At 51.1% G+C, this 70,743-nt stretch overlaps 2 protein-coding genes across 3 annotated transcripts; both read left to right on the forward strand.

Moving 5' to 3' along the window:
* The first annotated feature begins 586 nt into the window (after positions 1-586).
* Positions 587-21,238, forward strand: LRRC15 (leucine rich repeat containing 15). Of its 2 annotated transcripts, none has more exons than XM_082393283.1 (2): positions 587-7,853; positions 15,610-21,238. In XM_082393283.1, exon 2 carries the CDS (start codon positions 15,615-15,617, stop codon positions 17,340-17,342), a length of 1,728 nt encoding a protein of 575 aa, XP_082249409.1. In that variant the 5' UTR covers positions 587-7,853; positions 15,610-15,614; the 3' UTR covers positions 17,343-21,238. The 2 variants fall into 2 exon arrangements, with proteins under 2 accessions (XP_082249409.1, XP_082249410.1); XM_082393284.1 differs by lacking the exon at positions 587-7,853 and adding an exon at positions 7,926-11,805.
* Positions 21,239-21,685: 447 nt separating this feature from the next.
* On the forward strand, positions 21,686-32,979 carry CPN2 (carboxypeptidase N subunit 2). Its single transcript, XM_082393286.1, has 2 exons — positions 21,686-22,399; positions 31,045-32,979. The coding sequence occupies exon 2, from the start codon at positions 31,054-31,056 to the stop codon at positions 32,695-32,697; it is 1,644 nt and encodes a 547-aa protein (XP_082249412.1). The 5' UTR covers positions 21,686-22,399; positions 31,045-31,053; the 3' UTR covers positions 32,698-32,979.
* The last annotated feature ends 37,764 nt before the right edge of the window (positions 32,980-70,743 follow it).

Raw genomic sequence — 70,743 nt, forward strand, 5'->3', positions numbered from 1 at the left:
GAATTTGGTGTCAGGAACCTGTTTCAAGAAAATATCATTCGCTCTATTTCTTCACAATTCCTCCCTCTCTGCTGGACATTTCCACTCAACCTCTGACATGTTGAATCTTGTCACCCCAAAAGCCCGGTGTCCCCTCCAGGATGAGCCTTCTCTCCCATCCCTCGCTCCCGGACCCTGCCTCCTCCGCCTGCTCATTCTACTGCCCCCACAGCACCGCCACGCCCACGGGCTGCACCACCGCCACGCCCACGGGCTCCCCACCACCGCCACGCCCACGGGCTCCCCCACCACCGCCACGCCCACGGGCTCCCGCACCACCACCACGCCCACGGGCTCCCGCACCACCACCACCGCCAAGCCCACGGGCTCCCCCACCACTGCCACGCCCACGGGCTCCGCACCACCGCCACGCCCACGGGCTCCCGCACCACCGCCACGCCCACGGGCTCCCGCACCACCGCCACGCCCACGGGCTCCCCCACCACCGCCACGTCCACGGGCTCCCCACCACCGCCACGCCCACGGGCTCCCCCACCACCGCCTCGCCCACAGGCTCCCGCACCACCACCACCGCCACGCCAATGGGTTCCCCACCACCACCACGCTCACGGGCTCAGCACCACCACCACGCCCACGGGCTCCCCCGTCGGCCGCCACATTGTCGTAAACTCTGCCCCACCCCTCAAACGCTGCATCATGCTGCTCCTAACACCTCCCTCACTGCTCTTTTTGGTCCCTACAGTTGGCTGCTCTGCCTTTGTCAGCCTCAGTAATATTGGGAAGCCCCAGGCTGCCTTTCTGAACCTTCTTCTTACCTCACTCTGTACCCAGACCCCTTGAGAATCTGACGAAAGTCATGAGATTTTTTTTTTTTCTCTAGAAAATCGCCCATGCACAGCACATGCACTGACACGCTGTCTCACGGAGTCGCCCGCTACCTCTCCCTCTCATCCTTTAGGTGTAGAGCCTGCTTTAATCCGTGAGGTTCTTGGACTCCAGATTAACACCATTTCTGGACAACGTCCTCATCTATGGCTCCTTAGACCTCCATCAGCACCCAGACCCTTTCCTGAGCTCAGACCCTGATTTCAGACTCCGCCGGACAGTCTACATTGTGGTCCCATGGGGCTCAAATGCAGCCTGTCCAGGTGAGTCTGCCACCTTGCTCCCAACGCCCTCCCCTGTGTCTTCTCCCCCTCTTAATGGTACGCACCATGCTGAAAACCTGGTTGCTTTCCTTCATGAGTTTTTTCTCTTTCATCACCTGTGGCATGGACTGCTAAGAGCCCCCCAGTGACTGTGCACACCTACTTTCATAGTTATAAGTGTTTTACTTTTGTACATGGCGTTCAGCTCAAGACTACATTTCCCTTGCAATAGGGGCAGCCATACGACTAAGTTCTGACCGATAGAAAGTGAACAGAAATGATATGTATAGCTCCTAGGTCATGCCTTGAAAAAGAAGGACTGAGCCCTTCCTCCTTTCCTTTGGCTGGAATATGAATGTGAAGGCAGGGGATGAAGCAGCCATTTCAGCCATGAGATGGCAACCATGGATTGAGATGGCAGAGCAATTAGATAGATGGGATCTCAGTCCCTGATATACCACTATTCCAGCTCTAGATGGAAAATAAACCTTCATCTTATTTAAGCTCTTGCTTTTTGGGGCTCACTTTGTTGTGACCTAACCCATATAGTGACAGCCCCATTGTGTTACCCCACCTACCACCGTAATCAATCCATCACCATGTTTTACCAGTTTTACTCCTTACATAACTTTTGATTCAGTCTCCTCTTTCAGTCCTCACTGTCTGGTCTTAGCTCAGGCTTTCATCATCTCCCATCTGAGCTATTGCTATACTTTTTTTATTAGGTCTCTGTACCCACACCCCCTCCTCCCAAGCAATCCATCTTCCGTACTGCTGCCAGAACCATCCATCCTCTACACCAGTGTTTCTCAACCTCAACACTCTTGACGTCTCAGCCCAGATTACTCTTTGTTGTGGAGGGCTGTCCTGGGCACTGGAAGCTATGTAGCAACATCTCTGGCCTGTACTCACTTAACGCTACTTGCATTCTCCAAGTTGTGACAACCAAAAATGTCTTCAGTCATTACCAAATGTCCCCTGAGAGGGTGGCAAAATCACCCTTGGTTGAAAACCACTGCCCTACACCAACCTGACCACATCTCTCCTTGGCTGAATCCTTCCATGGCCCTCCATTGCCTACAGAATGAGTCCAGTTGGTGGGACCCTTCAGACAGTACATCCTGCATTCCCCCTGGATGGTGTTCCTGCAGAGCCCTCACACACACCCTGCCCTCTGGTTATCTGGAACTCTTTGACACATGCTCGATGTGCCATGGTCCTTGGTGCATTTTAGCTTTTGCAAATGCTATTTGTTCTTCCCAGTGTGCTCAAATGCCTGCTCATCCTACCAGGCTTAGACCAAGGGTCACCTCCTTGGGGAAGCCTTCCTCCCATGGCTCAGGCAGGCTGGGCGGCTCCCTTGTGTGGCCCCATCTCATATATGCCTTACACTTGAATATGACTGTTCATGTGTTTGAGTCCCCTTCAGACAAATGCACTTCTGTATACGGGCCCTTGGCTGGGCCTGACCTTTAATGAACGCTTGGTTTGCTGAGCTGGGGCTCCAAGCTGAGCAACCAGGATGGTGGAGGGAAGGAAATATATGATGTGTCCAAAGGTGCAGGAGAGGAAGGGGCTTGGAATGAGGTGAGCCTGATCATGGATCCCAAATGTCTGAGGGGCTGGCCTATGGGCGAGGGCAGGGACGATGGGGCCTGAAGTGGGGAAGAGAACCATCTGTAGAGGGTCCAGGGAGCCAGGATTCAAAAGAAACATTTAAAAAAATAGAATTTTGGTTTTTGTCTTAAAATAGTTGTCCTAATGATCAATTAGATGAAATTCAGGAATGTATGTTTATTTATTTATTTAAAAAAATTTTAAATTGAAGTATAGTTGGATTTACAATATTGTGTAAGTTTCAGGTGTAGAGCACAGTGATTCAGTTTATATATATTCTTTTTCAGATTCTTTTCCCTTACAGGTTATTACAGAATATTAAGAATAGTTCACTGTGCTGTACAGTAGGTCCTTGTTGGTTGTCTATTTTATACAGAGTAATGTGTATATGTTAATCCCAGCCTCTTAATTTATTCCTCCCCCAACCCCCCTTTCCCCTTTGGTAACCATAAGTTTGTTTTCTGTGTTTGTGAGTCTCTTTCTGTTTTGGAAATAAGTTCATTTTTGTCTTTTTTTTTTTTTAATGAAACATAAAGCAACAGATAGTTCTAAAAAATCCTCATTCATCACTACTCCCTACCCCCACTACTGGAGCAGTTTTCTGTGTATCCTTCTAGATCTTTTTCTGTGCATTTATATAATAGATATAGACAAAGATATACTTGTGTGTACATGTAAACACACACACACACACACACAGATGTATAGTTGTTTGAAATTTTCTCTCACCTGCGCTCTTCTCTCTTGTTCCTCCTTATCTGTGCTGGGAAAGGTTTTTTATAAAACGGAGTAAATGGACAGAGACTTAGGTGGCGGCCACATCCCAGTCCTGTTAGGAGAGGCTGTCTACGTGAGCACAAGGGATGCCTGTTTGTCTTTGAGATTCACTGCTCTGAGGAACAACCTAAAATTCCTCCTTCAGAGAACAGCTGGGGCTGTGGGAATGAGCTGGGAACCACAGCCATTCATCTGGAGCTCAGGGGCGTGGCCTTCTCTGCCTCCAAGACAGCTGGGCCACCGGGAGGGGAGCAGCAGGTGCGGGCAGAACAGGGCCACCTGGGGAAGGTGAGAAGTTGCGGGACAGGCAGAGACAAGAGCCCTGGGTGCCCATCTCAGGCTGACTCCATGGGCACTGAAAGGGCCATGCGATGGGAAAATTGAAGTTTTGTACCATCTGGCTTTTTGTGTGATCGTGATCAACAAACGGAAAGAGTGCTTTCCTAAAACCAATAATTGCAACCATATTATATATATTAGCCTGCTTAAAACATCATATACATTTTTCTTTCTCAGCAAATAGAGGTGAACCCCCTTTTTATATTAGCTACTTGGTATGGGTTTTCATGATGCAGGGAATCATTGTCTTATGGACGGACATCTGCATTATTTACAAAGATCTGTTATTACCAACAATGCTTGAACATATAGCTTCGTGCCCACATGGTCCTGTCAGTGAACGTGGCACTGACGCTGGTTTACATGTTTTGAGTTTTGATATCTACTTCCACCAATTTATATTCCCGTTAACAGTGCATGAGACCACCAGCATCCTTGCCAAGCCTGGGTGTCTCCATCTTTTTTATTCTGCCAATCTACCAGAGGACCTCATTGTGCAGTACTGACAGCCCCATCCTGGAAGTAGACCAAGTGGGTCATAACTTCACCTCTTGACGGTGAGGTGGAGGGGCTTCCTCCCCAGCGGGGAGGCTGGATGGTATGGTTTGCAGTTCCCTGGATTCTGTGCTTATTCACCAAACTAGAGAAACATGCGTGGGTGGGAGTGCTGAGTTCTCTGAACCCCGAGGCAACCTGGTCCTTCTGGTTCTCCCAGAGGGGCTAGAAAGTGAACCCTGAGGTTTACAGGACCTGCGGGTAGTGAATCAGGCTTTTACTTTCACCAATAATAGATTTCACTTCTGGGGACTGAGTGGGGTCATTTTGCTTTCTCTGTAGCAGAGAGTATGCTTCTCCATGAAAGAGAGGGGCTCAGTGAGCGGAAGCTCTGAGGTCCTATAGCTGGATCCCAACAGACGCTCTTATTTTTTAATTTTTTTAATTGAAGAATAGTTGATTTACAATATTGTGCTACTTTCAATTGTATATAGCAAAGTGATTCGGTTATACACATATATATGTATATATCTATATTCTCTTTTTTTCAATTCTTTTCCATTATCGGTGAGTACAAGATATTGAATTTAGTTCCCTGTGCGATACAATAAATCTTTACACTCTTAATATGGGGAACGGTCCTTCCTGCACGGACCGGTTACTGTATTGAAACCCGTGTCTTTTCATGAGGACCAAAGAAAATGATAGAAGTGCTTTGAAAACTGCAAGCACCCAAGGGTCCTCCATGAAACCTGGAAACCCTGTGGTACTGCACGTCCTGCAGCGTGACTCTGACTGTGCCTCTCTCCTCCTCCAAGACCTTCGGTGGCTCCCTTCTGCCTGCAGAGGGACATCCCACTCCTCAGGGACGCATCCCAGCCCTCCCAGCTGGGTCTGTCACACACCCTGGGCTCTAGCCACACACAGTGTTTGGTTGTGAGCTCTCTCGCCTTCTTGCTCTGACTCCGTGATTGTCCTTAACTGCCACCTCATTTCCAGATCCTGTGCATCTTTTTTTTTTTCTTTAATTTAACAAATTTCTTTCTTTCTTTATTTTGGCTGCGCCACTTGGCTTGCAGGATCTTAGTTCCCCAATCAGGGATTGAACCTGGGCCACGGCAGTGAAAGTGCCGAGTCCTAACCGCTGGACCGCCAGGGAATTCCCCCTGCTCATCTTTTCAAGCCACCTTTTACATGAAACTCAAGCCCTATCCCTTCAAATGCACCCACAGGTATCAACCTTACCCCAAGGAAGCTTCTGTCAGTGACTTCACTCCCCTCGTCCCCACCTAATCCTTCCTCTCCACCAATCCCAACACAACCGCACTTCTATCTACAGTATTATGTGTGTCTGAGCACACAATGTGGTGGAAATAGCATACAATCCACAGTCTAGGATTTGAATCCTAGGTCTGCCACTTAGTGTGTGATCTTGGGGAAATTAGTTAACTGCCCAGGGCCTCAGTTTTTCTATCTGTAAAGTGGGGGCAATTACTCCCACTCGCAGGATTATTTGGTAATCAGTGGTTCTCAGTTGTGTGTGTGTGTGTGTGTGTGTGTGTGTGTGCGTGTGTTGACTCCCCAGGGGGCATTTGGCCCTGTGTAGAGACATTTTTGGTTGTCACAACTTGGGAGGGATGCTACTGGCATCTAGTGGGTAGAGGCCAGGGATGCTCTAAGTACCCTATGATGTATAGGACAGCTCCCTACGACAAAGAATCCTCTGGTCCCAAATGTCAATAGCGGTGAGGCTGAGAAAGCCGGTGTAGATGAAGTAAAGTAATAAGGTGCTGTGGGCTTTCTGGCTCACAGTAGGTGCTTCATGAACAGCCTTTCTTTCTTCCTGCCCGCTGAGTGTCAGCTCTTTACGGGCAGGAAACATATCTGATTAATCCCTGTGTTGTCTGGAGCTCCCAGCATAAGGCCTAGCACAGGGCAGCTGAATATCAGGATTGGGAAGGAAGGAAAGAAGGTAAAGAGGGAATATTCTTATTCTTTCAGGTTCTATGGAAAGGCAGTTGAAGACCCGAATGTGGGGATATGGAGGCTCCAGGGGAGTAAGAGGGAGGGAGTTTTCCACGTGGACTATTATTTGGAAGGAAGGCTGGTGGCTGAAGAGATGGGCTGGGAGCTTTGTGGAGACCCCCTCCAAGTATCCTGCCCCTTTTGTGCCAGCATGACTTAATGGACAGGGCACTTTTTGTTTCTGCCTCTGAATCATGGGGCCACGGTGAGGAGGAATGTGGCATGATTCAGGCTGAAGGGCTTGACTATGGCAAGCTCCCCAAATGACTATTTCAGTAATAACACTATGCACTTTTATGTTTTCCTTTCATCACAGCTCTCAAAACACAGTGCAAACATTAATTAAGGCTTTCAGCATGCCATGAGGCACTGTGTGTAAACATTAGTCTCCCCACTTGGCTGAGAGGGTAAACTGAGCCAGGGGAGGGCAGGTGGCTTAATCCAGTGTGGCTCATACCTTGTTGAGGCTCCACCTTGGAGAAGTTGGGGTTTAACAGCCTCCCTGCCCCTCCAACTATGACTTCTTTCTCTCCTTCCCAGGCCCTCTTGGTGATACCATGAGTAGAAATGGTTTCTTATTTCCTACTGGGGCAGCAGGACGACAGCTCCAATGCAGAGGTGCAGGGCATAGGGAGCTCCGCATTCTGATATATCCCTTCACTGCCATGTGTCACCACTTCTGGGAGGGGGCAGTGAGGGGACAGAGCATGATGTCAGAAGGCAATCGAAACATCATTTTTATGGACTTCCCTGGCAGTCCAGTGGTTAAGACTCCAGGCTTCCTCTGGAGGGGGCACAGGTTCGATCCCTGGTGGTGGAACTAAGATCCCACATGCCCCGTGGCACGGCCAAAAAATTTAAAAAATAAATAAATAAAATAAAAGAAACATTGTTTTTAGGAGGGACACTGGGGGTAACTTTATCTTTCCTCGGAATTTTTCCAAAACCTTAACAACAGGTGAAGTGGGTTAAGCAAATAAGAGGGTTCCTTGTATTGTTCCTGCAAATGTTCTGTAAATTTGAAATTGCTTCCGAACTGAAAGTTTAAAAGGAAAAGAACGGATGTCTTTTCTAGAACCGCAGCGGCCAATGCAGCGGAGAGAGTCCAAAAGAAACACTGGAGGAAAAGAGACAAGAGGAAAATGTGTTCTTAAAAAAGAAAAAAAAAAAATCCAAAAAACTGGCAGAAGGAAACCCCTTCCGCTGAGCGCACAGGCTTGCCTCCTTGGGTGACGCCGCACCTCTGTCCTCGCACGTCGGGGCGCTGCAGTGGCGCGCGTGCCCCTCCCCACCACCGCGCCGACACTGCCCCTGGCGGTGACTCACGCCGGGCATCCTTTAAATACGGGGAGGGCCCGGCGAGCCGCACTCATGCAGCAGCCGTGAGCCGTCCCACGTCCTCCTCTCTGGCTCCCTCTGGTTGACGGCGGCCGGGCGGGCGCTGTGCTGCTGGTAAGTAGGAGGGCTGGCCTCCTGCCTCCTCCCTCCCTCCCACCGGCCTGGAAGGACCCGGCTAGCCTCCCCCTCCTTTTTTTCTGACCCCGCTCCCCCGGGAAGAGCGTCCAGAAGGGGCAGGGCTGGCGCGGTGCCTGGGGATGCTCTCAGAACGCGGCCGGTGGAGCCTGCGCTGGAGGGGCACGTGGCCGAGCTCACGCTGCCCAGGTGCCTGGGGCCACAGCCCCTCTCTGCGGATCCCTGACCAGCCTCTTACTCTTTTTGTCCTGACCCGTCCTGGATGTCGACCTGGGACGCTGAGAAGATGTTTTAGACCGGCAAAAAGTTGACTTTGAAAGTTGACTGAATATCACACCAGTTACCCACCGAGTTTACCTCTTTCGGGATACTAGCTCCACTGGGAGAAGAGTTTCTCTTTTTAAGATCCAGGTTATCTGAACCCAAGTCCTCTTCCCCAGCACTTACTATGGTGGCCACCAGCAGCCTGTCCTGTATTTGGGTCTGTTGAGGACCAATGGGGGTATCCCAGGTGACAGAGCTATCCTCTTTTCATAGACTGACTTCTAGTTGCTACAAAAGTGGCTTCAGCAGATGTGCTGGCGCCTGGTTTAGATTTCCAATTTGGAATTCAGCTGTGGACTCAGGGTTTTCCAGATTCTAAGTTTGTGTGTGGCTTAGGCGACTTCATTCTGGCATCTTTCCCCTCTTGCCTTGGCCACTAATGACTTTGGGTAGGGAGAGTCAGGGCTGGAGATGGATTTGTGATGAGGCTGGTTTGCATTTAAAATTGTGACTGTTGTACCTTTACCAGATTCTCTGCTCCAATGTAGAGGCAGGAGCGGGGCCAAGGAACCACCTGTGAAAAACCAGAACTTTTCTAGAGCTTCCCACTGTGCCAAGTATGAGAGAGCCAGTCTACCTCCAGGGCCAAATGTGTTGCCTCAGGGCAGGCTGCGACTCTCTCTTGGATGACACATCACTCAGACTGAAGGTGCTAGATGCCTGTCTGTCACGCTCTGGCTTCTCCTTTAGGATTATATCACCATATCAACCAGTGTTGGTGCCACTGGCTCTGTAATTTAGAAATTCTGTAATGGCTGTCACTTCTAATACTTTGAATCGATTGAACATCTGGGGTACATTCAGGGCCAGACAGTCCTATTTGCCTGTGGTCTTGAGTCAGCTGGGCGGGCTCTGCAGGGATGAGACAAGAATGTGAGAGAGGTCGGGGTGCGGGGAAGCCTTCTGAACAGACCCTGCAGAAAGTCAGGGCACGGAAGGCTCTCCCAGGGCTGGGGACACTACCTGGGCTTGCTCAGTAAATGGAGGGGGGGCGGGGCTGCCAGTGGAAGTAGATCCAGATGTGGAGAAATAAGGAGAGCTGGGAGAGAAGCTGTTCCAGCTCGGTCCTGCCAGCAAACACTCCCGGGGCTGTGACTACACGTGGCAGTTTTCCTCCCTAAATCCTGACCGTGAAAGACTGACTGCAGCTTCTGGTTTCACTGCCTCCCTGGGCTTTGGGGACACAGGATTTAGGAACTTCTGTCAGGATGCTTTGATGAGGGGCTGGTCCATTTTATCTAAGTTGGGCCCCCCAGGTGTTACCCTGAGAAGGGGGCTGTAGCCCATGGCTTTTAAAATAAAAGCCCCAAGTGGAAGCGTCTCCCTGCTCAGTTGGCAAGTTTGTCAGTATGTCCTGCCACTTCTGCCAAGCTAATTACAGCCTTGCTCTGGCCTCTGCCAGAAGCCCTACCTCCCCTAACCCCAGGGCTGGAAAGGACTTGTTTCCTCGTACTCATTTCCTTTTCTAAACAAATGGACTGAACTTTGACCTTGATGGGCCGTGAGAGATGGGGTCAGTGACTGAGCCAGGCGGCGGGTAAGCATGTGGCTGCTCTTCCCTTGGGGCTCCAGGATGTGTCTGGGGTGGAGCCCTGAGCCGGGCTGTGTGTTGAGATGATGGGATCACCCCCTTCCGGTTGAACAACTTCTTCTGTTCTTCCATCCACTCCTTCAAGCCACTCAGGTGAAACTGAGCAAACACGAGCATCAGAGCAGCCTTGAGGAAGAACATCCCTCAAACCATGCAGCCTGGGAGTTGGGAGAGGCACTTGACCTTGACTAATCATGCTGGGCAGCTGGAGGGTGGATAGTAGATGAGCCTGAGATCATTTTCGAATGGAGGGAGAGAAGCCACCTCTTCCCCGCATCTAGGCACAGCTGGACACGTGGTTGACGAGGTCCTAAAGCCTCATGGTAAGGTTCAGGGGGGTCACCAAGCTCTGTGGTTAGGTAGAGCCCTGATCTGGGTGTCTGGAATCTTCCACTGACTGTGTGAGCCCAGGCAAGGCCCCTCCTCCCTCTGGGCCCCTTAGTTTTCCCATCTACAAAATGACCAGATGGTTTGACCAGATGGGCTCAAAAGGCCTTGGCATCTCTGATGCCCTGGGCTCTAAGTTCTGCTTCTGGGAGCAGCCTCTACTGCTGGGTTCAACTTAGCACAGACCCCAGATTTCTGACAGGGACGGAGAAAGGGCCACTGAAGGAAATATCGACAGAGGGGGCTGGACCCTGTCTATGGCCCGACCTTCAGCCTCCCCAATCCAGGGTTCAGTCTCTCTGTCTTGGCAGTAAATGACATAGGTCAGGAGCATGGGGTCCCAGCTGGTCTAGGCCTCAAGTGGTGCTTCCGACTGCGGGCTGTGGGACCCTGCATCAGAGTCACTTGGGGAGTTTGTTAAATGTGCAGGGTCCTGGCCCGTTCCCCCTACCCCCCCAGACCTAGGGATCAGGAGCTCTGTGGGTGGAGCCTCCAGAGATTCTGATTTTACTCAACAAGATGAACAATAATTGTAAGTAACATTTATCGGGTGCTCATTTTGGGCCAAGAACAAGCCTAAGTGCTTTACATGCATTAACTCGTATAATCCTCATCACTGCAGTGCTGTGAGTTCGGTTCTATTAAGCGAGTTTCCCAGGCACTTCCAGGCGACATTTATGTACTGATCTGGGGAACACAGTGGTTACCCCCTTCAAGCGAGACGGGGAGGTCAGGATACAGTGAGCCTCTCATTCAGACAGTGGCTTCAGACCCGCTGGACCGCGCAGAGGGGAGCGGCTTGATTGAGGCTGACGCCGGCTGTGTACAGAGGAGACAACACAGCCCCATGCCTGGCATCTCCCTCGGTGGACGGGGCAACGTCTCAACGCTGATGAGGCCATGTTTTGGGAGACCTCTGTGCGGGGAGGGCACAGGTCAGGGAGGGAGATTTCCTGTCTGGGCCTCAGTTTCCCCAGGTGCGCTGGGAGGGGGCCTCCCTAAGGCCCCCCTCTCAGCTCCCTGATCCATGAAATGGCTCTTGGCCATGTGAAGATGCGCCAGTTAACAAGTGGGATTGCCCTGCCTGGAAAACTTTTGAAGCAAGGTTCAAAGCAAGCAAGGGCCTGAAAAGATGGATACAATGTCCTCAAGCCTCCATGTGAAGGTGGCACTGCTGGTGGTTCCACGTGACCTATAGGGGATGGTGGGAATGGCGGGGCTTCAGGCCAAATCTCCTTTCTGTCTCTGGTAAGATATCAGAGCTGCCAAGGGCCCCTGGGAGTCTTTACAGTAGGGGAAACTGAGGTCTGGAGAATTTACCTAAACTCACACTCCAACTTAGAGTTAAGACAGAGTAGCACATCCGTCTCCGAGGTTCTTTCCAAAAGCTTTGCTCCATGGCATTGAAATAAGAAGGCGTCTCCTCCCAGGGAACCTCGTGTTTCGGGAATGTGATGATGGTATTAAACCCAAAAGTCCCAACCCACCAACCAACAAAGCTCAGGGCTTCGGGGCTAATTATGTGTTTGCCCATGAGTCATAGAGGCTGTTTTTGCTAGAGAGACCGGAGCCAGAGCGCCTGGTCCAAGCGCTTCCACTCCTGGGGAGGGACCACGTCAGAGTGCCCAGGTGAGCTGTCTGTCTGTCCTTCCGTGTGTCTGCGGGCTCAGTGAATTCCCTGGGCCAGCGACAGACGCGACGCTGCCCCCTCTCCCAGGACAGGGGCTGGACCAAGTCGCTGCAGTGACTAAGGATGCGTTTGGCTGCCTGGAGGAGGAGGGTGTAATTAGGGCAGCTTTGTGGGTCTTTAACTGGTGTTGTCACGGCTGCCAAGCGGCACAGGGCAGCGTGGATTATTAGTCCGGTGCGTGCTGGGCTCCTGAGGGCCTCAGGCTGCCGCGGACGCCGGCCACACTTGCTGGAAATCCAAGGGCCCGGCTGGTTGTCCACCCTGCTCCTGCGGCCCCGCCCTCCCCTGAGGGCTCTGCAGCTGGGTTTGGGGTAGGTTCCCTGGAGGTCCTTTGGAGCAGTCAGTGCCAGCCGTGGCGGTAACAAGTGCTGGAAAGTAGGAAAGCGGTGCATGTGGTGCTGGAGTGGGCTCTGCAGACACGAGGATTCATAAAAGGGAAAATCTGCAAATTCTTGCAATATTCGTTAAGCTGAGTGTGGTTCGTTTTAAACAACAGTGGCTCTGTTCCCATAAGGGAGTTATCTTTTTCCTCCTCTTCCCAAGCCATGAGGCACCACCCCTGGCCGTGGGCCCTTCCTGGGGCTGGCTTGATGCTGCCTCCCCAGCTGGGGAGTGCAAACTCAGAGAGGTCTGAGACGGGTCTTCAGAGGGTTCCTTGGCCCACACCCTCATTTATAGATGGGGAAACTAGACAGAGACTGCCCTGGGCTTTTCAGGTTATGGGCACTTTAATTTAGTCCCTAATACTTGGGCTACAACACTGTTTTGAAGCATCCTGGGCATAGGCGTATACATAGGAATTAAGTGCTAGGTGCCTCATCACCAGGAGTGATGCTTCACCTTTTGTAAGTCAGTCCAGGGGGTAGATCTCTCTCACACATATATCAAGGGGATGGGCAAACACCCACAACTGTCTGCGTGGACCCCCTGGGAGCACAGGCACAATTGTCCTGGTTGATGGATCTCATATCCTTGCCCTGGGACTCAGCCTTAGAATCCTATAGTCTTGGTGATGGACAGCTGTCATCTAGTCCAATACTCTACCAGGTGTAGAATCTTCTCTCCAGCTTCCTTACCATGTTTCTGCTTAGTTTCTGCTTGAACACTTTCAGGGATGGGGAGCTTACTGCCTTATGAGGCTGTCCATTCTGATTCAGACAAGCTGTCTTTGGTGATGAACTAAAATGCACGACCCCATAGCTTCTGTGTACTAGTTTCGACCTCGAGAGCCACACTAAGGCTGTTTTCTTTATCCCAGGGCAGCCCTTCATGTACACTAAGAAAGTGCTTGCAGGCTTATCACATCTTCTCTTCGTTCCGCTATTCATCCACAGTTCCTTCAATGGATGCTCAGATGGTCTGGTTTCTGCATCCCCTCACCATCCTCTTACTCTTCTCTAGAAGGCCTTCAATAGACCAGTTTGTCTTTGGCCTTCTTGCAGTTCAGGGTGAAACTGAGAACAGCATTATAGATGTGGACTGATGAGGGCAGTGTAGAGCAATACTATCACCTCCTTTGTTCCATACTTAATACTTCTATTAATGCAGTCTAAGATCACATTAGCTTTTGTGAGCAGTCTTCTTTCTCTGCTACCATCAATAAAAAGCCCTAACATCTAAGGGTGGATGTTAAGTCACTTTTTCAGTGCCTCCTTTCTAAGCTGTTCATTTTCTGCTCTCAAGTTCTGGATCCAACATTTATCTATACAAGTTCATTCTTTCAGATGCGTCCATAGCTTAATCTGGCCCCCTTCCTTTGAATCTAGACTCCATTGTCAAGTTGTTATTTTTCTTTCATTTCTCCACAGTTCTACATACTTATTTGAGTCTTTGATGGAAGGTACAGCAGGTCAGGGCTTGGATGGGCTGTAACTAGGGCAACAAGGCCTGGGTGGGTGGGGGTTGAACTTGGGTTCTGTCCTCAGAGTAAGCTTGTTGGGGGCAGGGGAGGGGTACATTGAGTTGAGGCCAGGTTGGGAAGCCTGGATTATTCTGAGTTATGGGCCAGACTCAGGACTCCATGAGTTCAGGGGAACAAAGAAAGGCCAGAGAAATACCTTCTCCACCCAGCCAGTTTATGCCTTATAGGCCATCATTTGAAATTCCTTCTTCTGACTCAGGACTTCTGCTCATTAAAAGGACAGACACTGCAGTAACACTCACAGTTCTCATCCAGGAATCTGGAGATGCTGGCTTTAAGCTCTGAGCCTCAGCTTCCCTGCTTCCTGCATTCCCCCAAAATGATGGGCATGCATGAACAGCAGTTCTTAACCCTTTGGGAGTTAGAGACCCCTTTGAATCTCAGATGGAAGTTACAGATGTTCTACACATACACAGAAATCCATAGTCCCTTGACTAAGAATGCCAAGATTAAAAGCACCTTGAGGCCTTCCTGCCTCCAAGAGTCTACAAGGGCCATGTCGTAGGGGAGCTTGGCACTTGCTCACACGTTTGCACAGAACACCCTCATAGCCTTTCTTCAATTTGCTCCTCACAACGGCCTCAGGAGGGGGCAGATGTGATCACTCTCACTTAACAGATGAGGAAGCTGAGCCTGGAGGCCTCAAGCTTCATTCGAGTGAAACAGCTGATTTGTGGTCCTTAAATATTCACGTAGGGCCCAGTCCCCATGCCCCCCATCTCCACTTTCTATTTGTATGGACCTGATCTCAAACACCAAACCTTGCATGACTTTGACTCCATTCCCAGATCAGCACCATGTCTGCGGGAGCGTCTGGGCCTACCAACTTTCAGCTCAAAGTACATCCTAAGTTTTCTGGGACTTACTCAAGGCCACCCAATGTTTCTTTTGGAAACTGGGACTGGTACCCAGAAGGCAGACCCCAGACGTTCGGCCGACCCACAGCAGACCCTTCCAGAGAGACAGGAAGTGGTGTGGATAGTTTCCTTTTATTGGGAAGGTGGTTTGGATTAAACCTAGATGAAGCCCCTGTGAAAGGGTTAACACAGGGGCAGGTTGGTGGTGGTGGCGCTGGGGCAGTGCTGGTCGGTGTGCGGCGGGGCCCAGGGAGAGGGAAGGCTGAGCTTCCCTGCTGTCTTTTCCACCAGGTCGCAGTGTGGCCCTGCTCTGCTGGCTTTTGCTGCTCCTCCCCGCAGGCGTTCATGTCTGTGGCCTCCGCATCTTCCCCCAGGTTCAGGCCCTGTTTATTTGCTCTCGTTTCCTATCTTTTCCTCCTGAGGAAGCCACGTTCAACTAGCAAGTCCAGGTGCTCTGAGAGACACAGAGATGGATAAGATACTGCTCCTGACTTAAGGAACTCCCAGGGACAGGACACGAACATCCCTGCCCTTGCAAAGGCTGTTGACTAGTGAAGGAGACAGACGGGGACACAGTGAATGCCATGTGTGGCTGCTGTGGCTTAGGCCATAATGGAAGTTGGGAAAATCACCTGCACGGGAGGGTAACTAAAGCTGACTCATGGAATCCTGGAAAGCTTCCTAGGGGTGACTGGCTGTGAGCTAGACTTAGAAGTGTGGGGAAGATTTGGATGAGGATGAAGAGCCCTCCAAGTGGGGCGAATTGCTTGGGCAAAGGCATGGAAATAGGAAGGCCTGGGGGAAAATGAAGAGGCTGCAGACCAGACCACAGGTAGCATGAGATGGGTATGTGGTGATGGGGTTCAAAGGCAAGCCAGTGTTTGGCACCCAAGGTTGACGTTGGCTTAAAAACAGCTGAAGCGTCAGTGAGGCGGTCCTGACTCGTGCCCTTTCTCTCCTTGCAGAGGCCATGCCGCTGAGACATTATCTCCTTTTGCTGGTAGGCTGCCAAGCCTGGGCCGTGGGCTGGGCCTACCATGGCTGCCCTAGAGAGTGCACCTGCTCCAGGGCCTCCCAGGTGGAGTGCACGGGGGCGCGCATCATGGTGGTACCCACCCCGCTGCCCTGGAACGCCATGAGCCTGCAGATCCTCAACACGCACATCACCGAGCTCAACGAATCCCCGTTCCTCAACGTCTCGGCCCTGATCGCCCTGCGGATTGAGAAGAATGAGCTGTCCCACATCGCGCCCAGTGCCTTCCGTAATCTGGGCTCGCTGCGCTACCTCAGCCTCGCCAACAACAAGCTTCAGGTTCTGCCCGTCAGCCTCTTCCAGGGCCTGGACAACCTAGAGTCGCTCCTCTTGTCCAGCAACCAGCTGGTGCAGATCCAGCCGACTCACTTCACCCACTTCAGCAACCTCAAGGAACTGCAGCTGCATGGCAACCACCTGGAATTTATCCCCGACGGAGTCTTCGACCACCTGGTGGGCCTCATCAAGCTCAATCTGGGCAAGAATAGCCTCAGCCACCTCTCACCCAGGGTCTTCCAGCACCTGAACAACCTCCAGGTCCTCCGGCTGTACGAGAACAGGATTTCAGACCTCCCCATGGGCTGTTTTGACGGGCTTGGCAACCTCCAGGAGCTGGCCCTGCAGCAGAACCAGATTAGTATGCTGTCTCCTGGCCTCTTCCACAACAACCGTAACCTCCAGAAGCTCTATCTGTCCAACAACCACATCTCCCAGCTGCCCGCCGGCATCTTCATGCAGCTGCCCCAGCTCAACCGGCTCACGCTGTTCGGGAATTCCCTGAAGGAGCTCTCTCCGGGCATCTTTGGACCCATGCACAACCTGCGTGAGCTTTGGCTCTATGACAACCACATCACCTCCCTCCCGGACAATGTCTTCAGCAGCCTCCGCCAGTTGCAGGTCCTGGGCCTCAGCCACAACCAGATCAGCTACATCTCTCCGGATGCCTTCAATGGGCTGGTGGAGATGCGGGAGCTGTCCCTCCACACCAATGTGCTGCAGGAGCTGGACGGGAGTGTCTTCCGCATGTTGGCCAATCTGCAGAACATCTCCCTGCAGAACAACCGCCTCAGACAGCTGCCAGGCAATATCTTCGCCAACGCCAATGCCCTCATGACCATCCAGCTGCAGAACAACCAGCTGGAGAACCTGCCCTTGGGTGTCTTCGATCACCTGGGGAAGCTGTGTGAGCTGCGGCTCTATGACAACCCCTGGAGGTGTGACTCAGACATCCTTCCGCTCCACAATTGGCTCCTAGTCAACAAGGCCAGGCTGGGGACAGACACGCTCCCGGTGTGTTTCAGCCCAGCCAGTGTCCGAGGCCAGTCCCTCATCATCATCGACGTCAATGTTGTTGTCTCCAGTGTCCAGGGTACAGTGGTGCCCACCCAACCAAAGACACCCAGCTACTCTGACACCACCTGCATCTCCTCCACCACTGAATTCGCCAGCACTACGCAGGACTACACCAGTCTGACCACCATCGGGACCACCGATAACCGTGAGACACGGGCCACACCCTCTACCCAGAGCGGGCTGGCCATTGCTGCCATTGTGATCGGCATCATTGCCCTGGCCTGCTCCCTGGCTGCCTGCATCTGCTGCTGCTGCTGCAAGAAGAGGAGCCATGCAGTCCTGATGCAAATGAAGGCACCCAATGAGTGTTAAGAGAGGCAGGCTGGAGCCAGGGCTGGGGGACGGTGGGACCCCAGAGGATCCGGGATTTCATTGTTCTGCCTCCACCCCTGGGTCCACAGAGCCATCCCCTGCTCCCCCTCTCTCCGGTCCCCGAGAGAAAGGTGCCCCCACCTTTTCCTGACCTGCCTGGTTCTCCTGTAGAAGAGGTTCTTGCAGAGCCTTCTTACCAACAGGGAGACCTAACCCACTGTGGCAAAAACCCTGCGGTGTTCCCAATTCACATCCCTGGGCTTCTCTCAAGAAAGCCCCTCCTCTAAAACCTCACCAGCGCTCCTCCAAAAACCACCTTCCCTGTGTCTGCACCCCTGCCAACCTCTATAGACGCAATTATTACACACCTGCCACTTTGTGGGAATAGTTCTCCACTGGGACAGCCCCGCTCCCAAGTATTATGTAAGTTGATTCCCCTTCTTTGCTCCTCTTGTTTGTGACATGGCTCTACCCTGTCCCCTCAATGAAAGGTCTCCCTTCACTTCCTACTCCTGAAGGCAAGGTGACTTCTCTCCTCGAAGAAGGCTTCAAACCGTTTAGCTATCTCTTAAGAACTGCCAAGTGCCCTGGCTTTCAGGATGCTATGAAAGAGAGAAGCGAAAAATGAGGCTGCTCAGGTCCTGGAGGCCGGACTATCATCAGCATCTCTTATGATTTTTATCTGGAAAAGGAAGAAAGGCACCGCTGCGACAAGTTTAGCCGCTTAGAGAATGATATTTCTGAACTGCAAACTTTGCTTTGAAAATTTTAGTCCTTTAAGGAATAAAATCATGTAGAATTTCTCACCCCCCCAAAAAACTTGAAAATCAGCTTATTGGTACTGGATGGAGAAAGCAACTTGGTGCCTGGGGGTCCTTGTGTTCACCCCCAGGATTTTTCTCTTTTAACTTTTTATGGAAGTGTAATATGCATACAGAAAAGCGGGAGCATGATAGTGTATAGTTTGATGGATTTTCACAAACTTTACACACCTGTGTAATCAGCACCCAAATCAAGAAACGAGACATCGCCAGGATCCTCCATCCTGAGCTTTTACTGGAGAAGACTGGGGCTTGTGGAGGTGGCATGAACTTACCTGGGAACTGGCTCCCCATGGGTCAGGATGAGCCCCTCACTGTCCTCCACCTGCAGCCAGCCCTTGCAAAGGCCCAGCTGCCAGGGTTGGAGGAGAAGATGTAGGTACACTCTGGCCTGGATGGGAAATTGTATTAAATCCCAGACCTTGAAGCACCAGGCTTGGCCAGGTCAGAGGCATCTCAACTAGAGAGGCCCATGCAACCACACACTCTACCCTGCCAACAAGCTGTCTGTTGCTCATTGGAGGCTCTTCTGCCTGGGCCTTTTATGGGCATGATATGCCTATATCTGTTTTTAATTTTCACTCTCCATTTGGGAAAGTGAAATAGCTCAGAGATGAGATCCTTTAATTGGACAGCCAAGTGTAATGGAACCCAGCAATCCCTCTGGTTGTGGTAAAATTCTCCATCGACATTACGGTCAGCTAGACACTGAACTTCAGCATTCTCATCCACAGCAGGCAACATGGGTACACAGATAGGTCACACTGGGTCAGGGCCCTCTGTGGAGCCTCTCCCTGCCTGTGGTCTGGTTATAAGAGTTGAGTTGTTTGGTCCAGAGTTGCAGTCACATGAATACCTGCCCTCGCCATCCTTCCTGCTACATATATATTCACACTGGTAAAGAAAGTACACTCAGGACAATGCGTGTCTTTCTCTGGACAACTGGTATACCAGTTTAGAAGTAGAAACAGTGAAATGGAGAATTTCAGGTGTCTGTGTCTGCCCAGGAAAGAGCTGCATCCAACACTACAGGGATTTGGAAATCTGCGATCAATCCTGACTGGCCTTTACTAGTTCCCTCTGCCCCACGAGACAAATAAGAAATCCCCTTGGGCCTTAACAGCATGATGCTGAAAGGTCCCAACAAAACGAGTGTGTAAGAACTTGTGCATTTTGTAGCTTTTCACTCTCTGTCACAGGGAATCTGGGAGAGATGGGGCCTGTTAAGGCAAAAGACATAGTATCCCCAAGGTAAATTTGGGTCTCCAAAATGTTTTCAAATTATTTATAGCACCTGGTGGACATGTATCAAGGCTTGCCAGGGTCCAAAAGGACGTGAGTCCAGAACTTGGGTCATGGGCATCATTCCACTGATGGTGGCCTGCCATATTGATCCTGGGGCCCAAAGGGGCAGCTTGGCTTGGTCTCCTCCAGACAGGAAGCATGGTTTGGCACTGCATTCCTCAAGATGCTCCTTGTAAGTAGGCTCCAATGTCTCCTTGTGCAAAGGTACAAGTGGGCCAGAGATGGCAGAGAGGTGAGGAAGGAGTCCTCTTCATCCAGTGTGTACTGCCAAGCTGAACCCAGAACCCCTGGGTATTGATGGCATTGGCCATGACCTTGGAATATCTTCCTCACTGGCCCAGGATATCACACGTGTCTCCAGGCCAAAGGCTGGCCTGAGGGCAGCTGTCCTCAGATGGCTCCCCAGAGGAGCACCCTGGGTGGGGGTGGTGGACCCTTTACCTGGCCTTCTGAGCTTGCCTGTTCCTTTCTCCCACCAGAGTGGACTGGAAGAGCCATTGGGTCTCCTCTTCCTTGGCAGGCGTTTTGGTCTTTCTGAACCACATTGTCTGGTCAGGGAGCTGCCAGAAAATGTGGGTGGAGTTTCCTTTCCAACAGGATGATGCGTTTGCTCACTTCTTGGGGCTGGAGTGAGCTGCTTGGTCCCCCAAAAGTTGAGTTCACTTTCTCCCTTTGCTCACTGGCTTCTAGTTCCCCTTGCCAGTACTCCATTTGGAGTGGAGGGTCAATGTTGGAGGAAAGATAATAAAAGCCCGCTAGAACCACTGTTTTTCAAAAATGCTTACTGTGCATGGATACCCTTCAAAGCACTTAAGAGCCATTTTCTTTTTAACCCTCACAGCACCCCTGCGCATGAGTAGTACATGTGAGAGGGTCTAAAACCACTTGTCTTCCGCAACATTATTCAATAGGCTGTGGGTTTACCTTCTCTCTTTAAGCTTTGTACAAGACCTCATGGCCTGTCCTGGGCTTTCATCGTTAAACCAAAGAAAACGGGGGTCACTGTCCTGTTGCTCCGCAGTCTTAGCCATTGGAACCTCACCTGCTACTGTGTGGATCCAAAGCTTTGTGAATACAGGAAAAAATTAAACTCCTCCACCCGTTAAAGAAAAACTGGCTTCTCTCAAAGGAACTGTTGGGCTGAGTGTATATTGTTCCTCCTCGTTAGAATTTAAAGGCACAACACCCTTCTCAGAACTCTTCCTGGGCAACAATACAATTGTCACAGATGTCTGTGTAGTGCAGTGATGGGAATCATTTCCAAACTCAGGAAGCTTGTGGCGAGCAGACAGCTAGAGACAACTAGATAACTAGAGTTGCTAAAGAGACACTGGAGGTAGCCCGGCCTTTAGCTATGAATCACTCAAAGAATTCAGCCTACAGATCCCACAGTCGGAACTGAATCGGGGCTGCTGGGGAGCCGGTGGTGGTGGTCTTGGGGAGCAGGTCTTCGCTGTGGTTCAGAGAGGCATGGGGCAGACACTCCTTCAGGCCAAACTCCTCCCAGTCTGAGCTCTCTCCTTGACCTAAGGAGAGATTGTTCTCACAAACCTGTTGCCTTCGTGCTGCCTTCAAAAGTAGATCAGTTTTGCCTGGCTTAAAGAATCATTGCAAATAGTCCCAGGTGCTTGGTGATGCATTTAGAGCTTTCTAGGCCCCCGAGGTTTTATAGAGTGTGAGCCCTGGTGGGCAAGGTTGGGGGTCTGTCTTTGCTGGATGCTGCTTGTAACAGATTTGGTGTGCAGAATCAGCAATAAATGGTATACACAAGACACGTGTGATACTGTGGGCGCCTTGGCTGGGGGATCTCACTGTTGATTCTACGCTTGTCACACGAATGCAAGGCTGACCTGGACAGCCCCCCACAGAGACCAATTCCAGGCTGGGAAAGGTCTTTGGAAAGTGAGCGGGGGCCAAAATGATGTCTATAGGTCACTGTGACCAGAAGGGGCCTTAAGAATAGGTTCAACCCATTTTATAGATGAAGAAAGTAAGATTGGGACAGGAAATGTCCCAATCTTATTTCCCCTAGTCACCTAGTGAACTAGTGGCTGAGTTTGCAAGACAACCAGGCTTCCAGACTCCCAGGCTGGAGTTTCTTCTATGTCTCAGAAAGGCACTGAAGTTCACTCAGCATTCATTAAAGTGCCTGCACGCATGCATGTGCGCGCGCGCGCGCGCGCACACACACACACACACACACACACACACACACACATATACACACACTCTTCACTTTGTTCTGAAGCCCCTGGATGAACACCTTCAGGGCTGTTCACTCCCTCCTCAAGCAACTGCTTTCATCCTTGGATAATCCCAGTGGTTAAAGCTTCTCTCTCCATATTGGGCCAAAGTTCACCTCCCTATATCATTTCCTCCTCTTAACTCAGAAAGGGTTTACAAACTTAAATAAGCATTAAATAAAGAAACAAACACAAAAGGACAGCAAACCCACAACCCTCTTAGAATTTCTCCTGGCACTGAGAGCCCACTGGTGCGTGTGGCCGGCTGTCCAGCTGCGGTCAGTCTGGCCTTGCACTGGAGGGGATGTGGGTGTGCAGCCCTGATCCCAGTCCTCAGCCCAGAGCAACTTACTGGAAACTCCCTAGGGCCTAGTGGCTGCCCTTAGGGTCCTAAAGTTGCCAAGACCATAACCTTAGCTGGATTTTGGCCCCAACGTGGATCCGTCCATGGGAACAGTTCAGGGTCATTTTGTAATCTTCAGAGGCCTTGCCTAGATTCTCTTCTGCTGTCCTGTGACCCTGGTGACATTCCGGGAATGCTCAGGCCACGTGAGGGGAGGAACCACTGCCTGGAACTTTGATCAGCACCAGGACTGCTGGGTTCATGCTGACCACTGACCACACCAGAAGCCCTTCTGCTCCTGAGGAAGAGCCAGGGCAGCTGGTCCCCAACCGTGAGCCCCTCGCGGTAGGTTTCCTGGGGTCACTACAGGGCTCTGGGGGTCTGTGGGGATGTGGGAGGAATCTGGCCTGGGATCCCAGCTTGGGGGCAGGAGATGGGCTGGCCACTTGTCCCAGGTTTCAGAGCATGTCCCCAACTCCATGTAGGCTGCACCTTCTGTGTCCCCTCGCCCGGTCAGGAGAAGCCCCTGAGGTACTCAGCCAGGGTGGTGCTGGGCTGGGGCTGGAGGCAGGTCACGGTGCGGGATTCTGAGATGAAGGTGACCTAGTCCCTGGGCACAGACAACTTCTAGTGGATGGTGGGGATAAAGTAGTGTGACCATATGTCTAGGTTTTCCTGGTCCCACCCTTGTTTATGCCTGTCATCCTGGCATAATTATCAAGAGCTCTCCTTTTATTCTCAGAAGTGTCCTGGTTTCGATGATAAAGTAGGAATAAAACATGTATGTGGCTACGTTTTAGCAAACATTTATTATTTGCCAGGCACTGCATTAAGTGCTTTATTATTTACCATCTAATTTAGCATATTTATCATCCAACTGAGTGCTAATTTTAACACTAAGGGATGGGGTTATAACCAGGTATTGGGAAACTGAGGCTTAGAGAGGGAGTGACCTGCCCAATCCCACACAGCTAGTAGATAGCGGTGTCAGAATTTAAACCCAGGGTACAGCAATGACAGCGCCCTAATCCATGAAGCAGGATGAAGAATAAGACCCTGGATACAGGCTCACAAGAGCCACAAATACATTCTGTTCAATTCGGCACCCAGGGCCTGAGCACCTCTCTGGCTCAGCCCTGGGCCAGGTGCTGGGGTGCATGGCCAGGTAAGAGATGCTGCGGTCACAGGACCGCCACCTCCCAGGGGCTTCTAGTCAGGTGGTGCAACTGACTAGAAGGCAGAGCAGAAGGGCCCACATGTTCAACAGAAGACAAGTACCTGCAGGATCCAAAAGAGGCGCAGTCCAGGAAGGCTTCCCGGGGGACGTGTGACTTGTGCTGGCCTGGAGGGTAGGGAGAATGGTAGCAACAGGGAAAGGTCAGCAAGGGCATTCTAGTGGAGGGGGCTGCCTGAGAGTGGGCTAGAGGTGGGGCCCATGGGGAGCATTTGGAGAAAGGACAGTGCCCGGTTCACAACCTCCTCTTATTTCAGAATGTTAGTTCCCTTCAGGAAGCTATGACAGTGGATAAAGTTTCCTTGAGCCTCTGCAATGTAATTGCAAGGAAGGAAAGGAATCAAGGAAGCCCCTATTAGGTACTTGGAACTGTGCTGTGTGTTTTACATGATCTAAAAAATGTTTTAAATTTAAAAATTTTTTTGGCTGCGCTGTGCCGCATGCGGGATCTTAGTTCCCTGACCAGGGATCGAACCTGTGCCCCCTACATTGGAAGAACAGATTCCTAACCACTGGACTGCCAGGGAATTCCCTACATTATTTTTATAATAACTTTCAACCTTATTACAACAGTGACGCCTATTTATTATTTTTAAAAGTTGAAAATACATTATTAAGCCAAAGGAAAAAATTAAAATCACCTGCAATTAATTCTATTCTTCAGAGATAACCACTGCAAATGTTTTGTGTACCGTCTGAAGCTCTCTAGGGGACCATCAAAGTCACTTCAGTGACATAAACTCAGGTGTGGGTTGAAAAGAGCTTATTACGAATAACAAAAGACGTTGCTCTCATCACTCAGGATATTCCAAGGGTTTTTGGAGCTCTGTGCCAGGAACCAGGAAGACCAAATATAAATTTATTATATCAGAGTATCATAAACCCACGGCCAGTTATTTCATTTAATTGCCACGATGACCCTAATGCACGGTAATGCGGGTGTTATTATTATTATTATTATTATTATCATGATTGTTCTCAAGCTACAAATGTGGAAACTGGGACTCTGAGGGATTACTCCACTGCTTGGGATGCCCTGGGCAGCAGGGTGGGGAGGGCAGGCTGGCTGGGGAGGGGGCCAGCCCAGGTCCCACTGCCTCAGCCACTTGGCTTATTTCCCTGATTGAGAGGAAAGGAGACTGGGGTCCTGGAGACTTGGGTGAGGCAGTCAGGGGCTCCAGATAAGCCTTGGAAGCCCCTCTTCCTGCTCCCAGATGTACTAGAGCCCGAGGGGCAAAATCCAGCCACGTTGGTGAGACAGATCCTGATGTGGATACCCCAGGTCCAGGGACAAGTCCCCTGGGGGTGTCGGGCCGGGCTCTGGGCTCCCGTCACCCTCTGGAAGGAGTGAGGGTTGGCTCTGTGGTGGATGACAGATGGGCTGTGGTACAGAAATGTACCAATCCAAAAGTAATCTGAGAAGAGGAAAGAGTCCATTCGCAATCAGTCACCCCTTCCACCCTCCTCCACAAAAAGCCAGGCTTCCTTGGCTTGCTGAAGGCATGGAACATTTTTGTGGGCATTTGCTGGTCTCTGCGCAAATGCAGAGGTGGTTTCTCAGATGACAAGCTGGAATCTTCTGGCTGCCGCCCCACTGTCCCCTCTGCTGCCATCCTTCACAGTACCTAGGTGGGGATGTTCCCGGTCTCCAGAGCCTGTGGTGACCTGCTCTGGAGGGTGGCTCAGGGAAGAGGCCCAAGTCCAGGGCACCCTGGCCACATCAGAATCTGAGCTCCACTAAACCAAGGACAAAACAATGACCCGTTTCCCTTGGCCCGAAGAGCCAGAAAGTGCTGTAGCGAGACATCCGACTGGCCCATAAATGAGATGTTTGAATGAGCTCACCAGTTTTTCCTTAGCTGACTCCTGTGATTACTTTACAACAGAGCTGGGGCTAGCCTGGGCTGATGTAGCTGAGTGCTCTCTGTGTACACGGCTCTGGGTTTGGAGCTTTCAACGCATTTTCTCATTCAACCCTCGGAACCACCCCTTGAGGAAGGTAGTATTGAAACTTGCTGTTTTGAAGATGAGGAAATCGAAGCACGGAGAGGTTAAGTAATTCAGCCAAAGCCACACAGCTAGTAAGGGATGGAGACAAGATTTGAACCCAGACTGTCTGACACCACAGCACAAACTCTTAGCCATTCTAGAGTGATGTGAGAGTAAGTCTTGGGCTGGGAGCGGAACATTTGGAAATTATCAGTGTTCCACACCCTCACTGTGAGTACCATCTACCACTTCCTTTGCCCCAGTAGACTGGGGCAAGAGGGTCTTGCCCTGAACTTTAGAGGCTCTGTTCTGGCTCCCCTCTCACCATGACACCCCCAAGGGGTGAGAAGTTTGCATGATCAAAGGGACATGCCCATCTGGAGGCTGTGTCCCCATTTCAAATCCTGATTCAGGTACCCAGGACCCAGGGCTTGTGTGGCATGCTTCCCGAGGTCCATCTTCTCTAGGCTGACCCCGTCACAGAAGTGCATTCCCTTAGGCTTGTGAGGTGCTGGGACACAGCCGTGGGTGGGATCTCTACTCACAGTACCGGAGAGAGTCCGGTGGGAAGAGAAGGGGACAGGCGGTAGGCAAGGTCCCTGTGTATGTTCACCTTGGGTCCTGAAAACGTGAGGATGGGTCTTCCTGTTCCAGAAGCCTTGTGGTGTCGCTGCAAGCACCTTGCTGACAGCTCAGGCCATTAGGACGGATCCTAGCCCCACACATCTTAGTCGTGTGCCCTTGGACCCATTGCTGTAGCTCTGGGACCCCCAGTTTCCCTGTCCTGGAAATTTCTCGATGTGCTCTGAGGATCAAGATGCAGGTGTGAGAGCTTTGGGAGCTGGCAGGTGGGTCTCGCCCCTTAGCTCAGCCCCCCACATCAGAGAAGCTTCTCCTACCTCTCCCACCGGCCACTGCCTGAGCCTAAGCTGATTTCTCTACACTTGATTTTCTGTGCCGCTGATGCCATAGTTTTGACTCAAGTCCTGAATTCTCCAGTTACATATCTTTGTTGGAAAATTCTAAAGTATATTATTTCTTTTTTTTCTGTATAACTATAATTTTTTTTATTAGTTATCTATTTTACACATATTAGTGTATATATGTAAGTCCCAATCTCCCAATTTATCCCACCACCACCACCTGCCCCTGCTTTCCCCCCTTGGTGTCCATACGTTTGTTCTCTACATCTGTGTCTCTATTTCTGCCTTGCAAACCAGTTCATCTGTACCATTTTTCTAGATTCCACATATATGAGTTAATATACGATATTTGTCTTTCTCCTTCTGACTTACTTCACTTACTTCACTCTGTATGACGTCTCTAGGTCCATCCACATCTCTACAAATGACCCAATTTCATTCCTTTTTATGGCTGAGTAATATTCCATTGTATATATGTACCATATCTTCTTTATCCATTCGTCTGTCGATGGGCATTTAGGTTGCTTCCATGACCTGGCTATTGTAAATAGTGCTGCAATGAACATTGGGGTGCATGTGTCTTTTTGAATTATGTTTTTCTCTGTGTATATGCTGGGTCATATGGTAGTACCATTTTTAGTTTTTTAAGGAACCACCATACTGTTCTACATAGTGGCTGTATCAGTTTACATTCCCACCAACAGTGCGAGAAGTTTCCCTTTTCTCCACACCCTCTCCAGCATTTGTTGTTTGTAGATTTTCTGATGATGCCCATTCTAACTGGTGTGAGGTGATACCTCATGGTAGTTTTGATTAGCATTTCTCTAATAATTAGTGATTTTGAGCAGCTTTTCATGTGCCTCTTGGCTATCTGTATGTCTTCTTTGGATAAATGTCTATTTAGGTCTTCTGCCCATTTTTTGATTAGGTTGTTTGCTTTTTTAATATCGAGCTGCGTGAGCTGTTTATATATTTTGGAGATTAATCCTTTGTCCGTTGATTCATTTGCAAATATTTTCTCCCATTCTGAGGGTTGTCTTTTTGTCTTGTTTATAGTTTCCTTTGCTGTGCAAAAGCTTTGAAGTTTCCTTAGGTCCCATTTGTTTATTTTTGTTTTTATTTCCATTTTTCTAGGAGGTGGGTCAAAGAAGATCTTGCTGTGATTTATGTTAAAGAGTGCTCTTCCTATGTTTTCCTCCAAGAGTTTTATAGTGTCTGGTCATACATTTAGGTCTTTAATCCATTTTGAGTTTATTTTTGTGTATGGTGTTAGGGAGTGGTCTGATTTCATTCTTTTACATGTAGCTGCCCAGTTTTCCCAGCACCACTTATTGAAGAGACTGTCTTTTCTCCATTGTATATCCTTGCCTCCTTTGTCATAGATTAGTTGACCATAGGTGTGTGGGTTTATGTCTGGGCTTTCTATCCTGTTCCATTGATCTATGTTTCTGTTTTTGTGCCAGTACCATATTATCTTGATTACTGTAGCTTTGTAGTATAGTCTGAAGTCAGGGAGTCTGATTCCTCCAGCTCTGTTTTTTTCCCTAAGATTGCTTTGGCTATTCGGAGTCTTTTGTGTCTCCATGCAAATTTTAAGATTTTTTGTTCTAGTTCTGTAAAAAATGCCATTGGTAATATGACAGGGATTGCATTGAATCTATAGATTGCTTCTAACGCATATTATTTCCAAGTGACAGTGGGTTAGAAGTTAGAGGTACGGCAGGGGTGGGTGAGGCACAGTGTCCCCATGAGGCTTTTCCTTTCACCTGCGCCTCTTGCTTTGGTCCCAGCTCTCCCAGCAGGAGTGATCAAGGAAACCAGGAGATCTCGGTTCTAACCCAGGCCCCACTGCAGACACCTGGGGGCCTGGCCTCGCCCTCTCAGTGAGGCTGGCCAGATGGTCCCTAGGGTCCTCATGTCCCTTCTAGTGGGATTTCTTCTGGAAACTGCCTTTGAGAACCAAGGACCAAAGGGGTTAGCAGGAAGGGGACTGGCATGTTGATAATATTATGGCACTTTACAAATAGGAATTGCTCCTCTCTTACTCTCGGTGGGGGAACGAGGAGGGAGGGCTCAAGGCTATGCTCACACCTGGCTATGGTCATTCACTCCGGGCTGGAATCATTCCAGGGAAGGGCAGCTCTGCCTCTCAAGCTGCTCATCTCAGCCATGGACAGTTCAGTTCAACAGACCCTATCATGAATCAACACGAGCGTAGAGAGGACCACACCCCTCTTCTCACAGAAAGGACAGCTGTGAGAACCCGTCATCTGGAGGACGATGCCAGGTGCTAAGATAGAGAAACATATCAGGAGTCAGAGAAGGCTTCTGTCAGGATGCCCAGGGGTTTCGTGTAGGAGCCTAGGGACAGCCCAGGTAGCAGGTATGGGTGGGACCATGGCTACGTCATCCTTCTTCAGCCAGGCCCTCTTCTTCTTATCTGTATTCTGTGCATGCAATATCAAGAGAATAAAGTCTCACGCTAAAGCTGAACTCTGTAATGCTGGTCTATGGGGTGGCAGGACCAGGAGGCTTGTCCCTTTCCCTAGTGTGTCCTGAGTGGCAGCAAGCGCCATCACTGTTATAGACCTTCCCAACCATGGTGTATAATCCACCTCCTGTGGCTTACCTATGTGGCCATCAGAGGAGCCTCAAGGGAGAGGCAGTGCTTTTTCAGGGAGAAATTGTTCCTTCTCTATTGATTAGGCAGAAAAGTTCCTGGAAAAACTGAGAGTTATTGAGTGTCTGAATGGGAAGAGGGTACAGGGGGCTTTTTGTAAGCACTGTGCTTGCATGTGGAGCCTTTTGGCTGAAGCTGAATCTTGCGATGGAAGAAGCAGCCAGCAGAGAGCAGCAGAGAGGCAGGCAGCAAAGGGTGCTTGGGGCCAAGATTCCCCAACAGGGAGCCAGCTGAGTTCTTGCTGAGGACAGGTAAATTGAGAAAAATTACGATTATATTGCATGAGGATTTTCTCTTTCTTTCTGCCTTTCCTTCTTTCTGTCTGCTTTCTTTCTTTGAAGCTAAATATATTCTAGCTAAAGGGCATTTTGTTCTTCCTACTTTTTTGATGTTCAAATAATCTTTTCTGTAATGATGGTGGTTTGAGACCTTTAACAATGGTTAACATAGCTTATTAATTGCTCACACTATGTCAGACACTGTTCTAAAACCTTTACCTATATTTACTCATTTAATCCTCCAATTACCCCAACATGGTTAGCACTAATATTATCCTCATTTTACAGATACGAAAATTGAAGCACATGCCCAAGGTCACATAGCTAGAACGTGATGGAGCTGGTATTCCAACTCATGGAACTTGAACCACTAGAAGCCATGTAAATGATGATGTGGGTGGGAGCAGTAGAGACGTGGGGGGTACAGACCCCCTAATGGGACAATTAAGGCCCCGTTGATCTCGTCATGTGGGAATGTGAACCTAATGCCCCTAAATCATCCTGAAATCTGGAAACATTTAATGTGCTATTTCTCAGTTTCTACATGCTGGCTAGTGGTTCAGACATAAAAAAAGACTGAGTGGGGCTTCCCTGGTGGCGCAGTGGTTGAGAATCTGCCTGCTAATGTAGGGGACACGGGTTCGAGCCCTGCTCTGGGAAGATCCCACATGCTGCGGAGCAACTAGGCCTGTGAGCCACAAGTACTGAGCCTGCGCGTCTGGAGCCTGTGCTCCGCAACAAGAGAGGCCACGATAATGAGAGGCCCGCGCACCGCGATGAAGAGTGGCCCCCGCTGTGTCACCAATTCGTGACCTGTGGTAGATGCTGGCGTTTAAAAAAAATTAAGGGGCTTCCCTGGTGGCGCAGTGGTTGAGAATCTGCCTGCCAATGCAGGGGACATGGGTTCGAGCCCTGGTCTGGGAAAATCCCACATGCCGCGGAGCAACTGGGCCCGTGAGCCACAACTACTGAGCCTGCGCGTCTGGAGCCTGTGCTCCGCAACAAGAGAGGCCGCGATAGTGAGAGGCCCGCGCACCGCGATGAAGAGTGGCCCCCGCTTGCCACAACTAGAGAAAGCCCTCGCACAGAAACGAAGACCTAACACAGCCAAAAATAAATAAATAAATTAATTAATTAATTAATTATTAAAAAAAATTTAATATTTAGTGAACTAAAAATTTGGTCCCCTTCCCTTATTTAAAACAAAAACCTACAGGTCTGTGGAATCCCCTCATCTGGGACCTGCCTGTCCACACAGTGTTGGAAAGTTCCATGGGCTCCAGGCTGGTGATAGGGGTGGCCGGCAGGAGGGGAGCATTTTGGTAGCAGCACTGAAGAGAAGGCGGACTCATTTCAAGATAAGAGCCCGTCTTGTCCCTGTGGCTGCTCTCAGCCTCAGCGGTGCAAAGAGCTGAGGGTAAGATCTCCTCATAATTAGGCTCTGCAATGTGCTGAGATTTGAAAACTCAGGAAGAGTTACAGTTAAAAAACTTCCAACTCAGGAATAATCTGCCCATATTTTACGTACTATCTTAAAAATTCCACAGTACCCATGGTCTCCTTTTATACCCCTGTTCCATGCCTTTTGGTCTCGGTCCCGCCTCTTTCTCCAATCTGGAAAGAACATGTCAAGTCCACGAGACCAGGGTCTTGGTCCTGCCACTAACCTGCAGGGTGGGACTGTGGATTGGCCACGAGACACCCTTGCTGTCAGAAGGTTAGAACTCTGGTCCTATTGACCTTGCAAGGCTGCTGTGAGGTGGTATGAAAACAACAATTAAAAACATAAACCAGCTTCCCATCTCCTGGCTCTCTGACCAGTGTGCTGGTCACCGGGCTGCCTGCCCTTGACGAAGGTGCCACTTCTGTTTTCTCTTCCCGCTCAGATCTAGGAGATGCTGCCCAGAGCCTGGCTACGCTGGGCCTGCCTCCTGCTCCTGGCCACGCCTACCCAGCCCTGCCCCAAGGGGTGTGACTGCTTCACCCGGGAGGTGTTTTGCTCCGATGAGGAGCTGGCCGCCATCCCGCTGGACATCCCGCCACACGCCACAGACATCATCTTCGTGGAGACCTCGTTCACCATGGTGGGAGCCAGGACCTTCAGTGGCAGCCCCAACCTGACCAAGGTGGTCTTCCTCAACACCCAGGTGTGCCACTTCGGGCCGGATGCCTTCGGGGGGCTGCCGGGGCTCCAGGACCTGGAGATCACTGGCGGTGCCTTCTCCAACCTCAGCACTGACATCTTCTCCAACCTGACCTCGCTGGGCAAGTTCACCCTCAACTTCAACATGCTGGAGGCTCTGCCCGAGGGCCTCTTCCAGCACATGGATGCCCTGGAGTCCCTCCAGCTGCAGGGCAATCGGCTCCAGACCCTGCCCGTGAGGCTCTTCCAGCCTCTGAGACGTCTGAAGACCCTCAACCTCGCTCAGAACCTCCTGGCCCAGCTGCCCGAGGAACTGTTCGCCCCCCTCTGCAGCCTGCAGACCCTGAGGCTGAGCAACAACGCACTGGCCGGCCTGCCCCGAGGGCTGTTCAGCCACCTGGGCGGCCTGCAGGAACTCTTCCTGGACGGCAACTCCATCTCCGAGCTGCCCTCGCAAGCCTTCGCGGGGCTCTCCCGCCTGGAGAGGCTATGGCTGCAGCACAACACCATCGGCCACCTGCCCCGGTCCATCTTCTCCTCCCTGGGCAAACTGACCTTCCTGAGCTTGCAGGGCAATGCGCTGCGGACGCTGCCCGCCAGCCTCTTCGCCCATTCCCCGGGCCTGGTCAGCCTGTCCCTGTCCCACAACCAGCTGGAGACCGTCCCCGAGGGAGCCTTCGCCAACCTATCCAGCCTCGGGTCCCTCACGCTCTCGCACAACGCCCTCACCCATCTGCCGGCTGGCGTCTTCAGGGGCCTCGAGGGGCTGGTCAAGCTCTATCTGGGCAGCAACAACCTGACGGCCCTGCACCCAGCCCTCTTCCAGAACCTGTCCACGCTTGAGCTGCTCAGCCTCTCCAGGAACCTCCTGACCACGCTGCCCCAGGGCATCTTTGACACCAATTACAACCTGTTCAACCTGGCTCTGCACGGCAACCCCTGGCAGTGCGACTGCCACCTGGCCTATCTCTTCAGGTGGCTGCACCGGTATAGCGACCGGCTCTTCGACAGCCAGACCTACTGCGCTGGCCCCGCCTACCTGAAGGGTCACGTGGTGCCTGCCTTGAGGGAGGAGCAGCTGGTGTGCCCGGTCACCCAGGACCACCTGGGCTTCCAGGCTCTGGGGCCGGAGGACAGGGAGCCAGGGGGCGGCTGGGATCCGGCCACGAAGGAGAAGGCGACCTGGAGCCGGTGCACCTACAGCACCCCCGAGGGCACCGTGGTGCTGGCTTGTGATGAGGCCCGGTGTCGCTGGCTGAACGTCCAGCTGTCTCCCAGGCAGGGCTTGGCCTCCCCGGGACTGACGTTCAATGCCAGTCAGGAGTGGGACTTGAAGTCGAGCTGTGGCTCTGTGAGGGTCACTGTGTCGATCGAGGCTCTGGCAGGGGAGCCCTAGGTGCAGAGCAGATGGGCTGGGAGCCTGGGCAGACAGCCTCCGGGCCCAACCAGGCAAGAGCCGGTGAGGGGAGCTGAAGCTTTGGTTCTTCAGATGCAAGGGATGGAGTTGCATCTCCCGGGTGGAGGAAGGGGGAGGAGGCTGGACCCCCGAGTCTCCGCCTCCCCCTCCTCCTTCATCCCCCCCAGTCTCTGAGTCTGAGACCTAACAGGGCCTTCCTCAAACTCTGCAAAGCACCCGTTAAAGCTGCATCGTGGTCCGGAGAATAAACTAATGCCGTTCCCCTGGTGTTTCTCTATTATTTAATACCCACCCTAATCTCATCCCCACCCTGAGATACCCTCTTACCAGTGCTCCATTTCCACAAAGTGGAGGCCACCCTCTCTTGACATCCAGTTCAAGAGCCAATGTCTGTTTCTATTTCTCTGCCTGGAACTGTGGTTTTAATTGATAAGGACAAATAGGGGAGAGGATAAAAGCAGAGGTGACCAGAAAGATGAGGGGCGGGGGTCTGACTCCACATTCAGGGGACTCACGCCGTTCGTGCCCCACTCCAGCGCTTCCAGGAGAAGTCAGATGACAGGGGCTCTCTGGAGGGGAAACGCTTTGCCTGTTCAGCCGACGGGATGGCTGCTCCCTGAGGAGAGGGGGGAGGACAGGGAGCTGGGTGGGCTGGGACCGATGCCCTTCAGTTCTAAGTGTCGGCGTCTGTGGGCTGCTCACTCACTGAAATGGTCCTCTCTTGGCTCTGGGGACACCACCCTCTTACCCAAGCCCAGCTGCTCTCCCAGTTTTACCCAGTCACCTCTTGCACGCTGGTCTCCTCGGGGCTGGCTGTCATTCAGGCTCCCTGGGTAATCCCTATGCAGGCCCTTGGGATCAGATGCCACCTCTACGCTGATGACCTCAAATCTCCAAAAACCTAAGCCAAATCTCGGACTCAGGTTTCTGGCTCCATGATGAGATATCTGCTTGCTCTGCCTGCAACCCCGTGTTTTATCATGACAGCCACAAACACGTCTAAACCAGACTCCGACCCCAGCTCCTCCTGGATCCCAGCAAATCGCCAAGCCCAGGAGCTGGGAGTGGTCTTCAATCTCTCCTCCCCTTATTCCTCTTGGCCAACCAGTCACTGAGTGCTTCTGAGTGCCCCTCTGTCCATTTCTCCTTTCTTGTTCCCAGCCCAGGGAAGCTCTTTGTCTCCTTGGATTGAACCATGACCCAGCCCCCTTCCTGGTTTCCCAGCCTGCAGTGTGGACTGGCTTGGCTGAAGTGCTGGGGTATGGGAGGGAGAAATAAATCAGATGTACAGCAGGCCCTCCAGGAGCGCATAGTCTGGTGGAGAGATCAGAAAAGGATGCATGGGATGAAAACACAAGCAAGACGGGGTGGGCACCAAGAAGGCGCTGGGGAGTTCAGGGGAGGTGGAGGTCTGGGTGAGCACAGACCTCGGGAAGCTGCATTTGATCCCTGGGCCTTGAGACTGTGCAAGAAGAGTGTGAGCCAAGGGATGGAGACAGGCAAGTGGGTGAGGACAGGGCCATGGCCTCTGGAACAGGCTACAGGTGGGAGAGGAGATGGGGAGATAAGTAAGGCTGGAAAGCTAGCTGGAGCCTCAACAGGCCCAGGGAGGAGTTCACGTGTTCATTAAGGATGCCCAGCTGTTACTGAAGGACTTTATGCAGAGGAGGGCCATGCTCCTGCCTGTGAAGTTTGAGGAGAGCAAGAGGCAGGGAAAACAGTAAGGATTCTTGCTTGGCTTGAGCTGAGAGCTCAAGGATGCCAAGGAAATAGAATGAAAAGTTTTCAGCATCCGAACAGCACATACACAGATGGATTAAAAGACTGAAATAATTTCAGAAATGCAAATTCAAACAATATAGATATCACTTCATACCTATTAATCCCATGGAAATTAGAAAGCTGGATTATGCCCAGTGTGGGCACAGGGGAGCCTCCAGGTACCGCTGGCTGGAGCAGCCACTCCTCTAAGGACACGAGCAAGCCTGAGGCAAAGAAAGGGTTTGGTGAGGGAGTCAGGGGTCCAGTGGGTGGGGCTGGAAGATGGCGGGAGGGAGAAACCTGGGGTGACTCTCAATTTTCTCTCCTGGGAGGCAGGGAGGACAGTGAAGCCATCGACCAAGGGCAGGGGCATTTCTGGGGAAAGGGAGGAGCAAGATGCCAGCTTTAGACAAGGAAGTACAACTTCACCCTCGTGTCCAGTGACGCCCTTTTAAAAAGACATGCTTCCTGAGTGTCAAAACAGTTAAATTCTAAGGTGATGGAAGGTAGTTTGGCAGCTGTGCCAAAGGAACAGACTCTCTCTCAGATTCATTGGGTTCAGTTCCCAAAAGCATCTGGTTTAAGAATAATCCTGACCAGGTCCTCCAAGGCTGGGGAACGTTGCTTCCCCAGAAAGGAGGAGGCCCTGAGCGACTGAGGGTCCCGTGATGCCAGCCCCCAAGGTTTGTGCTCTCACTGCCCAGGCCCAAGGCTGGGCTGCAGTGGCTGCTAGCTTCCAGCTGGTTGTGATGTCCACTGTCTGGGGAAAGGATCACCACACCGGCACACAGGAGGCGCTTCCCAAATCTCCATCAAATGGATGCCCGTCTGAACTACAGCTCCTGGTCCAAATAGTCCTTGGGTCTACCGCCAGGGATAAAGGAACAAGATAATCCAGCAGACATTTCTCTTAATTATATTCCCTCCCAATATAACTCTTTGTTAGGTTAAGATATAATAATTTTTCTCTGTGCTGAATGGTGCTGGGGAAAGAGCACCGGCTGACAGGGCAAGCTGCTTGCTGGCCCTTTCAAGTTGGTTGGATGAGATCAGTCACTGTGCTCTTCGGGTAGGGTTGCCAGATTTACAGATAAGCACATACATGCTGCAAGGGACATATTTATACTAAAAAAGCGATTCGCAGTTTATTTAACTGGGTATATTATTTGGTGACCCAATCATCTGATGAAAGTGGGGAAACAATGGGGGTGGAGATGGGGGTTTGGGGGTTCTCTTCAGGGCCAGGGAGGCCAGGCCTGAGCCTGCAGTGGTGCAGGCCCTGACTACTGAGGGCTGCTAGGGTCTTGAGGTTGGAGCTGACAGGAAGCAGGGGGCGCTGAGCGTCCCCCCAGACCGAGGTGCGCAGACAAAGAGGCAGCTCTGAGTGTGCTGTGCACGCAGGGCCCTTGGTCCTGCTGCCTGTTTCCTTGTGAGGTGGTCCCAGTCTGGGGCAGCAGTAGAGCTTTTGATGGGTTCTGGAAAGAATTCAGGACACTTGGCTCCCCCTTCCTTAACATTTGGCTTTTGGCAAATCATGGCTCCTCTCTGGGCCAAAGGAGGTTGGTTCTCAATGCTGACTGAATCTTAGAATCACCTGGGGGAAGTTAAAAAAGACAACAGGGGGCTTCCTTGGTGGCACAGTGGTTAAGAATCCGCCTGCCAATGCAAGGGACATGGGTTCGAGCCCTGGTCTGGGAAGATTCCACATGCCTCGGAGCAACTAAGCCCGTGTGCCACAACTACTGGGCCTGCGCTCTAGAGCCTGTGCGCCACAACCACTGAGCCTGAGCTCTAGAGCCCGCAAGCCAAACTGAGCCTGCGCACAACAACTACTGAAGCCCGCACGCAACTAGAGCCCGTGGTCTGCAACAAGAGAAGCCACCACAATGAGAAGCCCACGCACCGCAATGAAGAGTAGCCCCTGCTTGCCGCAACTAGAGAAAGCCCGCGCACGGCAACGAAGACCCAACACAGCCAAAAATAAATAAATAAATAAATAAATAAATAAATAAATAAATTTATTAGGAAAAAAGGAAAGACAACAGGGTCCCACTTCCAGAGACGATGATTCAACTGGCCTAGGGAGACCCAGATATCAGTTTAAACACACACACACACACACACACACACACACACACACACACAACACCCCCAGTGATTCTAATGCTCAGCCAGGCTTGAAAACTCAGGGCTCGATTTTGTCCTGTTCTAGGTCTTCCCACTATCTGTAGCTGCCCCAGAGTTGTGGAGCAAATGCTCACCTTATCAGACCCACCTGGTGTAATGCTTGGGATGAATTCATGAACAAAATAAGCCACAACACTGTGTCCCAAAATATCTCACAGGTTTTTTTTTTTTTTGGCTTGTTGGTTTTATTTTATCATCCTCAGTGTTCTCAGATTTTGGAGAAACAATAAGCTGAGTGCACGCTGGCTTGTTTTCTTGCAGTACGAGGGTGGTTTAGTTCCTCCAAAACACCTCAGAGCAGATGGGAGTCCTTGCCCTGATGCCTGGAATGGTCCACAGTGCTTCAGTGATTTCCCCACCACTTGCTAGCAAGGTAACCTTGGGCGAGTTACAGAAACCCTCTGCGCCTGTTTCCTCATCCATGCTGTTTATCATGGGGGTAATAGTACCCACCTCACAGTGCTACTGGTGAAGATAAAACATTCATTCATGGAAAGAACCGAAAACAATGAGACGTGGTAAGTTCTCAAAAATGTTATCTCTTATTATTATTATTTCTAGAGAAGTGTGTGTGTGTGTGTGTGTGTGCGCGCGCAGGGGGAGGCAAGAACTGGCCAATCTCTTGGCCATTGCACTTGTTTCACCCGTATTCATTGGTGTTTCTGGGAGGATGTTGACATTGCTGTTTATATATCAAGATTATATTATTGGGAGGATTGGAAATGCCATTTACAAAATTATTCAGTGCTAACAGTGGATACTGGAAAAGTGGATGGTGCTGCCACAGATAGACAATTTCGCACAATACTAGTGCAGTAAGGAATTCTTTCTCACACTGTTTTCGGCCTGCCTCCATCTCTTGCATCCGCAGACAGTTCAACATCTCACAAACCTGCAAAGGTTCTGATTCTGGGTCTCAGGGCGCCCCCGCGTGACCAACTGGGAGAATGGCTTTCCGGGAAGTCACAACCAGGGAGCTCCAGAAGGAACAACAGACCACATGGATGCTTCCCGGCTGGCAGCTCCTGCCGAGCTTCTGTTTCCTGCGATTCTGGAACATGCCCGCGCCCAGGGAGCAGTTGGAGCGGAGGCTGAGGTCCCGGGCGCACCTCCCGGGAGGTTTAGACATGCCGATCGTTCAGATTTGTCCCAGTGATGTTCTGCATGGCGGGGGTGGTGCGGGGGGGAGAATCCTGCACGACTGTGTGTTGTCTTGCGTCTCCCATGGCTTCCAAACCTCCAGACACTGCTGTGGGTGAAATCCTGCCGGTGACGATCTCTGTTCATATACACTCAAAGTTGTGGTCTCTGCCTTGTTGTCTGCACACTTTTTCCAGGACTGCCCCTTAGTATATATACATTCTGGGAAGACTGTGCTTTATTTTTTTTGGAATTTTATTCAGAGTTGTTCAGGATTTTGGAAAAAAATCCCCCTTGGCAATTCTTAACCCTTATTTCAAGAAGTCGCGTATAGAGGAAAAGCAACTTCTCTTAAATTCATCCTTTACTCAGTATTTAGTAGGTGAAAGCCTCTAACTACTTCATCAAGTCTCTGGTGAAGTCTTATCCAAGCATTTACACAAAAAAATGAATATTATTTTATTATAAACTGCCTTTTGTTTCTAGTTTATGACAGTCAGAACATTTGATTTTTAAATTCTCTTTGAGATCTGATGATATCTGTGAAATTTATTTCGGGAGACTGAAGGGGGTGTTAAGATTTATGTGCTTTAAAAGCGGTGTTCGGGGGGCTTCCCTGGTGGCGCAGTGGTTGAGAATCTGCCTGCCAATGCAGGGGACAGGGGTTCGAGCCCTGGTCTGGGAAGATCCCACATGCCGCGGAGCAACTAGGCCCGTGAGCCACAACTACTGAGCCTGTGCGTCTGGAGCCTGTGCTCCACAACAAGAGAGGTCGCGATAGTGAGAGGCCCGCGCACCGCAATGAAGAGTGGGCCCCACTTGTCACAACTAGAGAAAGCCCTCGCACAGAAACGAAGACCCAACACAGCCATAAATAAATAAATAAATAAAATATTAAAAAAAAAAAAAAAACCAAAAGGTTGCCAGTAATCTTAAAAAAAAAAAAAGCGATGTTGGGTCTGTTGGTGATGAGCTCCACTATTCCAAAGTAACAGAAGGAGCAAAAGCTAGATGTCAAGGTCTCCAGAGAAACAGAACCAGGGGGATATATATATACAGAGAGAGAGAGAGAGAGAGAGAGAGGGAAGGGAGATTTATTATAGGAATTGGCTCACGCAGTTATGGAGGCTGAGAGATCCCACGATTTGCTGTCTGTAAGCTTCAGAGTCCAAAGGCCGGAGAACCAGGAGCTCTGATGTCCAAAGGCAGGAGAAGACAGATGTCCCAACTCAAGCAAAAGGGTAAATTGGCCCTCCCTCCACCTTTATGTTCCGCTCAGGCCCTCAGTGGATTGGATAGTGCCCACCTGCATTGGTGAGGGCCATCTTTACCCAGTCTATGGATTCAAATGCTAATCTCTTCTGGAAACATCCTCATAGACACACCCAGAAACAGTGTTTTACCAGCTATCTGGGAATCCCTTAGTCCAGTCAAGTTGACATGTAAAATGAACCATCACAGTCTCTGTCAGTGGAGGTTTTGAAGTTATTTCCTGGCACCTTTTCCCCACAGGCAGAGACTGTGGCCCCCTTTCCCACACCGTGTGATGGTACATCTCATTTCCCCGTTGCAGAGAAGCTTTGTAAAAGGGAGTAGAGATTCAAGTTGCCTTTGGAGAGACAGAAAAGATTAGGAAGGCTCATTTGTGGCATCCGCTCTGTCTCAACCTTGCTCTGCGACTGTGAGCAAGTTACTTGCCCTCCCTGGGCCTCTGAATCTTCATCTGGTAACCAGGGGCTGAAAGTTTTGAGCACTGATGTCCTCTTCAGGTGGGTGTGTGGAAAGTCTCACCTCCTGCCCCGGCCCTCCAAGGTAGGCTCACCTGGCCTGGGGGATGCTGGGCACCTGCAGGAGGGCCCAGCCAGAGTCTAAGCTCTCAGAGCTCTGGGCCCTTGGGCCCTTGACATGCAGAGTGCCATCGGGGCCTTCCAGGCTGGCCCCTCAGGAACTGCCTACTGGTTGTGACCAGTGATGGTCAGCTCACTCTCTCCTGACACAGCCCACCTTCCCTGGGCAGCTCCAACCGTCCAAATGGGCCTCCCTGCTGGCCTGGCCAAGTGGACACTCCTGTCCCCACAGCGACCTTCAGAAATGGAAGCAGCTTTCCCATCTCCTCAATCATCCCAGCCCTTCAGTCATCCCAGCTCCAGTGTAACCATCCCCAGTCACAACTTCTCATAAGCAGCTGCTTCTCGCAGGGTGTGGTCTTCATAGAAGCCATGGTTGGGAGCCCTCATGAAAGATGTGCCCTCCTCCTGCTGTGGATGGACCACAGGTGTGGAGTGTAGACCTGACCGCCTTCCCGCAGGGCTGGGCTCTGGGCCAGAGGCCCCCCTGGTAGACAGAGAAGCCGTTTTCCTGATGCCGTCATCTGATAGGTTCCCTCCACGGCTGACAGCAGGGGCCGTTTTATTTCTTCCTCAGAACCATGTGGCTGGCCTGCCTGTGTGCTTTGGTTCCACTCCTGTAGGATGGATTATCCCAACAACAGCCTTGCCAGGCTTTGCTCGTCAAGCTGGATTTCATAGAAATTCCAGAGACTCTGGGATCAGCCTTCATAGAGAGATCCTTCATGGTCAAAGACATTCCTTTTGTTGAGTGGGGAGCACTAATGACCCTGCAAGGCTGAAAAAGGTGGCATTTGCCTACAAGGCCTTTGAAGCAGGTGTGCTGATGGTCTGGAAGGCTGGTGTGCTCAGGCTGCTAGAGCTTCATGGGGCCTCACCTTGTCAGCTGCAGAAGCGGAAACTCAGTCCTGAGAACGACAAAGGAATGAGGAGAAGAGACTGTTTGATGACCTTGCTAATTAGAGAAACTGTTCTGGAATAATACTGACATTTTCTTCCTGCTCAAGGGACCAGGCTCCTGCTGACTTTTGTGTCCATGGTTGAGAGAGATCTTTGCCCTTCCCAGGAAAGCCTTTCAGAGACTGTCCCACTGAAGCCCTTCTGCTAGCAGAGACCAGGATTGGATACCACCCCTCAGGATTCGGGACAATCTAGTGTCCCATGTTGAACTGAACATTCAGCACAATGGGACTGAATTTTTTTTCTGGAAACTCCTTGAGCTGGAAGTCATGAATTTGGAGAGCAACCTTCCTGGGTGGCTCCCATGTTCTGTCTTCTTTGGGCCAGTCCAGCACACAGGAGGAAACTCAGCTTTGTTTTTCATGGTCTGTATAATTTATACAAGCAACAGGGACCCAGCCTGCATCCCCTACTAATATAGAGTTCTCTCTACAAAATATAGATAATTTTGTCCCCTATGGCAGCCGGAGGGGGAGGGGAGGGAGGGTATGAGGAGGATGGTTAAGATCCATCCTCTGGGGCAGCAGAGGGCAGGCGCAGGGCCAGGCCAGAGCAGGAAGGCACCACCAGTGTTGACAGGGAGGGGTCTGCGGAGGGGCTACAGGAAAGCAGCCAGGGGCTGGGGGCCCAGGAGATGGGGGTGCCTGCGTGGGGGTCAGTATTTGTGGTGGGAGGGGGTTCACTAGTGTCTTTGGTAGGGGTTGAAGGTACCACCAGTGGGGGACAGGGGTTGCACAGGAGTCTCATCAATAGAAATAGGGTAAAGGTGAGAGGGTTGGGGTTGGGGTGACCTCAGGTCCTAGGAACCCAGGAGCCGAGTGGCTGCCGCGACACTCCCGGTCCAGTTATGCAATGCCCCTCCCCCAGGAGCAGGGGTCCGGGTCTGAACTCCTGCCAGCTCCGTGGTTCAGCCAAATCGCCCTTAACCAAGAAGTTGATCATTTCTCATAATCAGATTTCACCTCTGCCTTGGGGAATCATGGATTTGGGAAATTCACAGATTTCAGCGTGGGAGCCAATTCAATCACCTCTTTAGAGGTGGCGTGTTTTCTTCTCTTGCCAAATTTGAGAAGTCTCTCCCTGCAGTCATTGCGGTGGTGAGCTTGCCTCAAGGGACTTCTGTATCCCCATTGAAGCTCTAATCCATGAGGTTCTTTCCCAGATGGCCCCAGAGGATTCCCAGGTGGGTGCAGCTGTCAGCATCTCAGAGGGACAGCGGGTCTCGCTGAGGCTGCACCATCCTCAGGCACATCAAGCGCCAGCCCTGCTGACCACCCGACAACCACCTGGCCTCCCACCTGCCTGCGGCCACATCCTTGCCAGCCTCCCCTGTGCGAACTCCAGCCCTCGAACCACACATAGTGACCACCCCTGTGACGGCACTTCATCAACCCTGATGTCCTCTGAGCAACCGTGACCCTCAAACTTTAGCCCTCCTGTCACTGCCACCTTGCCCAGAACACCAGTCTTTGCGGTCTTCATAACCATGGCTTGATCGGGGACGGAGGCACCGTGGGATATGCTTCCCTCTGCCTAGATTTAGTCCCTCTCCAGCAGGGAGCACACTGCCACGCGGTGGGGCTGAGCCCATCCAAGAAGGAAACTCCCATTCACCATTCACTGCATGTCCCGGGAGGTTCTGCAGCCAAGGCCTCCCTCTCTCCCGATCAACCTTTCCCCTAACAACACCCACATGCTTCTGCCAGCCCTGTTCTCAGCGGCACAGAAAACACTCAGCTCACTGACCCCTTGTTTCTCCCCTCTGCCCCTCCCAGGGCTGCAGTGGCTTACCATCGACACACCTGCTGCAGTGTGTTCTCAGCCTGTCCCTTAAGTATAGCTCTTTGGTGGCTTTTCCCCAGCTGTGCCATCAGCCTTGGTACCCACAGGTTGTCCCTGGTGCCTTTGAGGCTGAGAAAGTTGCCGGGGAGAGAGGCGAGCCCAGAACAGAACTCCTCCCATGGGAGGAATCCCATGGAATTACCTGAAGCCAGTGCGGGCACACACCTCCTCCTGCCCCCAGTAGGGGACATACGATTTCTTGGGAGAGGAAAGGGGTTAGACTGAACCCTAGGAGGCTGAACAAGGACATTTTAATTCAATCCCTGGTTGGATTCTATTTTTGCTCCAAAATCCGTGTGTCAGACATCATACTTCTGGCATCTGTGAAGCTGGCAAACTTGTGAACACTCTCAGAGTCTTAAAACTTGCATTTGTGGAGTTAGCATATCCTAATAAACAGCAGGCCGAAGCCTTAGGGCAGGGGTCCCCAACCCCCAGGCCGGGGACAGTCCTCAGCCTGTTAGGAACCAGGTCACACAGCAGGAAGCGAGCGTGAGGCGGGAGCGAAGCTTCACCTGCCGCTCCCCATGGCTCCCCATCGCTCACATTACCGCCTGAACCACCTCCCACCCCCCAACCCCTAACGCCCCCCGCTCTCCCTCCCCCCCGTAAAAATTGTCTTCCACGAAACTGGTCCCGAGTGCCAAAAAGGTTGGGGACCGCTGCCTTAGGGCGTTTGCAATAAGTATTATTAGATCCACTGCCTTTGCCCACAAACCCGTCGTCTATTTAAATTGAAATAGAAGAACTCGTTCATACAAAATTTCACTATCCAACCTCTACACTCTCCAAATTAGAGCTCTAACCAGGAAAAAGAAAAATGTCTCACGAGCAGCCAAAATAAGTTTCCAGTGCCTTGGATGAAAGCGCGTGCATTTGCTCAAAGAAACATTCCTGCACTCAGGGTCTGTTCACTTTTATGTTAGACACAAGTCCATCACGTTTGGTCATATGGTTTCCAGACTGTAGTAGATTAAAGGCAAAAATCGTAAATTGGGAGGAGGGTGGCGGTCCTGCTGGAGACTTGCTAGCAACAAACAAAGAGACACAAAAATGGCAGAATCAAACACGAATTCCCGAAGAAGAGGAGCTGGGCCATTTAGTGGCGGGCACTTGGGTAGCTCCCAGGGCAACACGTATTACAGCGCAGAGCTGGAGGTAAATAATAAGCCCTGATGGATAATGTTGACCCGAGCTGCCTGGAAAAGTCCACGTTACGTACAACACTGGCTTGATTTGCGGTCCCCTGAAAGCAGAGCTTGGGGCAAGGGCTTGGATGCAGTCTAATTGGGAGGTGATCCCAGGAGGCAGGCGCATGCGACAGGGAAGGAGGAAAAACCAACATACGGACGACTGCGAAAGCTGCTCTGCGGAACGCGGCTGGCTCCAGAAGGACTGCCTGAGAAACATCCAGAACGACTCTAGGAGGCGGAGCATTTCCCCAGCAGCTCCCACTCCCACCCCCACCTCCCATCCGCCCCCGCTTCCGGAAGTGGGCACGAGGATGGCGGAGGAGGGAAAGCCCGCCGAACCCGGAAGCTGCCGCTGAGAAACGGCCCTGATGGAGGCGACTGCTGCGAACGGCCTGTTTACAGCAGCGGCTGCGAACTCTAAGGGGTGTAAATGTTAAACGTTTTATCAATTAACAGGGCGTGTGCTCAGTTATCCAGAAGACGAGTCAATCCAGAATGGTCCTTCATGAGGGCTCTGGGCTCGCAGTGTCCCTGGGGATGTTGAAGGAGCTCTTGTGCTGGCGGATGTGCTCCTGTCAGGGCCAGAGCCTATGGGAGCTGTTTTCAGCGGAGGCTCCTGGACATTTTTCGTTAATCCCGGCGTCCAGAAGCAGACCTTGAGGTGAGGGTCCAGATGCGGGTGATTTCTCATCAGGAAGTGATCCTGGGAGAGGCTGGTAAGAGAGTGGGAGAAGGTGACAGGGACGTGGTGGGAAGTCTAGCAGTATGCGACCTCAGACAGAGAACCAGCCCCAGCCCCGGCCCGCAAGAAAGCTCTGGAGTGTAAATTATTTCCCAGTTTGCCCCCGCTGGCCCCAGTGGTGGGAGGACAGCTCTGCAAAGAGCCACAGGTGCCTTGGTTGGGGTGAAAGCACGCAGAGGCCGGGGAAGGGTGCGCGGGACCAGTGAGGGTGGCCCAGGGGATCTGGGAGCCTTGCCGTTGTTCACTACAGTTGGGTCCTCCTGTGAGCCCGGCGCTGGGCTAAGGTGTGGTTTTGCTGTGTTTACTCTCTATCCACTGGGGGAAGGAGCTGGTTCTGGTTACCCCTGCCCTCAAGTGCACAAGACCCTAGGAGACCTGAGTCCTCCACTGGGCCCTGTGACCACAGGGCCTCAGTTTCCCATGTATTAATGAGGGGGATTGACTTGTAAGACAGCCTCCCGCAGTGGTCACTGAAGCCTGATGTGGTGGCGTGTGCATACGGAGAGAACGCACTTTTTAGTTGTCATTTGTCATTTCTTATCTAGAGATATATGATTAAAATTCTATTATAAGCTTGCTGATGAGACACACAGACTGTTTAATGAGATGGTAGGGTGGAATCCTAGGAGCATTTTACTTCTGTAAATTCCATCCTAAGATCTAAGGAGAAAGGTTGAGGGTAGTGCCAGCGAGAAAGAGAGAGGAGGTGGGGCAGGTAGGTAATTTTAGGTGGATTTTTTTTAATTGGAATATAGTTATTTACAATGTTTTCGGTGTACAGCAAAGTGATTCAGTTATACATACATACATATATAGGTATATATATATTCTTTTTCAGATTCTTTTCCATTATAGATTATTACAAGATATTGAATATAGTTCTCTATGCTATACAGTAGGACATTGTTGTTTATCTATTTTATATATAGTAGTGTGTATCTGTTAATCTCAAACTCCTCATTTATCCCTCCCCCACCCTCTTTCTCTTTTGGTAACCGTAAGTTTGTTTTCTGTCTGTGAGTCTGTTTCTGTTTTGTAAATAAGTTCATTTGTATCACTTTTTAAGATTCCACATATAAGTGATATCATATGTATTTGTCTTTCTCTGACTTACTTAGTATGATAATCTCTAGGTCCATCCATGTTGCTGCAAATGGCATTAGTTCATTCTTTTTTATGGCTGAGTAAAATTCCATTGTATATATGCACCACGTCTTCTTTATCCGTTCATCTGTCGATGGACATTTAGGTTGCTTCCATGTCTAGGCTACTGTAAATAGTGCTGCTGTGAACATAGGGGTACATGTATCTTTTTGAATTCAAGTTTTTGTCTCTTCTGGATACATGCCCTAGGTTGATGTTTTTAGGGTGGTGAGATAGTTGAGGCAAATCAGGCTTAAGAACAAAAGGCAAGAATAAAAGATAATTGCCACTTGAGGACAGGACAAAAGAAGTGTAAACAGTTGAGCAGCAGTATCCTCTGGCTGTTGCCCACCCACATTGCGCAGAGCACAAAGGCCAGCTTTTCCCAGAGCGTTACTGTTCCATGGTGAGGGGAGCTGTAGCTGTGTGGGCTCACTTGCACTTTAGAATCTACCATGACCAGATCGACCACGTGGGTGATGGCTGTAGCTCTGCTCTCCCGAGCCCATCTCGGAAGGAGGGGCTTTCTGAGTGATGAGAGTTTTCCTGCCTGTCTCTAGCATCCATAAAGTATATTGGCAGGATGCGGGGACCTCTCAAAGCTGTGTGCTCCCGGCTGACCTATTCTATGCCTGGGAAGGACGCTGCACCCCAAAGAATGCTTGGGGCCGGGGTCGGGTCACGGGCGGAAGCCTGAATGCCAAGCAGTCATTACGGGAGATTGATGGAGGGGAGCGCCTTGCGGGGGCCCCAGAGGCCTGCCGCAGTTTCATTGCGGTTATTTATGGCCTAGCTGGGGCGTCAGAAACGGGATGACAGCTCGCCGTAAGCTGACCTGGCTGGCGCACAGCCTGCAGCCTCTGCCTGCCCATTCCTCAACTTGAGGAATGTCAGCCTCAAAGACAGTGACCAGACGTGGGAGGTGTGGAAGGAGAGATTCCAGAATGCATCCTAACCCTGAGACCTCTTTATCCAGAGAGAGGTGTGTGTGTGCGTGCACGGGACACATGCTTGTACCCCCTAAATATTTATATAAGCGGACATTTGTGAAATAGACATAGCACAGCTAACTGGATTCGTTTTTTTTTTTTGTTTTTTTTTTTTTGGGTACAGGGCAAGGGAACACAAATAATTCCAAACAGCGAGTAATCCAAAAATGGTTCTTTGTAATTGGCTTGGGGAATATATGCTAAAGGTTTTTTGTTTGTCTTCTTGGTTTGTTTGTGCTGTGTGTGTGTCTTTTGGCAACAGAAGTACCAGTCTAATCCAATTTAATTTATCTGAGCTTTGTTTTCTTAACTGACACTGCGGGTCAAGGAGGTCCAGAAATGTCCTGGGTGCTAGGGGCTAACTGACATGGTTACTGAGATGGTCAGACGTCTGTGGATGATTCAGTCCACCCCAGGGACAGACAGCAGGACCCACCACGGTGATTAGCAGCAGCCTGACTGACAGTGGCCCAAGCAGGGTGAGGGGCCAGTGGTGTGCAGCCAGAAGCCCAGGTCAGAGTCCTGGTGAGGCCACTTCCTTGTATCCCATGGGCCTTGTCACCCCTGCCGGGTCTGCCTCAATGACCCTGTGGAGATCGAGGACACAAGGCAGAGGGAAATGCTCTGAAAACTGGAAAGCGCTCCTGGTGAGGTCTGTATCATGACATCTCTGCCTGGAGGGCCCTCCAGGGAAGGAAGTGCCCACCCAGAGGCAGTGGCCAGATGTGTGGTCTGGGCAACAGAGCAGCAATTCTGTGTTTGGGGCCCTGGGGAGGCGGCTCCAGGGATTCAGCCTGGGGTGGGGGGCCTGGGCCAGGCGGCTGCCTGGGGCCCTGCAGAGCCCCAGCAGGGAGTGGGGAGGGAGGACCTGATGCTCCCTGAGAAGGAGGCTGCCTTTTGTTGGAGGACAAGCTGAAGTCACAGTGTGAGAAGCAGAAATGAGTATCACTTGGTAGTTCCATGAGGCCACTGCGCTGAAAAGCTGAAGGGGGTCATTGCCGTTGGGTCCCTTTATGTCTTTTCATCTGTTTACTCCACAGCAAGTGCCGTAATAAGAGACCGTGGTCTAAGGTGACCAATTCATAAAACCTTAAAGCTTTAAATGGACACATTCTCCCCAATACTTCATTTATTTTAAAAACATATTTTACATCTTTAGAGCTGTAGCTCAAATATTTCTCTCACTTGGGAATTCATTTCTGATGCCCCCAAACATCTCTCTCTTACTTCCTGGGTTTCGTTGGATGCACATTTGCGGGGTGCTCCATGAGTAGCAAGCAGTGTGCCTGGTCCCCACCCCGGGTACTCAGCCTCCGGAGGGAAGGCAGGGCTGTCAGCCAACAGTTCCAACTCTGGCGGAAAGTGCCTGACAGAGAGAAGCACAGGGGTCACAGGACTCCAGACAAGTATTTTTGTCAGTTGCTGCACAGCAAATTACCCTAAAATGTAGTGGCTTAAAGCAGCAGTAATCATTTATTATCTCTGTGGGTGTCTGCGGGCCAGCACGCAGACAGAGCGTGGTGGGGACAGTTTGCATCTACACCATCAAGTGGGGCCTGTTGGGGATGATCTGAAGGCCCGCACTCGCTGTGGGTGCCGGCTGTGGGCACTGGCTCTCCCTGTGGCCCCACGTCCTCAGAGCGTGGCGGCTGGGGTCCAAGGACAGGTGTTGAGGGGGAGAGAGAGAATATGAATGAGAACCAGGCCGAGGGCTGTCCTTTCTCTGACCTGGACCCTGAAGGCACAGGGCATCACTGTGCCCCATTGGTCAGGGCAGTCACGAGGCCCCCCCGCCCAGATCCAAGGGAGGGGACACAGACTCACCGCTCTGTGGGAGGGGTGTCTGTCCATCATACTGCCAGGAGATCCTGCAGGATGGCATAAGTACATGCGAGTGGCTGTCTTTGGAGAATACGAATGCCATGTCCATCTGGGACGGGACGGGGGCTGGGGAGGTCAGGGGAGGCTTTCTGGAGGGAGTGATGCTTGAACTGAGTCTTAAAGACTGGGGAAAATAAGATGTGTGAGAGGAGAGGGAAGGAGACAGATTCCAGGTGGAGAGGCAGCGTCCACCCAGGGCTGAGGACTTGAAGAAGCATGGCGAGTCGGTGGCAACTGCAAGAAGTTCCGTGATGTTGGGGCCGCTGGGGAGGGGCCGGGCAGGTGGGAGGTGGGGCTGCAGCGTGGAGGGGCTTAACCTGCAGTTCATGAGCCCCTGGGCTTGTCAGTTCCTCCAAGAATCAGACCCTCTCCCAGGAAAAAGTACTTACAGGGACTGTTTCAGGGACCCACGTCAAGGGCCCTAACCGCAGGGGACCTCAAAGGGTCCCTTCCTGTCCTGTGTTCTGTGGAGCCAGCTTGGGCCCTGCACTTGCCAGTGATCTCGCAGGTGTGTGTGACCTCAGGGGTCCCCAGGAGCACATCAGACTCGACCCAAATGCCTTTGCCCAGCCACTGGCATCACTGAGCCCCAGCTATTGCTGGCATCTTCTGGGCATTCTGGCCTTCCTGGCATAGATAGAGCCTCACTGTTCACTAAGTGCTTCTGTATGGATTCTATTCTCCCAGTGGGGGAGGCATGCTCTCCACTCGACAGATGGGAAACCAAGGCTCAGAGACCATGGTTCACTCGCCCAAAGTCACACAGCTAGTCGCCATCAGAATGGGCATGATGATGTGGGTCTAACGGCCTCTCCAGGCCAGCCCATTTCCACCTTGGCATCCTTTCTCCTGATGCAGGGCCTGGCATATCACTGAGCCACCTGATACCACCTTGCCCTGCCCCACCCATGAGGCTCAGCGCCAGGACAGTGTGACTCAGGCATGAGTCAGCTTTTGCCTCCGCTGGAAAACCTCCAGCAGAGCCATGCTGATCCTTCCACACCTGCCTCTCCAGCACTCCAAGTCTGTGTTTCCGGTGCATGCCAGATACCCTTCCATGCAGGCCCCTTACTCTTCCCATGTTAAAATCTGCACTCGTCATCTTTGCTCACCCTGGATGCCTGTAGTGGTCCTGCACTAGGCATTTCCTGTATCTGGGCTTTCAAGTAGGCTTGGCCAATAGCAGGTGGGTGGGGAGACACCAGGGTATTTCTTCCCCTCTCTCTGCTCTAGGAAGCGTCTCCAGCAGGGCCTGGGTCTCCTCTGTGCCCCAGCTCCCACTGCACAGGGCTGCTCTGGTTTCTGCTGGGCTGGGTTGCTCCTGGCCTTCCGGTTCTAGTTATACTGCCTCCTCTTTTCATCCCTTCTTCTCTAGACGGTGCCAGTGGTTTTTTCCCATTGCTAACCTCTATGCTGCCTCAACATCCTATGCAGCTTCTCAGCTTTTACATCACTATACAACCAATCCCCTGCATTAAATTCCCTCTGTTTGAGATACCAGTGTGCTTCCTGCTGCCCAGCTGGACCCCTGACTGAGACCATTCCTTTACCCGAGGATGGCACCAAGTCAGAGCGTTCAGTCACCAACCTCACCTACCCCTCACCCAACTAGTCACTGAGCCAGAAGACTATGCCTCTGGAATCCTCTCGAGCCCAGCACCCTCCCCCCCCCCCAAAAAAACCTCCTCCCATCTGCTGCAGCCCTGGGCAAGTCCTTATCATCTCTGGCTAGGATGAGCCCAGCAGCCTTCCACCAGGGCACCCTGGCAGCCCACCTTCCCCACAGTGGCCTGGGGGCTTTAGACAAGGTCCCCAGAACGTTCCCAGTCAAGCCTGACTTTAGAGCTAACCTTTCCAATCTGGTCCCATGCTACCTTCCAGCCCTGGCCATCCTCCACACCCCCTGCTCCCACCGTGCACCCTATGGCCCTCCACCTGTGTTCACCTGTTCCTTCTGCCTGGACCGCCCTGTCTTTTCTCCTGGTGAATGTCTATTGATTTTTTAAGACCTACAGCAGATACTACCACCTCTAGGGTGAAACACATCACTCCCCATTCTGCCTTCCATGGCCCTGGGTCTGCCTCCCTAAGAGTCCTTCTCACATGAGACGTGAGTTTCTCAGGGCTGGGACCCTGTCTGAGCCCTCCTTCTACCCAGGCACCTAGCCCTTACGTAGGAGGTCAGTCAGTCTTCTATTGGCTGGAAGGGAAAGTGCTATTGGAATCAGCTGGCCTCCCAAGCCCTTGGCGATGGGGCCTGCCCAGGTCCCTTTCCTGTTTGAACAATCAGCCAGACTCAGGGGCCTCTCCTCCCCTAACACCAGGGCTGTTCATTTCAGTGACCTTTTCAATGATCCTGGTTAATGTTTAATTTCAGTTTCTTTGTTTTCTGTAAAGCAGATAATAGGGTGGTGTAGCTGGGAATGTAAAAGACCACAAGAGGAAAACAAATACCCACCCATTTTTACTTAACTACAAATTGTTTATTCCCCCCCAGATTTGGGGGGATGAATGGAAATGAAGGCAGAATGTTAAAATGTAGCCCTTCAAAATTGCTATAACCTTATACAGAACGTTGGTGATTCTCTCACCACAGGCCCTAAAGCTGGACTTTAGGAAGACTTTGCACATCAGCAATTTGCTGGACTCTAGAAAGACTCAGTCTTCCCGAAACTTCCATCAGTGTCTGTTTCCTGCATCACAACTCAAATGGCTTCCCGTGGGATCCTGGATAGAGCCCAAACTCATCAACTTTAAATTCAAGACCCCCTTCCCCCTCTCTGTTCAGCCTCAGCTGCCTCTTTTCCAGCCAGACATCCTGTTTACAGAGCCCAGACAGGACATGGGGTGGGGTCTCACCTCTGTACCTTTTGAGGACAGGGTAGAGGAGTGGTTAGGAGTGTGAGGTCCAAATTTGGACACGTTCAAGCTCCATCCTACCCTGGCTGTGATGGCCGCGCAGCCTCCAGGAAGCCCGCTCTGAGGCCCCTGACCCACACTGTGCATCCCTCCAATGTCCACCTGCTCCAAATGCCGTCCCTCCTCAACTCTCAGGACATCAAAACCTCCAATCCTGTGATACCGACTTCACGGTCATTTATTTGTGTTTCTCTAGTCTCTACACCCGGACTCTGTGTGCCCCTCAGAGTGCCTGCATGAAAAATGACAAAAAAAGGATAGAAATTCACCCTGAGCTGCGGTCAGAGCTGGCCATCCAGCCTGCTTTGGGGGCAGGATGCTCAGTGTATCACATCTATAAGATAGGTGCCTGTAAGATAGGCCTCTGATCTGTCTCTCTTCCCTGAGAAGTCAGAAGAATAATCATGAACAAAAAATGGGTATGAGCCTCAATGGGTGGGGTCAGTGGCTGACACTCAACTCTCAAACCTGGCCCCTCCTGAGTCATCTTGGGCAGGCGCCCTCCCACTGTGTTCTCTGTTGCAGTTTCCCTGTGTTTCCACTCCCTGCCTCAGTGCACTCCCAAGCAGACAGGACAGGAGGGACCTGGGCCTCCACAGGCCCCTCCTTGAGTTCATGAGGTGCCTGACCCGTGGATGAATAAGATCATAACTCACAAGGGCTGCCCGCTGGGGAGGAGAGGAAATGTTTATGAATATATGAAATTTGAGGTGCCCAGAGCGATTGACCCTAGGCAAGTTCCTTCCCGTCTCTGGGCCTCACTTTCCCCCATCTGTATGCAAGAGAATCGGATCAGGTAATCTGGAACGTTCCATCCAGCTCTCTGATCCAGAGATTATGGGGAGGATGTAGAGAGGTTTTCCCAGCACTCAGCACAGCCTGATCCTATGAGGCCTGACCAAATGGCGTTTAGAGCAGCGCTTTACCCTAATGTCAAACGAATCGCCTACATCTAGGTAAACTGTAGATTCTGATTCACTGGATCTGAGGTGGGGCCTGAAATCTTCATCTCTAGCAAGTTCCCAGGTGCTATCAGTGCTGTTGCTGGTCCACCCATTGAGTCATGGCTGTTTAGCCCTGGTTCTCAAGGTGGGTCCTGGGAACGGGAGCATCAGCATCACCTGGGGACTTGCTAGAGCTACGAAGTCAGACCTATTGGGGCAGAAACTCTGGGGTGGCGCCCGGCAATCCGTGTTTTAAAGCCTTCTAGGTGATTTTGATGCACGGTCAAATCAGTAGAACCACTGTTTTAAGGGAACCGGTTCTGTACTTGGCTGTACATAGGAAGCACCTCGAGAGTTTTAAAAAATACTGGCGCCCGGGTCCCGCTCCCAGGGGTTCTAATTTAATTAAGATGGGGTACCTCCTGGGCACTGGGATTTTTTAAAGCGCCGCAAATGATTGTGATGTGATCCCGATGAGAGAATGTATCCAAGATGTCAGGCCCCAACGTAGGCCTGCGGGGCTCCTGGACGCGCTCTCCGGGCTATGGCCACTAGGGTGCGCTGTTGCGGCGCCTGGGAGGCCGGCCGCAGGGCGGCTCAGACTCCTGCCAGTACGCGGCTGGAGCGGCTCCGGGGCGGGGGGAGGAGCGGGGGCGCCTGCGGGAGCGGCTCCTGGCCGAGGCGGCCAGCCCCCGTGCATCTGTACCTAGTTAGTGCTGGCCGCGGCCCCACCGCGCTTGACGTCAGTGCTGTGCTCCGTGCTGGGGAGAGGCGGCCGTTGCAGCCGCTGCGTACAAATTGCTTCACCCGGCCAGCCCTGCTGCCCCCCTCCTCCAGGCAGGACGCCAGGCTCACCCTGGGTACCGAGCCGTTGTTCACGCTCCTCGGATGACGAGGAAGCCCCTCCCGGATTCCACCCTGCTGGGGCACCAATGTCCTTTCCCATCTTCCCCGGCAGCTCCCTGCCCCTCCCCTGCCTTGTCAGGACCCTGAGGGTCCCAGGAAATCCCCCGGACCCGGGTCCCCCAGGCCAGATCCTCGGATCTGCCAGGTCAGCTGCAGGAACCAAGTCTTAGCTTTCTTTCTCCTTCTGAGTTTCTCTTCTCCCTGGCTCCCCTCTGCTCCTGCCCTGCTGCCTGCTCCTCTTCTCTCTTATCTGACGTGTGTGGATCAGATATTTCAAGCTGATATGTTCTCATAGCAGGAGTGGAAGAGATGAGGCCAGAGATTGCCTTGGTTTAATATGACAGATAAGGCAGTGCTCTTTGTAAGGAACGTTGTTTGCGTTGGTGGGGAGGAGTAAGGTGAGTCCTGCTTGTTGATGAAACTTTAGTTTCAAAAAAAAAATTCTTTCCTTTAAGCAGGGGTGGGAGTTTATTCTGGAGGAGAGAGTGCACTCAGGTACAGTAATGCTCTCCTGTCTAGCTTCCCCTGCTGGCTGAGGACATCCCTGGAGTTGCTTTTCCCAGTGAGGATGCCAGAACTGCCTTTATCATAAATGCTCCATTACAGTTGTCTTTATTATGAATGCTCCATTTCACCCCTGCTCTTGCTCCCCTCCCCCGTGTTTGATCTTCTGGGCCTCTGTGTGAGATTTCATCTGGAGAAAGGCTTTGTGGGTAGAAGCAGCTTGAACGCCTCTGGTCTGGATGATGCCTGATGACCCTCTGGGTTTCAACAGCTCATAATTCTAAGAGGAGGAGAGGGAATTCTGGGAAGCAGGAGGCAGGCTTGATTCCTGCTCGAACCTTGACCTCAAGTGCCTATTCCTGGTTCCTTCCATTTGACACCCCTGCCCGCTCCCAACCATGACAGAGCAGTGAGGTGGGCATTCCCTGCAGCCCCAGAACGGGGAGAGGCTGCTGGGGTGTTGGAGAGGGACACAGACCGGCAGCACTGGGCAGGTAGCGCGGAGCCAGGCCAAGTCAGATGGGGAAACCGAGGCCCAGAGAGGGAAAGGACTTGCTCAGGGTCACACAGCTGGTCTGCAGCGGATCCCTTCACAAGCTAATTCCTCAGAAGCCCCTGGCAGGGCCCCTCAGAGCTCCTACTAGGTGCCGGGTTGAACACTATCAGGAAGCGTTGAAGGACTGACCGCTGGGTGCCAGAGGGAGCCGGTTTGGTTTAATCTGAGGAATACTAATCTCTCCTTGAATCCCGATGATCGACCCCTTGCCAGAGGCAGAGGTCCTTCCAGGGCTCAGCCTGACCCTGGGGCAGCAGACCCAGCTGGGGCTCTGGCTGGAGACAACTGCCCCAGGGCTCAGAGGGGATTTCACCTGCCAGGCACCACCGGGGACAGAAAGCCAGGGAACAGGTGTGGGAGGTCAGTATGGATCCTGCACCTTCCAGCATAGCCTCTGAAAATAAAGGTCTGAGCCTTGAATTGGATCTCAAAAGGGCCTGGGGCAGCCAGTTTCCCTGCTGCCAGAATTTGGGCCAGTTTCCCTACTGCCTCAGCAGCGCATCTGCCCAGAGCCCAGCGGGAAGTCAGGGACTCATGAAATAGCAGCTGGAGGAGGACCAAGGAGATTCATGCTCTTGTCTTGTGGGTAAGGAACGAGGGTGGGGGGGGGGGGCAGGAGAGGGACGGGCCCAAGGTCACCGGGTAATCAGCAGCAGAGTGGAGCTAGGACGCAGGCTCTGGACTCTGAGTGGTGTGTCCCCGCCACTGTCCAGTTTTCCGTGTGGACAGAGGCTCTGCTTTCTCTCTCTTTGGGTTGTGTAATGTGTGTGTAATGTGTGTGTGTGTGTGTGTGTGTGTAGACGTTTCCTGTTTTCTGTGTCTCTGCCTCCAATTCCTATCAGCTTCATAAAACCCAGAGCAAAAAATTCTATAACCTCGTTCACCTATTCCAGGATCACCATCAGGAAATCCTCTTCCCACCTCGCTCAAAGCTCCCATGCTCTAGTTTAAGTCCCTCCAGGTGGAGCTGGCAGGGTCCGTGGGACTTACTCCAAGGGCCCCAGGGAAACTGGCTGGGCCGTTTTGCGAGGAATGCTTATTTCCACTTCGCAGCCTCCAAGCACGCGCTCTCTCTGCCTGAGGTCTTGAATGTTGCTGCTTTTGGGGTGGGGGGGCGCGGTGTGATCCCAGCTAGTGATTTATGGTCTGTTTACTCAGAAAGCGCTTGCTCATTCCTGCTGGTGGGAAGGGATGGCGGGGACGGAGGGAGGTGAACGCGTGTCCTCTGAGCTGCAGAGGGAGCCGGCAGGGATGACTTACCCACTCCCCCTGGCGGTTGGCCGCCATTTACTCCTCCTCCGTGCCTCTCTCCACAGGATGAGAAGCCGAATGCTCTTCTCCCCTACCTGGGAGGCTTCAGGCATATTTTCTAATCAGAGGCCACTGAATGCAAAATTCCACCCAGAAGATGAGGAAGGAGGAAAGAATTTAGCTGGAGGAGCAGTACTGTGTGCAGGGTCTGTACTGGGTCCTTGTGTGGCAGCCCTAGGATGGAGGTACTGCCTCCATTTCACAGATGAGAAAGCTGATGCTCAGGGGGCCTAAAGTGCCTGAAGTCACACAGAAGTGAATAGAGTTGGGATCCAAACTCTCGTCTGGCTAGTACCAACGCTCATGCTCTTCCTCCACCAGGGTTTCTCGAGTGTACCCTGGGCCGCCTACATTAGAACCACTTCCTCATTCAGTCCATCCTTTTACACAGGTGTTACCAACCCAGGCTGTTCCAGGCTCATGGGAGCCACCAGGAAGCTTCACAGAGCTTCCATGACTGGGGAGACCAAGACACGTATAAGAACCAAGTCAATTATATAGTTGTCTAAGTCAGCTTGACTGTAACAAAATACCACAGTCCGGGTGGCTTAAACAAACATTTATTTCCCACTGTTATGGAGGCTGAGAAGTCCAAGAGCAAAGTGCCAGCACATTTGGTGTCTGGTGAGGGCCCTCTTCATGGTTTGCAGATGGCTACCTTCTTGCTGTGTCCTTACAGGTGCAGAGAGAGTGCTGGTCTCTTCCTCTTCTCATAAGGGCACTAAGCTCATCTTGAGGGTTCCACCCTCATGACCTCATTTAAACCTAATTACCTCGCAAAGGCCCTGCCTCTGACTTCTATCACACAAGGGGTTAGGGCTTCAAGGTATGAATCTGAGGGTGAGAGGACACAAACATTCAGTCTGTAGCAATGGTATAATAGAAAGTATAATGGTATAATAGAAGGTGATAATGCTGTGACAAAAAGGAGAGCCGGGATAGGAGGTGAGAAATGGGGAGGTGGTATGTGGGTTATCATTTTGAATATAATGGTCAGGACAGGTGTTACCAAGAAAGTGACATTTGAACCAAGACTTCAGAGAGATAAATGTTTTGCTATTGACCCTGCACTTCCTGTGCCCACTTCATACCTGCTCATTCAGAGCTTCTGGGAATATGTATTTTAACAAGTCTTTTATACATAGGTAAATTTGGAAATCTCTGTCTGCACCCTGGTGCTTCTTCTCCATGCAAAAGACTTTTACTTAAGCGGTCAGGAAATATTTGCCCAAATCTAGGTGTGACTTTAGGTGTTCAAGAATGAAGTTGGAATCCAGGGTCCTGATGACGATTCCCTTTGCAACTTGATAACTGGCTTATACTTAGTAACTGAAATAGGCAAAATGCACTCATGACCAGGACTGGGCCTGGAAGGATCTGTCAGTGCAGGGCAGGATGCTCATGTTGTCCAGTCAAGGTGCAGTCCAGGTTATTGGAGCAACAGGCGGGTGTCATGAGAAGAGCATGGCTCAGAAAACTTGGGTTCTAGATCACCCTCAGCTGTGGTGAGCTTGGCCAAGTCATTTGCTTCGACTTCCAGGTTTATGAAATGGAGCTGCTAAAACTTCCCCTACTTATTTCAATGCTGCCTCCACCTCTACCACCAGCCGACTTGTGTATCCATCCATCCACCTACCCATCCCATCCATTCACCCATTCTATCTATCCATCCATCAATCCTATCCATCCACCCGTTCCTCCATCCCATCCATCCATCCTGTCTATCCATCCATCCACCCACTCATCCCATCCACGCCATCCATCCATCCATCCATCCATCCATCCATTCACCCATCCATCCACTATCACCACAACCATTAGTATCCTCATTTCATTATTATCAACATTTCTGGTTTGGCCCATATTCAGATCAACAAAATTCCATGCTAGAACTTATTGTAAAGGAATTAGGCCTGAAAAAAACAATGAAGAAAAATTGTATGGGTAATGAACTGGGATAGTGAAATCTTTCATCTGGGAAGATTTGTTTAATGAGGTCCAAAGGTGGAGTTCGTGCTCCTTGTCTGGGGGAGCCAGACAAGTGCCTTGTAACTTTAGTTGCAGTGGAAGCCGCATGAAAGGCAGCTTCAGATTTCCCCTGGTGGCTGGGAGCCCTGCCTCAGTGCCCAGCCCTATTAACTGTTGGCTTCCCAGTTGCTGAATCCAGCCAGAAACATCCTCCACTGTTTGAAGTGCTTATTGGAAAAGCAGATTTCATCTTGGCTGGAGCTCTGAGCAGTTCCTTGTGTGGGGTACTCCCCAGGGCTGTAATTGAACACAAGAAAGCATCAGCCTCCTTTTGGCATTCTTGCTTTCATCTCAAAGTCACATTTTAAAATTTATATTTAAAAAAGTTAGGGCAAGGGGCCAGCACGGCTCACGCGGCCACTGGTGCCAGAACCCCCAACACGGCAGCTCCAGGAATGAAGGCTGTGGAGGATTAGAAGGGGGAATTAGGACCATACAGTGGAGTGATGCTTCACGCCAGCTTCTGGGGGCTCTCAAAGTGCTTTTGAGGCTGGGCCTTGGTGTGATGTGGGCTTTGCAGAGCAGGAGGCCTGAGGGTGCAGACCCGGCCCCACTTACAATAGTCCATTCGGAGGAAAATTTGCTAAAAGCCTCAGAGAACAGGAGAATCTGAAGCCTGCTTGGATCACCAGGGGCTGATCAGCCTGGTCAGCAGGAAGTGCTCTTTCCTCCCAATCCAAATCCATTGTGCTCCTGGGGAACTTGCTTCCAAAGGCTTCTGTGGACACTGGTGACCACGAGTGGGGGAAAACCCTGAGGGAAATGGCTTGTGCTCTGTTCTTTTTCCTCCGGATGCTCCCTTTCCCAGGAGCTGGGGCAGGATTCTGAAAACAGCAGGTGTCTAATGGATGTTTATTAGACGAGCGCTCCCATGCAAAAAGATTGTAGTTAAGTATGGCACACCCTTTTCCTACAAGCCTTAGTAAGACCATTATCTTCTCCAGGGGCCGATGTGAGACAGAAACACCAAGCTTCATGGAGGACTGAAATACAGTAGCGTCCTGGAGAAGGCAGTGCCCTCACAGTTCAAACATACACCCAAGTACCCAATCTGTGAGGCCCAGCTGCCCCCCTTGCACAGGGCTATTTGTTGCGTCATCAACTTGTGCCCCACTATGACCCGTTAACCGTTTTCAGGAGGTTTTGTTTATGGGAAATCATTATTGTTTATGCAGCTGGAACTTATGTTTATCCCTGTTTTGACACTAAGATCATTGATACCTTGTGTTTGCCAAAAATTAAAAATTAAAAATTTGAGTGCTTACAACAAGGAACATACATTCAATAAGATGATAAAAATCATCATCCTACTTTCAGGGCCACAAGAAGGAGGAGGGAAGTAAGCATATAAACCCTAAAACTCTTATTAAATTTAACTCTGAGGGTCCTAGTGGCCAAGAAAAGAAGGGGAGAAGTAGGTATATTCGTTCCTTAGGGGAGATAAAATTTCTCATTTTTGGGTTCTAAAAGAAATTTTTGAGGGACTCCTGTAGAGTGAGACAGTGGGCCAGTGTGTTGACAACAGTTTTATGCTAAATGCAGAAGTAGTTTTCACAGGGATATTTTCTCTTATGGCCTTAACCAGCATTTAGGGTGACGTCTGGGATGTGGAAGGCGACCTTGAGGGTACAGTAGAGTATAGGAAACTAAGAGGACTGATAAGATCATTATGCATTCCCTACTTAAGGGCACTGGGTTGGATCTGGGGCAAAAAAAAGAAGAGAGGCAAGATAACAATGGTATAGGTCAGAATAGATCTCAGGGGAATCATTAACTCCGCACATGGCCAACCCCCTTCCCCCCACCCCCAAGAAGTGAGCAGAAAATGAGTCATCTGGTTAAATCAGCTAATGCCTAAGTTTGGCGTTGGTGCCCATGTGCACGTAGGTGTGTGAATACAAGCCCTTCCCCCATCCTACTGCCCTCCCACCCCTCAGCATACACCCCACCCTAGAGAAGCCTCCTCCGAAGCCTGCAGTCAGCTCCTCTGTCAGTAGTTGGTTTTGATAAACAGCCAAGATATAGGGTTTCTTTCAAGGTTTGAAGATCATTAACTCTTTGGAAGAACAAGAGGACAGTTTCTGAAGGCTCGGGGTGGGGGGTGGGGGGGGACAGCTTATGGGTGACAGCCTTAATTACCCCAAGTAAATATGCAGGAGCAGAGCCAGGCAAGGCAGCAGAATCAGGGGAAGGAGTCTTTGCTCGATGGCTGCAGGGTTCCTTGTTACACTGAATCGAGCTCCTCTGAGCTGAGCATGATTCCTGGGCCCCTACAGCCCTGCCCTTTGATGGTATTTTCCCCACTTTGGGAGGCATCGGCTTTAGAAAATTTAGCGTATTTACTCACATAGCCTTAACTGAGGACCTAGCGTGTTTCCGGCACTGTGCTAGGCCCTGGAAGTGATGACAGACAGACTCACTGCCCTGGAGAAATCCCCACCCCCACATATAATTATGAGACATGTGATCTCATGTGTGATGAGAACATAATAGGAAATAAAAGTAAATTCTAAAATTCTTCTTTACTCAGATTGGCTTTCCTTCTCGGGAGTCACAAGCCAGTTTCCTTCCTGTATCATGATCGTGACCGTTACTGACACTTGGGGTGATGGCATGACTTTGGTTTACAAGCTGCATGTTTGGTTGCCATGAAGTCCCTTCTGAATTCTGAGAACAGGGCCATCACTACCGCCTGGCCAGCTTGGGGTGGGCCCCTCGCGCTCTGCTCTCTCCAGGTGCCTCTGCGGCCTGAGGCTCCATCCCCAACAGGCCAAGCTTCCCTGCGGCCCACACGGGGGATGGGGCCCATGCCTATTCTCCTTGCATCCATGCTCCAGCTAAAAGAGCAGCTGGGGACTCCTGGCCTTATTTTGGCCCGGCTGAGATGGGGGGAGCCACCGGCGCTGGTGGAGGTGGAGTCTTGGTATTTTAGTGTGTAGTCGCAGTCAGCATCAAGAAAAGCAGCAGGGAAGTTTGAGCTTGTTCCTTTGCAATGAACAGCACGTGGTTTCTTTTCGAAACCAGTTGTTCTTAACCATTGTCTCCCTTGAAACACGTGGAGAGTGTTGAGCGTGGCCCCAGGCCGGCAGCGGCAGCGTCACCTCTGAACTTGTTAGAAATGCACATTCTTGACTCCCCCTTCGGAGTTACTGAATCAGAAACTCTGGGGTGGGCCCAGTGGTTTGGGCTTATCAAGCCGGCCAGGTGATTCTGAGGCCACTCGTGTGTGAGGGCCAGGGAGCAATGATAACTCACCGTGACAGTGATTCTTGGTCAGGGAGGCTCCCCTGGGGCGTGTGCCATAATCTCTGGAACTGGGCTTGAGGGTGACACATGTAGTTTGAAAAAGTCCCTAAAGAGATTATGATCTCTCCCTCCTCCCCTCCCCTATTTGAAAATCATTGATCTAGAAACTAATTTTGCATTGGAAGAATCATCTCATGCAAATGTCTCCGTATTTTGATGATTTTTTTAAGCTTCAGAAATTTCATGATACCACGGAGCATCTTGTGTCTGGCCTGGAAAGGCTCCCTCCACAGTTACACACAAAGACTTAATTTTTACACTCTGAGACTTAAAAAAGGAGAAGAGTTTCCTCATAGTGATTTTGGCAAGTCCGTCCTGTGGAGCTTGCTGATTAGAAGTTGGCTGAGGCGACAGCCCACCCCGGGGGTGGGGGAGACCCACCCTTGAACCTGTACCTCCCTCACCAGCACAGGGAGTAGGGCCCCGCAAATGGGATGTCGCTGTGCTTAGCCTCAAACGAGCATGCACGGCTGCGTGATGTTTTACACAAGCTCCTTAAAGGAAGCGGATGGCGGGAGCCTCTTTTTATCGCCCACGACAGGGAGAAGATAAAGCTGAAGTTGTCCGGTGTTTGCAAACAGTGGTAGACCTGAGGTTTTTTTTTTTTTCCTCTGAAAATGTTTTATTTGGGAAGCCTTGCTGGATTTAAAGAGAGGGTGGGTGTTTAAAAAATAAGGAGCGTTTGCTTTAATCCACCCCAGCTCACTGCTCTCTGCAGGTGTTCAAGCTGCTTGTACCTGCCAGGAAGAGTCGGAGAGGAGGGAGACTGCTTCTTAGAAAGTGGGTTTTCCTGTTGAAGTGGGCAGCCCGACAAGGCCTGCTTATCTGGGTGACAGGCTCCACCTCCGCAGGAGGTAGTATTTCCCCTGCGGCTACTGAGGCAGGAAGCAGGTGGCAGGGAGCTGACCCCGCAGGGTCCCCCAGAGCGGGCGGGGCTTTGCCATTAACTGTGGCTAGTGCTGATCTCCCTGATTGCTGAGTGGTTCTGAGTCTCTCTGAGGAGATGGGATCGGCTGACGTCCTCAGCAGATCCGGTGGTGCAGGCCTGGGTGGAGACATCCGGGCCTCAGTCAGGGAACAGAGGTCTGAAAGGACCCAAAGCGGCCGCTCGCTCTTTGCGCAGAGCGGGGAGGAAGCCCACCCCCAGCGTGGACCTGGCTGGAAGGGAAGCTGGTTTTCTCATGTGGTGGCCCCACCGGAGCCCTGACCTTCCCCTCACTGGGATGCAAGCTCCACACGAGTCAGATCTGGTTGGTCTTGCTTCTCACATACCCTTAGCATCTGGAACAATGCCCGGCACATAGTAGGTTCTTAATAAATATTTGTTGACTAAGTACGTGAATTTCTCCCTCTTCCCACTCCTGCCTGCTCTCAAGCCTGACAGGGGAAGGAATGAAAGGTCTTGTCCCTAGGCTGTCAGATGCCCTGGGGACAAAGAAGGGCTCTTCTGGGAAGACTGTCACCCTTCTGCAGATGTTTCCAAGGGCAGCTCCGAATGAGGGAGAGGAAGTGAGATCCCAGGACTGGATACCAGGCCAGTGTGTCACATGTTTATAAGAGTTGATGGGGCCGACACCACCCCCTTCCTGCCGCCCCTCCCTAACACTCTGGGCTGGAATCCGGCATGCAAAGTTAAGGATAGACAAGGTGGCTAGACACAGGGGCCTTTGCAGACATTTGGGGCAAGGCTTCTCTGGCAGTTTGCTTTTAAACCCACAGGTCACCCAGAAGCGAGAGACTACCTGACAGGGACGCATAAGAGGCTCCGTGTTGGCGAGCGCTGGGCTAGATTGTGTGGAGCCCTGGAACTGCCGTGGGTTTGTGGTTCTGGCTGAGTGCAGTGTGGCACGGAACTCCCTGCCCACGGGCTCCAGGCTGTGTGGTCCTTGGATGAGGACCCAGACCCTCAGACTCGAAGGACCCTGCAGGATGCCTGTCCTACCCCGTCCCAGGCAGGACCCCCTCCTCCACAGCCCCACAGCTCTGTCTTGGACCAGGAGATTACAAACAGTTTAAACTATTAGTAATGTTAATAGAATATTAGTAATGTTTATAGAAAAATATTCCCTGGGGCTTGACTAAGCATTTGCATTTTAATGATGCCTATAAAAGGCAGTGGGTCATTGCTGTGGTTTTTGAACTTTCCCTTCTAACTATAGGTGGTATCACTGGTCCGGAGGTGTTCCTCTTGGTGGGCTCCGCAACAAATATGATGACAACAGGAGAGTGATTAGGAAAGAGAAGAAGAGCAAGGCATGGATACAAATGTGATACACTTCTCTAACCTCAAATTACATAAAAATTTTTTTATTTAACTTACATTTCACAAGGAGGCGTAAGCCCAGCCCCTTCTAAGCTTGGCAGCAAGAGAAGAAAGAACAGGGAAGAGATTTGCCTGAAGCCACATCAGGTGGCCAAAGCAGCCTTGGGATTTGAGAGCTGTGGATACAAGTGTGTTAGAATGGCAAGGGGCATCTGGCTGGAGACTTTAGGAAAAGACTAACGAGTTTCAGGTCCTTTGATAATTTGCCTGTTCTGAACATTCAATCAATTATTCAATCATTCATCTTCCAATAAGTGCCTTTTGAAGACCTGGTCTGTGCCCAGCACTGTGCTAGCACCAGGGCAACAGTGGTAACAAGGGACCAGGTTACTGCCCTCATGAGCCTATGGACCCACTTTCTAACCTCCTTCTCTCTTTTACTGTAGAGAAGATAAAAGCAGTCAGAAGCAATCTGCACGCCCCTTGTCTCCACATCAACCCTGCCCCACCCTGAGCCTGTGTCTGTGCCCTTGTCTTTGCCTCTGTCCTGTTACGATGGATGAACTTTCTATATCTGGCCGAGGCCAGCCCCTCCACCTGCCCGAGCCACCCCACACCAGCCTGGATTCTCAGGGACGCTGCTCCAGTGTCTCCCTTCTCTCTCTTGCCCTGCCCTTCTTTCCCTCTCTACAGGGTCTCTCCTGTACAGCCGTGCTGTCAGTTCCCCCGTCTAAGTATACCTTCTCTTGACCCTGCTTCCTCCCCCAGAAAAATGGCCCCCGAGCTCTCCTCTTTACAGCTAAACTCTTCCAGCAGTTGTGTGTACTTGTCATCTCCACATCCTCTTCTCCCGCTCTCCCTTGAATCCACTCCAGTCAGACTGTCCCTCTCGAAACTGTCTTGACAGGATCTCTAATGTCCTCATTTTGCTAAATCCAATGACCATTTCCTGGTCCTTCCTCGTCTTGCTTGACCCATCAGCAGCATTGGACAATGGCAAGTTCTCTTTGATTCTTCTTTTAGGTTCGCATCTCACACTGATGGTGTCATCAGATCCTGTGAGCTCTACCTTCTCATCACCTTTATTGCTATCATGTCGGTCCAACCTACCATTATCTCTTGGCTAGAGCATTACAAAAGGCTCCTAACTGGTTCTTTCTGCTTCCACCCTTCCCAACAATGCCCCTCCCTGCCTTCGGGTCTATTCTGCACACAGCTTCCAGAGGAATCCTTTCAAAAAATAGGTTAGATCATGTCTCTCCCTTCTCATCTCACTTGGAGCCTCAACCACATTCATCCCAAAGGCCCGTAGAACCCTATGCGGTCAGTCCTTCCATTACCTCTCTATCTCCTTGCTCACTCTCTCCAGCCTCAGGCCCTTTGCACTTACTGTGTCTTCTGCTGGGAACTCTTTGCCTCCAAGATCTTTACTCAGATGTCACTTTAGTAAGGTCTTCCCTGATCACCCTATTTAAAGTTGCAACCTATCCCACTCACACTCCCTACCCCCCACCCCTGCTCTATTTTCTCCAGTGTACTTATCACTCTTCAAATATGTATGTTTTTAAATTGAAGTATAGTTGATTTACAATATTGTGTTAGTTCCAGGGGCACAGCAAAGTGATTCGGTTATACATATGTATACTTTCTCAGATTATTTTCCACTATAGGTTATTATAAGATATTGCATATAGTTCCCTGTGCTATACAGTAAATACTTGTTTATGTGTTTTATGTATAGTAGTACGTATCTGTTAATCCCAAACTCCTAATTTATCCCTCCCCCCTCCCTTCCCCTTTGGTAACCATAAGTTTGTTTTCTATGTCTGTGAGCACTTATCACTCTTTAATTCGGTGACCTACTAATTCAGTGGTGGAGATGGGGAACCTGCACTGGGTCCAGGTAATAAGGAGGTGCATCATCTGTAGAAAATTTAAAAATAATCACGAAATGTACTAAGTTGGTCCTTTTTTTTTTTTTTTTTAGCTCTAGAGAGTCACACAGGTTTTTTTTTAAAGCTTTATTTATTTATTTATTTATCGGCTGCATCGGGTCTTAGTTGGGGCACGCAGGATCTTTTGTTGCAGCACACGGGCTCTTCGTTGCGGTGCGCGGGCTTCTCTCTAGTTGTGGCACGTGGGCTTCTAGCTGGTTGTGACACGTGGGCTCCAGAGTGTGTGGGCTCCGTAATTGCAGCACATGGGCTCTCTAGGTATGGCACTCAGGTTCAGTAGTTGTGGTGCGTGGGCTTAGTTGCCCCGCAGCATGTGGGATCTTAATTCCCCGACCAGGGATTGAACCGGTGTCCCCTGCATTGCAAGATGGATTCTCAACCACTGCGCCACCAGGGAAGTCCCTAAGTTGGCCTGTTTTTTATTAGCACCATGCATTGGCAATTCTAAACATTGTTATACGATACTTCTCCCCACCAGGGTGACTGCTCCTGGTAACTCTCCACTATTTAACATACTCTATATTTCCCTTATTTATTTTCTTGTCCTTTTCCCTCCCTTAGAATGAAAGTTCTTTGGGGGCAGGATGTTTTGTCTGTTCACTGCTGTGTCCCTAATGTTTGCTGGGGTGGTAAATGCTCAGTGAACTTCAGTTAAATAAATGAAGGAAGCAGAGGGCACTCTGTGTGCCCACAGCTGAGGGTCATCAGGAGGGCTTCCTCGATGAATCCGTGTCGAAGTGGTCGAGGCAGAAGGAACAGCAGGTGCAAAAGCTGGGAGCATCTTCACTCTCAGGGTCACCAGCTAAGGGTAGGAGTCAGAATCCACGAGTGTCATTCAGCAGAAGTCCTTCCTTCATAATGTTGATGTTTGGTGAATGAATGTGTTCCTTTACTGGTAATTGGTTGAGGGTCCTTGTTGACATCTTACAGAGGGCCGGCTGTCACTTTCAATCAGAATGGCTATTCCCCACTCCTTCTGAAGAATTCCAGGCCTGGGAGGGGAGCACACTCTCCCACACTCCATCAGAAGCTTCTCTTATCCCTGTGTTAAGTGTGGGAGCTGGGAGACCATGTGCGAGGCTGTGGTAACCATCCCGGAGAGTGATGGATGAGAGATGGGAGCCTTCCTTTGCGAAGATGTCCCTACTTTCTCTTCCCTTTTCTGGGCAGAGCTTGTACCTTCTTCCTTTTGGCTCCTTGTTCATTTCTTTATTTTAACACTTATAACATGTTACCATCTTTATTTGCTTCCATGTTTTTATCTTCTACTGAATGTCACTCCAGTAACAGAAATAATGCTGACTCACTTCTGGTCCCTAGCACAGAACCTGGCACATTGGAGGAAATCAATAAACGCATAAATAACAAGGCAGATGTTGTATAAGGTGCTATACCAATATCAAAAGAATATAATGGTTATTGTGATGATGCTTTTGAATGCCCATCATAATGAGAGTGACTAGTCCATGGTGATTATATATAATAGAGAATATATATATAATACACTTTTTTTTTCTGTAAAGGTGACATGTCACATAACTCTGTTCTTTTAAGTTCCAGAAGCTCAATATCATCCACAATTATTCAAGCATTATCAATGCAGGGTGCCTATTAAAGTGTCAGATATGTTATAGCTTCCAAAAAGTGTGAATTAGACCAAAGATCAACTTAAAAAAAAGATGTTAACCTAAAATACTAGTTTTATATATGTACCAAATCTGAGATGGGGAGACCAGCCCATATGCCAGTGCACTGATTTATCCACAATTGGCAGGTGGGCCCTACCCCACTGGAAATAAATCTTACAGGCTTCAGAAATCAGTCTAATGAAATAAGATTTTTAACTAGTTCAAAATCAGAGTTCAAAAACAGTTCAGTTAATATTTAAATATCAAGTTAAGACAGGAAGTTGAACAAAATTAACTTGGAAGATTTCACAGAGTTTTAAAAAAGCAACACTTGAGTCGTAAAATTGACCATTTCATTATATTCAATGGATTTGAGCATGCAATATATGTTAAAATTTTCACTTAGCAGATTCCTCCCCAGACTTTTAAAACCACCACCAATAAACATTTACATATTTACCCCTCCTCAAAGCACTTCCCCAGGTATACACAAATACCACTCATTCTGAGGTCCTGTTGCTCCAGATTAAACAGGTTCTCCTTCTACGAGGGCCCATAGGATTCTGCTCCAGCCAGAGCAAGGTCTCTGGCCCTTGGATAATTTCACCACCTCTGGTTGACTGAGCAGGGCTGGGAATCTCATTATGGAAGCCATCCACCTCCTTCCCAGGCCAGCCTGAGAGGGGATCAGCGTTGCGTCATCCGCCCTGGGCCTCAGCCCACCTTGCTTGAAGCCAGCTCACCAAAAGTATTTTAAGAGCATTCCAACAGCCCAACTGCCATTCCTCCACTATCCCAGATGGGGAAAAGCTTGTGAGGTGGATCTTCCTCAGGGTGACCACGATCGGCCTCCTTGTGCTTCCAGGAGAGTGCCCTTCACGCCAGACAGACTGGCTGCCAGTCATCAGGTCTGGGAGTCTCAGGGACAAGGGTCACTCTCAGAAGTGAAGGTATCTCATCTGAGAGGACACAAGTAGAGATACTGAATAAAACCTGGGGTCTAGGGCTGGACGTGCAACCCTTCCTCACCCACGGCCCACACCCGCTCCTACACAAGTGCCCAAACACTGCAACATATTGGGGCAGTTTTTAAGTCTATTTTTGTCTCAACTGGGACTTTCATTCACTTGATATCTAAGTTCTCAAACTATCCAGGGGGTTCCTGTTTCTTTTTTAATAATTAAAAGAAATTTCACACTTCATGATCACCGTAGGAAAATTAGGGAGGAAATGTAAATAAAAGGAAGACATAAAAAATCAATACTAAAAGGTTAATATATATATATATGCGTCGGAGAAGGCAGTACGTCCAGACTAGTTGTTAGGCAGGTCTGCCAGAAATCAATCCAGCAAGAAAAAGATGGTGTGCTCCAGAAACTCCCACCTATTGCTTCTTCCCTGTTTCCTTTGGGGACCTCGGGACAAGAGCTGGGATTGCCACGATAGACGGGCATCACTGGTGCCCTGTATGCACAGCACAGAGGAGTAGGAGTGTACTAACCCGTCTGAAGGACCACAGATGGCCACTGTCCTCCATTTTCCCTCATTGCTCCCAGAGGGTAGCCCTGATCAGGCTGTGGGCTGGGATCTGGGTGAGGTTTTCCTATCGCCAGCTTGAACTGCTGTCTGCTCCACTCCGCAACAACTCGCCTTCCTCATCACCACCTCCAAGTGAGCAGCAACAGTCTTCTGCTGGGATGGCGGACAGGATGTGTAGCTGTTCCCAGATGCCTGTGGGTTTGTGCTTCCCACCTGTCCTGCCCAGGCTGATCGTCCAGTGTTATCACCAGCCCTCTGGGTAGGCACTAATAGAGGCGCAGCCTTCTAACTAGCCCCAGGACAGCGCTGAGGAACTGGAGTGGCTCTTTGGTCCTTTGGGAAGTTCCCCTGGGAGGCTGTGCTCTTATTCTAATGGTGGATGTTCTTTCACCCGTGTCCTGCGGGTGCTGGCCAGATCCCCTGTGAGCATGGCAATGGTTCAATCTGGAATTGCCCTCCCTGCCACCCATGAAGATCTGTCTATTCCCATTACCCCCTGGCTTCCCACGAAATGGTCCATGTGGCTTGTCTGCACGCCTTATGCATCACGGTGTCTTGGAATGCCTTTGGGCCATTCTCCAAAGACTCTGGATTTGACTGTGGAGTGCCTGCCCAGAGGGCTTGTCACAGGCTCTGTGGGTCCCCCTGAAGAGCGGGGCTTGTTGGGGGAGAGGGGAGCAGCAGCGAAGGAGTCTGGAGCAAGCATTGTCTCAGGGGAAGGCCTGGCCTGCCGTTTGTCCCCCGCACCCCCCAGACCTCATCACTTCAGCGGCACTTTCCAAAGCGGCTGCCCTTGGGTGCAGTTGGTTGCACGCTCTAATGACATTGTCATTAGGATTTCAGCACCACCTACTAGAAGGAGGAGGGTCACACACATTATTGCTCACCCTCAAAACTTCCTCTCTCCATTTTTGCCTAACAAGTGGCCCAGAGAGTATGTTTGAGGTCACACTAATGTCTACTTTGCATCAAAATCCCGGCCCTCGGATGGATGCCCCCCTCCTGGTTGTGGTCAGCCAAGTCTATGCGGCCGATGGCAGAGGAGGGGTGGAGAGCAGTCAGTCAAGAGTCAGGGCCCAGATCTTAAACGTGGCCCCTCAAGCCGGTTTAAGCCGAATCCTTTCCTTGCCCTCAGGCCGAAAGAGCTTCCCCACCGGGAAGGGGACGCGCTGGGGGTGGGAGCATCTCCTGGGGCGGGAGGGTGCGGCGTGCCAGGAGCGCGGGATTGGGCGGCGGGGCGGGTAGGGGAGGAGAGCCCGGGAAGAGAAGAGAGATGGGGCAGGCTGGGGCGGGGGATGGGTGCAGAAAGGGAGGGCTGGAGGAGAGGGGGGCCCCCCAATTGGCCGATGGGCCGGGGCGGCGGCCGAGAGCGGGGCGGGGCCGGTGGTGGCTACAGCGGGGAGGGCGAGGGGCGGGCCGGCTGGTGTGGCCGATGAGACCGTTACGAAGCCGGGCTCCTGGGCTCCCTTTGTTCCCGGGAAGCCATTTAAAAAGCCCCTTCCTCGAGCGGGGACAAAGGCCGGCGGCGCGGACGGCTGAGCGGAACGCCCCCTTTAGAGAGGCCTTTCCAGTCGCGGGGCCGGACCGGAGGCTCAGGGCGCAGCGAGGGCCGGGGCACCGCACGCGGGGCGCGCGCTGCCCTGAGGGGCTAGGAGGGCCACTTTAAAACAACAAAGGTGAAAACACACAGCTCTCCCTCGCTGGAAGGCGCAAATGCTCGGGCTTCTGGGTCCTCCGCAGATGGCCGAAGCGGCTTCCCATCCCCCGCCTGGCACCAGGGGGATGAGGCGCGTGCGCCGCAGTAGGGCGCCTCGCCGCGTGGTCCTCAGTGCCGCTGTGGCACATTCCTGGCCTTTGCAATTATTGGGAAATGAGAGGATCTTTTTTTTTATCTCCCCTGCTCCCCCTTCGCCCTCCCTTGTTTTTCTTCCAAGCATGGAATTATCTACTTTAGCAGTTCAAAAGACATTCCATTCCCATGACAAAAACAGCAACGGTGATGTTGGCATACCGTAGCCCTCTTTCTTACAGGGAGATTCAGGCAATAAATCATAATGAATGAAAATTTAAAATAGCATTTCTTTAACTTTTAATGGTGTACTTTGCTTATTTTCAAGTGCCGCTAACAGCTCTGTTTCTTGACGTCCCTCAAGAAGAACCCATCTGAGATGCTGAGCTAACAATAGTGAATTTTATTCCTTTACAATATTCCTAAAGAAAGTGGATTGAGGAGATTCGTTTTGAACTCCCTCTCAACTCTAAAATTCCTGAAGTCTATCAGTGAAAAAAGGCTGATGGAAGATTTCAAAACGGAGTGAACAAAAAACTATCACCGTGGCAAACGACCCATCTGTCTATCCCATCCATCCAACCTATTCTGTTTAGTGCTCTCTTTCCCTCCTTTGGCAGACCTGAACCTTACATCTGTTCCAGAAACAATGACATACACACATTGGCTCACCCAAGGCAGACTCACATCAG

Source organism: Balaenoptera borealis, assembly GCF_965194805.1.
Source record: "Balaenoptera borealis genome assembly, chromosome: 5".
In the NCBI taxonomy this organism is placed as follows: Eukaryota; Metazoa; Chordata; class Mammalia; order Artiodactyla; family Balaenopteridae; genus Balaenoptera; species Balaenoptera borealis.

Coding starts and splice junctions, on each gene's coding strand:
- CPN2 (XM_082393286.1), top strand. CDS start 31,054: ATGCTGCCCAGAGCCTGGCTACGCTGGGCCTGCCTCCTGCTCCTGGCC.
- LRRC15 (XM_082393283.1), top strand. CDS start 15,615: ATGCCGCTGAGACATTATCTCCTTTTGCTGGTAGGCTGCCAAGCCTGG.